A 72,089-nucleotide genomic window follows, 5' to 3' on the forward strand; every position below is an offset into this window, starting at 1 on the left:
TTGTAAATTCCAGGGGAACTTTACAGAGGCTCACCTCACGCCGCCATTTTGATGACGTAATCTGAGGTGGTCACTTCTATATTTGAGAGCTTCAGAGCCTTTCAGCAACCGTGAAAATTTTGTATGTCAAGATCATCAGGGGTGTCTTTGTCTATTCAAGCTGCCATAAGCAACAGAAATTTATTTCTCACAGATCTGGATGCTGGAAAGTCCAATATCAAGATACCAGCAAGGTATTTTTTATTCTGAGTCCCCTTTTCTTGGCTTGTAGGTGGATGCCAACTCTCTATGTGCTCACATGACCTCTTTTGTGTGTGTGTGTGTGTGTTAGTGAACTCTCTGATATCTCTACTCGTAAGGGCACTAATCCCACCATAAAGGCCCCACCCTCATGATTTCATCTAATCTTAATTACTCCCCAAGGGTCTCATCTCCAAATACCGTCACATTGGGGGTTAGAGCTTCAACATATGAATTTGGAGTGGCGGTGGACACAAACATTCAGTCAATAACACGGCATATTCCAGTTATGCCTCCATCACATGGCTTCAAACCCACACCTAATGATCTTGAAACTCTGCGAACCATATTTCTAATTTGCCTGCTGGCTGTCTCTTAGGCTCTGTCCAATAAGGGCACTAGAGGGAAACCGAAAGCTGGAGGAGGAAGAAGGGACTTGATTTCTCTTGTTTGGCTCCCATTCTAGTCAGCCTTACCTTCGCAATGCCAATGTTTGCCAATAGTAGCAATCGTATCCAGTTTGCCATTTTCCAGCACTTACAGAACCAGCCTCACTATGCCTTCTTACAACACCCACGCCAGTAGGCTGGTGTCTCCTTCACAGAGGTCTGCTACCCCATGGCACCCCTCCTCTGAACCCAGAGACAGACACCAACATCAGCCAAACAGTCCCTGCTCCCCAGATACAGATGTCTGAGATTCAGCTCCTCCAGGATTCTAAATTTTAATAATTCTACCTTCTTCTCTTTGGATGGTAGCTTCTTTCTGCAGTTACTACTTCTTTGTTACCTTTGGGATTCTTTGCCTTTTCAGTTTTTCGATATACAGTTAACAATTGTTTATTTATATTAAATTTTTTCCCATTAAAATAATTGCCTGAGCCATGACTAATAGTGAGGAGTTGGACCCATTCATTTAACAGAAAGATGCAATTCCCAAATTATATATAGGCCACTTTTGAATTCTCTCGTCCTATTTCTCTCATTATAAAGTGAATCAGATGGTGTGACAATATGGATTGTCCTAGAAGGTATTATGCTAAGTAAAATAAGTCAGACAGAATGACAAATACCATACCATTTCACTTATATGTGGAATCTAAAAAAAGTAAATAAACAGAAACAAACTCATAAATAGAGAACAAACTGATGGTTTCCAGGTAGAAGGGGGGTTGGGTGAAAAAGGTGCAGGGATTAAGAAGTACAAATTGGCAGTTATAAAATAGTCATGGGGATGTAAGATACAGCATAGGGAATATAGTCACTAATATTGTAATAACCATGTATGGTGTTGGGGGAGTACTAGACTTATAGGGGGGATCATTTCATAACTTATATGAATGTCTAACCACTGTGCTTTACACCTGAACATAATATTGAATGTCAACTGTAATTTAAAAATAGTAAAATAATAAAGTAAATCAAATGGTTTCATGTATAAGACTGACCTCACTAAGCCAATATTATTTTTCTTTTGGTAATGTCTGGGGTTTAGGGTTGTTTATTAAATTATCAACCTTCCTTGTTTATAAGTTTTCTTTATTTATAGATAGACAACTCTATGAAGAAAGAGAATATGATTGTCCAACTATGTAACTCAGGATTTAGCCCAATGCCTAGTACAAGGAAGGCATTCAATAAATGTCTACTACGTGATGAATGAATAAATAGAAAGATGGATAAATGCAGGATAGATAGGTGGATGAGGAAGGCATGATGGATGGATGGATCGATGGATGATATTACCTGATCTCGAAAACATCTAGTAGCAAGAAGAAGAAAGCTTTTTTGAAGGAACGGTTGTTTCATTTTTGAGGATGTCAATTAGGATCAGGTTTGACTATGTAGGAAAAACCCCAAATAACAATGACTCTTAAAAGGAGTTCACTCTCTTCTCACATAAACAAATTCCTAGGATGGGCACTCCAGGGCTGGCCTGGCACCTCCACAATCATCATAGGCTCAGTTCTTTCCATCTTGGTTGCTCGACCAGCTTCATAATGTAGCTTCAACCTCCAGAAATTACACAAAACACTTCTGCTTACATCTCATTTGGCCAGAAAGAAGCCACATATTCTAGGTGGCCACGTGCCAACCTGAAAAGTGGAGTCCTATTACTAAGGAAAAAGGGAGAAATGCATAGTTGGTGCAAAATCTGTCATACCAAGAAACAGGTGACACAAAGCTGGGGATACCTTTCCGAAGGAGGGAGACTTGGAGGAGAAGTTAAGACCTGGAAGAGAAGTTTGAAGGTGAAGAACTGATCTCTTTTCTCCAGAGGACCCGTCCTTTCCCTACGGCTCCTTCCTTCTCTGTCCTTAGCCCCTGCCTCCCGCTGCTTATGACAGTGCCTTAACATTGGAAAATGACTCAGAGGTTTTCATTGTCTGAAAACTTAATAGTCATTAATGTGATATAAGTTTCAACAAAGTTCATTCACTCTTTGCTGGTTACTAGAAAGAGGGAAGTGGGAGGAAATGTGAGTAAGAATATTGACTTGAGTCACTTACCATGTGACCTTAAATGAGATACTTAATCACTCTGAATCTTCGTTTCTGTATATGTAATAAATATATATATTACAGAGTTCTTATGACCGTTACGCTATATAATAAAGGTGATGTATACAGCACTGTGCCTGCTCCATTGTAAGTGCTCAGTGATGAATAGCTGTGATTTTAGTAAGTATTTCTGGAACCCACAGAAACACGCTACTCCTCAGTTTTGTTGCTTAAATCACACACGTGGACTATTAATAGTTTTGAGATTTGCAACTAAAGTAGACTAGGTACTTGCAACTTGAAAACACATCAGATGAGAATTAGATGCAGGGACCAGAAATGTTACAAGAGCAGACGTCACTTGTCTGACACCCTGACCTGGGGTGGGTGTCCTGCTATGAGCTCTCATATAGCCCTCTAATGACCTCATCACCTTTCCTATAACTATGATTTTATGTCTTAAGCTTAAAATGCGTGCCTACTGCTGTGACACTAAGAATGAGTCTCAGTGAGTATGTGCTGAATAAATGGAATGGAGAGGTGGTTGGAAGGAACAGAGGGAAGAGCTGGGAATTTCTAATCCCTTGTGAATCTGGACAAGCCCTCAGGATCCATGTGCCCACTACTCCCCAAGTGTTTCTGGAATTCCCGGAGAGGTAAGTGGAGTCAGGGAGTGCAGTGTGTTGGAAAAGCATTGGGCATTGGCTCTAGCCCTCCCTTAACTAAGTTTCCTCCTAAAGAATTTTTTTAGGGAAAAAAATTAATAGAGCTTCTACGAATCTGATTCTCAGACAACCCAAGAAGTGGGCTTCGGCGCTGGGCTCTAGCTGTGTTAGAATGCAGTGCAATAAAAGGCAACAAGCATTTCTGACACCACCAATAGCATGTGCCATACTAGATGGTGTTCTACATGCAATTTTTTTACATAAATGTTTATTTTTATTAAAGTGATACATGCACATGGTTTAAAAACCAAATAATGCTGAAAGGCTCATAAACAAGGAAGCGATCCTTGCACCACCACCCCTCACAAACCCATCCTGTTTTTCATAGGCAATTCCTTTAACTCTCTTGTCTCTTTATTCAGGGATTTACTTGTGGATTTCCACATAATTATGGGAATTCCACTTCCATTCTCTCTCGAATCATCCATTTTAGATATTACCTAGTGACTTCCTATTATGATAAATGAAGATTCTAGCTCTCTTCACACCCCTCTTCCTACTATAGTTATAATGCAATTTAGGTGAAATCCATATTTGTGCTTTTTATTATTATGGTCACATAAACATTACTCACTGATGAGTTAATAACAATTGTTTCATTTTATATTTGAATTCATTGCTAAGTCTTCCCACCCCCACCAACCACTATAAAAGAACACTTGAATTTTCCACATAATCAACTCTGTCAGAATAATCAGTCATTTTCTTTTTTTTCCAGCCCCTTCCGACACCCCACTGACACACCTCCTTTCTGAAGTCTCCAACTTCCTGCTCCAACTGGACTGGGGTGCTTGCTGGCTTTCCAGTCTCTGCTTCTTGGTTCTGTTCTTGAGCTAAGAACTTCCTATTTCATCCCCTCAGGAGTCTCCTCAGCCTCTCTCCTGCTGAGTTTCCATTGGGTATCTATTTCCTGCACTCCGTGTCTCCTATCTTGGTTTGTCTTTGTAGAGCATCTCCTCCTTTAGCTTCCAGACAAAGTTGTAAGGATGTAAATTTTTTAAGACTTTGCATATCTGAAAACATCTTCATTCTACCTTCACAGATGTGAGCTTCCTTTTCGAATTCTAGACTGAAAATCATTGCCACTCAAACCGATGACAACCTTGTCCCAGGGCCTTCTAGGTCCCCATGTTACTGTTGAGAAATCTGATGCCATTCTGATTTTTGAACATTTGTATGTGAGCCGAGTTTTCTGAAATTTTTAGAATCTTGCCTTTATCCCTGATATTCTGAAATTTCATAGCGATATGCCTTGATGTAGATATTTTTCATTTATTTTGCTGAGCACGGGTCTGAACTGTTCAATTTGGGAAATTTTCTTGTGTTTTTCTGTTAATACTTCCCTCCCCTGTCCTTTCTCTGTTTTGCCTAGAACTACCATTAGCCAGATATTTGGCCTCCTGAACTGATCCTCTCATTCTCTTACCTTTTATCTCATAATCCATCCCATGTCTTTTTTGAATTCTCCTTTCCATGAGATCTCTCTGATGTTAGCTTCCAACTTTTCGGTGAAAAAATAAAAATCAGCTATCACTGTTTTAATTTCAAAAGGACTTTCTTGTTCTGATTTTTTAAAATAAGCGTATAACATGCTGTCCTTATTTTTAAAACGTACCATCTTCTCTTATCTCCCTGAGAGTATTATGATCTGTCTCTCTCTTCTTAGTTCCTTTTTTGTCTTTGTTTTGATCTGTTTCTTGTTGGAGGTTGTCCATTCTTATTAAGCATTGCGTCCTAAGAAGTTGATGGAAGCTGTTTGTGAGAGGGCATTATCATAGGGTAGTTTTTATTGGTACCTCTAAGTACCCTTGGGTAATTAAGTTTCTTTGAAGAACCCTCCAAACTCTTGCCTCTTGGTTAAAGCCTAGCTGCTGGCATTGGAGTGTGTGTATTTCATCTGGGCCCTCATCTTCACAATTCTTATGCTTATAATCTGTAAATTTGCTCCAGAGGAAATGCTTCCTAGCTCCTGGAGAACTCTCCATGGTCTCTGGCTTTGTGCGCCAGGACAGAAGCTACCTCTTACATCAATCCCTCAATGTCGTCTCTCTCCAGACCCACCTTCCATGGTGTCCAGCACCTGGCACTTCCGGTTCCTGAGACCTTCAGGGCTCTGCATGGGAAAATGGTGTCTTTCATGTTCATGTATCTCCTTCAGCCGGCATTTCAAAGTGTTCTTCTAAGGCATTTCCCATTTCTCCATTCTATTTCTGCTTTTGTATATAGCGGACGGGATTGCTGGCTTCTCCTGGTTTCGTTGAGAATGAAGTTTATATAGGATTTCTTGCTCTCCTTGTCATTTGAGGGTAAATTTTAAGAGAAGAGGGATAGCAATGTCTTTCTCCCACCATCTTAAAACCACGAGAATACATGAGGTAGGCATTAAGTCTGTACATTAGCTTTTAATCTTCACAGCTATTAACATTACCGTTAGTGGAACTGACCAAAGTCAAGTTGGGAAGTGGCTAAGAACCCAGGTCTGGCCAGGAGGAAATTCATGCTCTTTTGCTTAGTCTCTTTTGCCTCCAAACACTCTGAGATCAAGAGAGGATGGTAACCTATGGTCCAGCCTGGGTTAATGCCTGAAGTTACACTATGGGTGGGGGCGAGGGGTCCTTTAGCGAATAAAGGGTCTCCTGCATTTGTGAGAGCTTCTAGGTGATGATTGTCTCTCAGAGTCCATGGAGCCTCTAGACTGTTAACCAAGGTTAACAACAAGAAACATGATATACCAAAAGTAGGGTCAGTCTTGGAGAAAGGGCTAAAGGACTCAGGGGGAATCCCAGACTTAGATCACAGAGAAGGCATACATCCTCAGAGAACTTGGGAGAGGAATTGGTTTCCAGGGAACCAGAAAAAAAGGCCAGTGAGGCCAATGGTGTCACACTGTGAGGGCAAGAGAGATGCTTTTGTGGGCACTGGGCTTAAGCCAATCCTGAGACACTGGTGACTTCTAAACCCCAGCTTTTCATTGCTATCAGGATTAGGGCTCCTAATGTTCCCCAGACCTGGCTCTCACCTCAGCCAGGCTGGGATTGAGCTTTCAGGTGACTAACCGGGTTGGGAGTAGAGTAACTTAGAACTGACAACGATGGTCCATCTGTACGTGCATAGCTCATTTTTCAGACCCAGTAGTAGGTGCTTACATTAACCCTCTGTTTAGTTTCATCTTGTCAGAGTTTGCCAAAGGACGGCACATGGGTTTCATTTCATAGAGCAGCCCTGACCAGTGGACCACCATAGAAAGAACGATTGTGTGGCTCAGGGTACCAGCTGCTTAGGGATGCCTGCCATGGGTGTAGAATAGGAGAGTTAAAGTACATATGTATCACTGATTCAGGTCATCTCCTCTTCCCAGATTTGTGTCCTCCATACATGTGATCAGGATGCTGTCAGCGGCCTCATTCAAGTCACTGATAAAAGTCGATCGAAATAGATCCACGGGCAGTGCCATTCGGCGCAGTTCTGAGATTGACCTGGAGCTCGGCACTGATATACAATCACTGGATAGAGTCTGTCACACTTAGGATCATTTTTGGAATTGATTTCCGGCAACACTTTCCCGTCCTGTGTCCAAGAGAGAGTTTTCCTATAAAACCACCACCTGGATAGGATAGAAGATGGCCCACTTCTTTCACATCCATTCGCGAGATACAGAAACTGGGATGATGAGAAGTGAGTGAATCACAGAAAAGAAGGGATAAGCCCTCGGATGTATGATCTCTGGGGTCCCATATTGAGAGAGCAGCACTTCAGGACTCCAGCCCATGGTCTGGCTTCCTGTCCTCAGTAAGCACCGAGCCCCGTGGGGAAAAGGAGCAGTGAAGATTATACAGAACATAACAAAACAAACAAACAGGCACACTGCATTTCAAGCAGCTCATACTTTTATCATAAAATACAAACTTTCTAAAATTAAGTGTCTTACTTCTATTTTACTGACAACAACAACAAAAACAAAAACCTCTCATGTTAGCTAAATACAGGTGCATAGGTGGTTGAGCAAGTGAGTATGAATCTGGGGGGCGGGGGAAGGGGAGTGCTTTGGGCTGTGGGTGAGTGTTGGCCAACAGATGAGTCTGGTCTTGCTGTCTTCTGTCTGTGACCTGATTGGAACCTTGGCTTTCCAAACTTCATGCCAACCTGTTGAAGAGTCTAGAATTCCAGAGCTAAGGCAGGAGGAGGGAGAAGGGAAGGAGACCTAAAAATTTATGCCATTCCCACTGGAGGAAAAATAGGGGCTATTCATCAGGGGCCCACCAGACGTTGAGCCGAACCTGGAAGAGAAATAAGATGGATGTCATGATGAAATTCCTGATATTAGAAGAGATATTAGGAAAAGTTAACGTTTTAATTTTGCGGCTGTCAGAAACTGTGAAGGTTATGACAGGATTGGAGGCTGAAAGCCCTAGCATAATCAAAAAAAAGCTTTGGCTCCGGGAAAATCAAATATTAAAATGACACAAAGGGAGGACAACAAAGAGCTTTTTTCTGTCACTAACTTAGGTCAGGAAGTCCCCGGCAGCCTGTAGGGATTATTTCTATGGGGCCTACACTGTCACCAGGTGCAGGAACACAGAGCAGGGAGCTCACCTGTGGGCCTGCGGCCACTCTACCTGCTTTAGAGGACCAGCTGTGTTCTTCAGGATATTCCACAATACCAGAGAACTCAGTGCCATGGTCCAGCACGAGTCTGGACAATCCCAGGACTCCTCCCCTTATCAGCACCAAGCTAGCTCAGGCTCTTTGTTTCAATGCCAGTGCAAGAAGTAAGCACTGAGACATCACTGAATGCCTGAGACGTAGCTAGACCCTCAGGGATGGAAGAGCCAAGAAGATCTGAAGCTCACCCTCCAAGAGCAGAAATACACACGCTGCTTTTTCTCCCTGGCACACTCCTACTCATACTTTAAAAGAGAGTTCAAAAGCCATCTCCTCTGTGAAGCCTTCCCTGACCTTTCCAGATGGAATCATTTACTCATACTTCTGGGATCCTATTGCAATTTCGCCACCCATCTGCTAGGATACTTGGAATGAACGAGAGCAGAGCTCAGCACAAATTGCAGCAGAGCAAATAGCAAGATTTAGTCTAATCCAGGGATTCTCAGTCACTTTTCAGCAGGGCAGACGCATCTTACAGATGCTCACGCTCATGGCACCCTCCCCTGAATTGATAAAATGGAAAAGGGGGGCGGGGGAGGGAAGAAGCAAGGGGAACAAACCACTGCATTAATTTGTAATGCGTCAGCTGGGGATCAGTATCTGTTGCTCACTGAGTGTCTGGGGACAAACTAGGCTTCATGTTATGTTCGATTCCCTTCGCACCAAAATAGATTCTATGACAGCAGGGACATTATCTGGACTGTCCATCATTTTACACACAGAGTCCAGCCCAGGACCTGGCATGAGGTAGAGGCCTGATAAGCAATTAATGCCAGCAGTAACTCTACAGCTTTTCCTCTCTTTCAAAAATAGTAGTGGGATATAAATGGTTGAGAGTGATGTTCCTATAGAGATTCCCTGGATTCCACTCTGATTTATAAAATAAAGGCCATAACCCATACTTCATATCTAGTAATTCCCAGTAACAAATGACTCAGAGCATGCCTTTTATGTGATTACCATACCACAGGCCTCTGGGCCCTTCAGGTTGAGAACTTCTGATCGGATCAACTATCAAGGGCATGGTCTAGACGGCATGAACACTAGAGGGCCAGGAAGAGGGGTAATCCATGTGGACTAGAGTTATCAAGGAATGCTTCCTGGAGGAAGAAGGTGGAGTTTGAACAGCCTCTTGAACATGGTGACCTGTTTTGGTTTGCCCGGGACAGTTTCTACACCGGGATTTCCAGTGCAATTATTATTTGTGCTCCTTTTCATTCTCAAACTTATTATTACTTGAAAGATCAATTTTGTGGTTTTCCTACCCTGATGAATGTATGCACATTGATTCGGCAGAGAGAAGAGAGGGCTACCCTACTTCTTCCCTGAGGCCACGGAAGCCAGCTGCTCGTTCCTCTCCCACTTCATATATTGTCTCTCGGTTCTCTCCTCTGCTTCTGACCCTGAGGAAGCACTGACCCTCCTTGTCTCCTGGACTAAACTCCTTCCCTGCTCAGAGAAGCTTCTCCTAGACCTTGCTCCATCCAGCACCACTGGTAACCCCCAAACCCAATGCCACTGTTGTGCACAGTGCTCCCTGCATTCCATCTTACAGGGACTGGGTTTTCTTGCCATCACCCTGTGAGCTCTCCTTCTCTCCTCTAGGAAATAATTTCTTCACTTGGCTTCCTGAATTCTATACTCTCCTATTTTACCTCCCACCTCATAATGCTCCTTCTTAGACCCTTGGCTGGTTCCTCCTCATCTCCCCAACCTCTCCACACGCTGGAGGCCCAGGGGCTCCAACCTTGGGCCTCCTCTTTTCTCTGTGTACCACACTCCCTGGGTGACCTCGTTCCATCCCAGGCCTTGAAAGGTCATCTATATGCTAATGACTCCCAGATTTATACTACCAGCCCCAACCTCCGCCCTGAGCCCCAGACATACACATCCACCTGCGTCTCAACAGCTGCACTCACACGTCTAACAGGCATCTCAAGTTTTATGTATCCCAAACCAAACTTTTGATCAACAGATCTTTGCTCTAATCTTCGTGACCTTGGTATTTTGACACCGTCACTTATCCAGCCATTCAAGGCTCAAAAACCTAGGAATAAGGTGTTTTCCTTTCTTCCTCATTCCACATCTAGTGATGACAATGTCCTGTCGATTCTGCCAAGACAATAAACACTCCAGATCTGTCACTCGTCCTCTTTCCCATGGTCCCTGCTGGTGGTTCACACCGCCAGCATCTCTTGCTCAGATGGCTATAAAGGCTCCTATCCTCCTTCCCTGTATCAGCTCTGCCTCCACAGTCCACTCTTCACACCTCAGCCAACGTCATCTTCCCCAAATAGAAAGTTGAAACATGTCCTCAGCAGCTTGAAAGTCTTAATGGCTTCTCACTGCTCGTAAAAAAAAACAAAACAAACAAACAAAAACCCTCCATATCATGCCTACCAGGCCCTATCTACTCTGGCCCTGGCTACTTCTCTGATTTCAATTCCGCCCACTCTCTCTCCCCCACTCATTGTGCTCCAGTTACATTTCTCATCTCGGGCCACTGCACCTACTATTCTTTCTGCCCAGAGTGCTGATCGCCCACGTATATGCCTGGTTCATTCTCTCACATCATTTAGATCTCAGCTCAAGAGACTTCCCTTTATTCCCTCTCCCCTTTCTCCCAGCACCTGGTGTGTATGCTGCTTGTTTATTTTCTTATTGTCTGTTTCTCCCCTTGGAATGAGAGAAGAGAAACTTTGTCTTGTTCACTCCAGTAACCAGTGCCTAGAACAGTGCCAGGCACATAGAAGGTACTCAATGAATATTTTTTAAATCACCATGTCATCCTTTCTTGGCGACACAAGCCTGTACCCCTTGCCTCACTTTTCTGACTTCACTTTCCTGGTCTTCTCAACCTCTCAGGTGACTTCTCCACCCTGCTGACTGCTACCACTCCCGTCACTCTCCTCCTTCGCCCATGTCCTCTCTGGCTATCCCTAGGCTCCCTCCCACTTTCAAGAGGGCTCCTTCCGGCTTGCTCCTTTTCCTCTCCCTGCCATTGCAAACAGCCAGAGACCAGGTCTCAAACCCCACCCTTCCTGCTCCCCAGGAGGGCTTCTCAGCTCCTGGCTGATGAGACCTCAGGACCATGCTCCCTCCCACGTACAGCCAGCTCCAGCTTCAGCAGTGAGTCCCTATTCCCTTGAGCCCAGAGTCACAGCGTCCAATGTGGGGAGTTTGCCTGCCTGCAAGTTGTCTGTCTTGATCTGCCTGCAGTCTCAGTTACTCTCACTTCCAGGGAGGTAAGGACCTCTCGCAGGGACCCCGACAGTCACCTCCAGACTACACCTTCTTGCTTCCTGTTTCTCTCCCCTCCAATCTTATCAATTCATCCTAATATGCACAAATCTGCATTGGATCCCCAGGCGAGCAGTCAGAAGCCTTTAATAATCCAGGTCCAAGCTCCTTTTTTTTCCAATCCTATTTTCTACCTGTTTGGGGGACAAATCTAATAATTCAACCAGGTGTCATTATTCCCCAGGCCTCAAGCTTGTCATGCATCTTCGCTTCTGGGGCCTCACTGCTACTGCCTAGAATGCCCTTCTGCAATCACTGCTCGCGGGAACCTCGCCACCCTGCAGTCCCCTCACTGTCCATTCAGCAGGCATCCTCCCTCTGTCCTCGGGTCATTTCCATGGTCTACTTTGTCACGGCTCTGATGCTCTAACGTCATGATGCTTACATCTCTCCCCCTCTCAGTTCTTTGAAGGAAGAAACCATGTCCTAATCATCTATGGCCCCCGACAGGCTAAATTCCTGTGAAGTATGTAAATCAGTGCAGCGCTTTCCAGGGTGTGTTGTGTGTTGGGTGGAACACACCATGATACGCCCTATAAGAAAAAGGAAGATAAAAGGTGGAGGGAGGGAGGGAAGTGGGAAAGAAGGGAGGGAGGGAGAATAAAAGGGAAGAAGGCAGGATAAGAGAAAAAAGGAAAGCAAGAGAAAAATATGGGGTTGTGTGTTTTATGTTCACACAACACTATCAACCACCTTGGACATTTTCTCTGCATCCTTGGAAATTAAATGACGAGAATTCCAACAGTTACGAAATGTGTTCATCTTTGTTTCTCAGATCTCTCCCTAGCATTTATCCCTTTAAATGAGACACTGTGGGGGGGCGGGGGATGAGAGTTTGGGGACACACACCCCACTTCGGCGAGGCTCTGTGATGGGGAGCTGGGGAGGAGCAGAATCAATGTCAGGTCGGCATTTCTGGCCCTAAGTCTATAAACCAAGTTTCTCAAACTGGGGCACAGGTGTCCTAGTGTGTGCCCAGAGACTCTGAGTCACAGGAATGGCACACCTGCCTCTCGGAGCTTCATTACTAGTTGAAGATGCTGGGTGGGAATGAGCAGCTCTTTGTTGTTACATTAAAACAACAAACACAAATTTAGGACTGACCAGCATGTAAAATTTGTGTGGAACTTTCAGCTAAAATGTCGAGTGTGTGCTGGCTGTTTGCTGCTAATTCCCTCTCCTCTGTTTGGGGTACTTTGGTGGAAAAGCGTAAGCAGCCCTGATAAGCAGTGGAAGGTCCTCCTGCAGGGCCTACCAAAAAGTCAGTGGGATGTTCGGGAGATTAGGCTGGCCAGGAGCTCAGGGTGCAGTGTGGGGGGGTGGATAGCTATAAGAAGATTACCTGGCCATGTCCTGTTGTAAGCCAAGCAAGTGGGTAAAGACAAATACATCATGCTTTGCCACCTGCCACCTGCTACAATGGAGTGCCATCCACTACTGACAGCACAGTGGCATTTCTGCAACCAGACTGTAGGGCCCCAGCCCCGAAATGGGCCAAAACAAGGGGCCTACCAGGGCCCAGACCCTGTTCACCTCACTAGGTGAGATCATGATGCACACAGCCTCCAGAAACAGGCACAGCGCCCTCCCTTCCCACAGCAGTGACGCCCCGCACACTCACCCCTCACCCCCAGCAGCTCTTTGGACACAAGCTGGGTTTCCAGTGCGAGCTGAAGACTCACCTGTATGGCTGGGGGAACAGGAACTGTGGCCCATCTCCTGCCATGGGGGAAGGCTCTCGGGGGTTGGTGGACAGCTTTGGAGGTGTCCTCTGAGGGTATGAATAGTTGGGCTGGACGAAGGGGATATAGTTCAGCAAGGGAGTGTAGGAAGAGCGGAAAATCTGTTGTCCCATCTGCTGGGGATTGTATGGTGTCACCTGCAGGTCAGACAGAAGAGAGGGGCGAGGTCCAGCAAAGCCCACCGCTTCCAAACACCATGGTTCCCCGACCCTAACTCCAACCCCAGACCCATCCCTCAGCCCTGGGCCCTTCAGTCACTGTGGGGTACCTAGAAAGCAACGTGTTGGAATGGAAAAAGCACAGGGCTCAACTTTATGTGATAGTAACAAGTGACTGAATTCAGCTGAGCCTCTGTTTCCTCATCTGTAAAATGGGCAAACACTCTCTCTGTTATATGGGAACTGAGTCAACTGATAGAAAGAGAGTGGCACATCATGAAGAGCTAATAAATATTATTTCCATTTTCTTCCCTGCCTCCCTACCTTTCCTTCTGTCAATGACTATCCTCCAAGTTCCTTGTTAATTTTTAAGTCTTTTTCTATCTCAAAAAAAGCTGTTGAGATTTAAACATCCCTGGCTTGTATCTCAGGATCTCAACAGGTTCCATGTCCAAGACAGCCCTGCCCAGGAAATTCCTGTGATGGATGGTGGAAATGTTCTTTGTCTTCATAGTCAGATATGGTAGCCACCAGCGACATGTGGCTAATGAGTACTTGAAATGTGACCAGTGTGAATGAGGAACTGAATTAAAAATTTTACTTAATTTTAATTGATTTAAATTTAAATAGCCACCCATCACTAGTGGTTATAGAATTGGGCAGTGTGAGTCTAGGAGAAAGGGCGAAAAAAGCATGGGATTCAGCTCAAACTCTAGAGAAAAAGAGGAACCCAGTGTGGTTTCAGAGACCACCTGGATCAGACTCCCACCAAGAACCAGAGCTCCCATTATCATGCCCCTGACAAGGCAGGAACCTCATCTGTCTTATTTAATGATGTAGTTTCAGCCCTAAGACAGTGCCTGGCACACAGTAGCTGCTCAATAAACATATGTTAAATGAATAAACGTAAGAAATAAAGAGAGAAGGGGCCGGCTTGGTGGCTCAAGCGGTGGCTCCGTGCTCCTAATGCTGAAGGCTGCCGGTTTGATTCCCACATGGGCCACTGCCAGATGGCTCAGTTGGTGGGAGCGCGGGCTCTCAACCACAATGTTGCTGGTTTGACTCTTCGACTCCCTCAAGGGATGGTGGGCTGTGCCCCCTGCAACTAACAACGGCAACTGGACCTGGAGCTGAGCTGTGCCTTCCACAACTAAGATTGAAAGGACAACAACTTGGAAAAAATCCCAGAAGTACATACTGTTCCCCAATAAAGTCCTGTTCCCCTTCCCCAATAAAATCTTAAAGAGAGAGAGAGAGAGAGAGAGAGAGAGAGAGAGAGAGAGAGAGAAAGGAGGAGAAAAGAAGAGATCATTAAGTGTCTGCTTGAATACTTAAAATGACGGGGAGCTCATTACATTATGAGCATTGTATTCCACTGACAGCTCCAAATGTCTGAGAACCCTCCCTCATGTGGAGCTGACATCCATCCTCTTGTGTGCTGGGGTGAGTTTCAGTCAACACTGGAAAAGTTTCTGGATTTCCACTTTAACAGCAAGAGTCTGGGGTCTAAGCTCAGGGATTCGGCACGCTGACAGCCTTCTCTCACCCTGCACACCCTTATCTAATACAAAATTCACAGAGGCTAGTACTTATTGCTTGGGGTGTGCCAGGCCCTTCATATGGATTCTCTCATTTATACTCTGAACTACCCTGTGAGGTAAGACCATTAATATTCCCATTATAGAAATGCAGAGACTGAGGTTCAGAGAAGTGAGGCAGCTTGCTTAGTGTTTCAAACATCTGAGTTGTGGTCAGGACCCCAGCAGGATGAGCCCAGAGCCTGTGCACCTATGCTGTACTTTTGCGTTTGCTCCCCCTGGAAGCCTGAGCCCTTCCCCCTCGGCCCTCCCCATATTTCCCCCATTGGACATACGTGTATAGGATCTGGTGATGCCGGACATAGGCATCCAAACCCCAAGATGACAGGCTAAAAGGTCAGAAAGCCAAGAGCTTACAGAGCGAGCCCAAGAAGGCACCTCCTAGGACAGACGCCTGTGGGTCAGCGTGGCAGAAAATATCCCTGGTTTTCATAGTGAGGAGGTAGAGGGAGGGTGGATCTGGGAGTAGACTGACATGAAAGAAAAGATTCGGGTCCTAGAGCTTATACAAGCTTTATTTAAAAATGTACCCCGAACTGCATGTAATGGATAAAAACCATAAAATAGAGCTGTGTATACTGTTCTGGTACTATCTTCAAGATAGACTCCCTGCTGACAAAAGCAGTGATAGAACAGTGTTCCCAGGGTGCTACATTTGTACAAAAACGTTTGTATAAATACACATTGCTAGAAGGCTACCCAAGAAACCAGTAACAATGATGGCCTCTAAGATTCATGTTGTACCATGTGCTTACATTACTTTTTCAAATATATGCACATGCATAAGTTTGTGTAAAAACATTCTTTCTGGAGCTGGGTGGACGGCATCACTGTTTATGGGGTGGAGGTGAAGTGAGGGGAGGTGAAGTGAGGGGAGGTGAAGTGAGCGGAGGTGAAGTGAGGGGAGGTGAAGTGAGGGGAGGTGAAGTGAGAGGAGGTGAAGTGAGGGGAGGTGAAGTGAGCGGAGGTGAATTGAGGGGAGGTGAAGTGAGGGGAGGTGAAGTGAGCAGAGGTGAAGAGAGCGGAGGTGAAGTGAGGGGAGGTGATGCTAGGGGAGAAGAATCTCCCCTGAGATTCTATGAGCCAGACTGTCACTCATCTCTCTTTCATCTTGGGATGCAAAAGCTCCCACTGCTGAAAAAGCAGCAGTCCTGGCCCACGTAATAAAGTAACCTATGGTCCCTTCTTTACCCTCTGCAATATTCTAACATACTTCAGATCAGAGGTGCAGTTTGCAGAGAAAGGGCGGGGCTCCCCGGGGAGAGAGAAGAGGCTGAGCAGTCTGAGTTTGGGGCCTGTCCAGCTGTGTGTGAGGGTGCAAGTCCAGCCTAAGGAGGTAAGCAGGTCCTCAGCTCCTTTCCTTACACCTCCACCCCACCCCAACATACTCAATAGCTCCGAGCATGCCTCTGAGTTTTGTGAGCACGTGCAGGGCACAGGCAGCGTGGTGGCATGTATATAACTGCATCTTTGTGTCTGTCTGTGTGTGTTTGTATTTTTGTCTCTGCTGCCTTATTTCGATACTGTACTTTTGTGTATCTGTGTAGAAGGGGCTGTAACACATGGTGATTGGGCTCATGGACCCTGAAGCCAGGCTAACCCAAGATCAAATCCCAATTCTGCTGTTCTGACATTGTCAAGCAGATATTCACCCCGACCTTCCCAAGGGAGTGGGAATGCCAGATTGAGCAAACAAAAATACAGGCCATCCAGTTAAATTTGAATCTCACATAATTTAATCCCAAATGGAACAATTAACAGTAAATATAAGTATTTCCATGCAATATTTGAGACATACTGATACCAAAACTTTATTCACCGTTTATCTAAAATTTGAATTTCACTGGGTGTCTTGTATTTCAACTGCCAAACCGACAGGGGAGGAACATGATTCCCAGCCCCACTGATGCTGGGCAAAGCCATGTGATTTGCTTTGGCCAATGGAAGGCAGGCACACTTTACCATGTACCAGCTCTGAGCTGAGGTCCTAGAAGCGCTGGGTGTTTCTGCTCACCCCTCGCGCACTCCTGCCATCCGCTGTGGCAGGAGCAAAAGCTACTGTATCTTCAGCACATGGAAGAGGCTTGCACCCAATCTGAGCCCAGCTCAGCCAATCCATAGACTATGAGTGAAAAATAAATATTTATTGTGGAAAGTCTATGAGACATAGAGGCCGTGTGTTGCCACAGCAAAAGCTAACTTTTGTATTAACGTTATGACTTTGAGCAAGTTATTTAATCTCTCTGCACCTCAGTTTCCTCATCTCTAACCCACCTCATAGGGTGGTTGCGAAGGTTAAATTAGTTAATGAGGTAAAGACCTTAGAGAAGGGCCTGGCAAACGGTGAGGGCTCTGTAAGGGCCAGCTGTTATTATCACCTAGGGACACTGGTTTATTTCTACACATGTGTTGATATTTGTGTAGACTCTGGGCGAAGGGTGGGCTGGAAAGTTTGTCTGGTGACCAAGACATGGGAGCAGACGTCCTTCTGACCTGAAGGCCTTCGTGGAGCTGGGACAGAAGTGAGGGGGTCCCCTACTCACCTGTTGGGAGTAACACCCCAGCTGGGGGTTCAGGGCCTGCTGATAGGGCATCCTGGCTGCCCGCTGTGGGTATAGGCCCTAGGGAGAGAATAGAGAACTCAGTGCCATGGGGCAAAGGCCCTCAGCCAGAGAGCAGCCACAGGACTCAGCCTCCAGCTCCCGTGCCTAGATCTGCAGACACAGCCATGTCCATCCCACGGCACTGCAAACCAGACCCACCAGTTGCCAGGTCCAGCTGGCATCAGGCCAAGCCAGCACAACTCACCCCCCACAGGAAGCCCCTGTTTAGCAGGGTTTACAGCCTTTTTGGTGAGTATTTAAGATAAGAGCTCCAGGAACCTGCCTGCTTCTTGAATCTCAGATCTGCCCGTTATTGGCTGTGTGACCTTGGGCAAGTCACTTCACCTCTCTGAACCTCTTTTCCTTTGTCTGTGAAAGTATGTGTGTCCTAGACTGCAAAGCCTGTGAAGATAGCCAGATTCTCTTGGTTGCTGTCTACACCCCTTCTCTAAATTCCTTCCCCAAACCCCATTCATGCCCTAAGACATGAGGTGACCATGTACATCTATACGTACATGTGTTAGTTTGTACCCATGTTTATTTAATCACATCTGCACGTGGACTTCCATTTGTGTCTGCAGCTGTGTGTTTCTGTGTACAAATATGCAACCATGAACCCAGGTGCATTAGTTTGGGTCTCTGCTGCTGTGTTTCTGTACGTCCACACATTCACTTGTGTCTGTACCCTACGATAAGGATTGATGTGAACATAAATGAGTTAATGCATCTAAAGGGCTTAGAACAGTGTCCGGCACATAGCAAGGATTCTGCAATTGTTAGGCGTTATTAGTATCTCTCACTGTGCCCCCACTCCTTCTCTGGTAGCTCAGCCAAATGAGAAGTAAAAGTTTTATTCACAACTCTGTCCAGGGTGGCCTTGGGTACACACACACACACAGACACACACACGCATGCACGCACGCACATAACAGGATGGCCGCGGTGGGTGGGGTCAGCCCATGACCCTTCAAGTCTCAGATTGTCTCTACCTGCCAATCCAGAGTTACCTCCTAAGATGTAGTTCAAAGCTCAAAACACCTCTAGACCAGAAGACTAAAGCAGCCCTACCTTTCTAGAAGAGTCTGCACCCTGAGACACTGCCTCGAGTCTGGTCTCAGCTTGTGCCAATTATCAAAGTGCTGATGGCTGACACTGTGCCCTTGATGACTTGCTCAGAGCCACGAGCTCCTTGTAAAAGACTCGGGATCCCTGACACAGGGTCTGGGGAAAAGTCTCCCAGCTTTCCTAGTGCCTCATCTTCCAGGTCCCCAGAGCACACATCCTCTGAGAGCCCTTCCTTGCTCTCTGCTCCCATGTAGCTGACACTTGACTGTGGTGGGGCGCTGCCCACTTATACCAACCCGTTCCCCTGAAACCAGTGCACCTGCTCCCCTTTTCTCCAAGCTCCATAACCCAGGACAGCCCCACTCACCACCATGACCACAGCCTGGTCCCTGCACGTGACTCCAGCTAGGGCCCAAACCTGGCCAGAGAAGTCAGACAAATGGGGGCTGCCTGCCTGTTCCCAGCCCTCAGTGAGCTCCAAGACCAGGGTCTAAATGTCACTCCTTTGTTTCACTCCCTCCCTCCTCCCTCCCCTCCACACCCATTAGCACTCAGCTCTGCTTTGCACAGCCAACTCCCGGGGCCCACCATCCTCCCCCGGCCTTCTCCGGATCTGTGCAAGATAAACGGCTGCCCATCCCTGCTCTGTCCTGGGGCAAATTGTCAAGAGATGGTGCCATATTCATTAGTATGAGCAACACTATATGACTGTAAGGACATTTCTAGTTGTTCCAAATTGCAATTCTGTAAAATCACAAGAAAGGGTAAATAAACATTCATTCTTCTTGGCTGGCAACCACAGCCTTCTCCCATACACCCTCCCTCCTGAAATGGGAGCAGAGTTCCTTTACGCCAAGTAGCCCAGGAGCTTCTGGGGCTCCTTGGTGCTGGGGACCTAGTGTTCCATGGTCTGTGTCCCTCCACAGTGGAGCTCTGAGTAAATTGGATTTCAAACCTCATCTTTATTCCTCATGCCAAGCAGGAAAAGAGATTAGGATAAACTGCTCCCCATTTCTCTTCTCTGTCTCCTCAAGGTCTGCGGAGCTCCCTGACCCTGTTTCCTAGGAAGGTCAGGGCTAAATAATAACAAAAATCAATGTCTGTATCGTGCTTTAGATTTTACGAAGCCTTTTCCCACTCATAGACTCAATTAACCTTACAACCCAATCGAATGGCTGCTGTTGTTGCTGTATTTATAATGAGCCCATTTCACAAGTGAGGAAACCAGGGCTCAGAGCATTTGGCTAACTTGCCCAAGGCCACACAGCTTGGAAGCAACAGAAGTCTGCTGATTCCAAAACCTGCATTCTTTTTATTATGCTAGGCCCCTGAATCATGAGAAGCTGGGAGAAGGAAAATTATGCCATTCTCCTTTACTACCTGGGAGGGCCAACATCTACCGTCGACCTCAGCTGGGCCCAGTCAGTGTCTAAATTGCCTCCCAGGACCCAGGGGTCCTACCAGCCAGGGCCCTCAACCGCTTCTGCCCAGAGGCCAGGGAACCTGGGAGTCACGCCTCGGATGCAGATACTGGCATCTCTTGAGAAAAAGGACCTTCATGCTTAAGAGAAGCAAGTGATTTCACTCATATGTGGGATATGAGACAGAAAGCACCAAACGAACAAGCAAAACAAACTCATAGACAGACAACAGCATGGTGGTTATCAGAGGGGAAGAGGAGTGGGGGGAGGAGAATGAAGAGGGTAAAGGGGGTCAAATACGTGGCGATGGAAGGAAACATGACTCTGGGTGGTGAGCATCCAATGCAATATACAGATGACGTATTATAGAATTGCACACCCGAAACTTATATGTCATTAACCAATGTTACCCCCATAAGTATTTTTAAAATGTCCAAATCTCACCAACTCCAAAAAGTCAAGTCAGAAGAATTAACATAGCAGAGAGATATTATTATCCCCTCTTTATTAAGCAAACCACTGTGAAGTAGCTTTACATGGTGAGCCCTGGGAGTGTGTTTTACAGGGAATTGGTTTACACTAAATACAATTATGCAATTGTTTCTCTTTCAGAGGTGGGAGTGCACGTAGCGTTGGTCTGGGGTTCCTTCCTGGCTGGCACTGGACTCCAAGCTTCTCAATTCCCTTTGAATCCCCTCAGCTAGCCAAGGCTCGGCCTATAGTCAGTGCACAGCAATGGTTTTTTTAATGACTTAAATGAATGAGTAAATAAATAAATAAATGTGAGTGCATCTGTGAGTAGGTGACTAGATGACTAAATAGTGAATGAGCAAGTGCAGACGTGGAAGGGTGAATCCGTGAGCATGCGGACGGGGCGCTTCTCTCCAGACGGGTGTCGGGACAAGATATCATAGATATGGACAGGACAGACTTTGATTTCCCCTTCGATCATGCTTCGTGACCCCCTGTCACCTCTGTGGCAGGGTGTGAGAACAGGGCGGGCACTTGTTCTCTTTCGCAAACAACAAAAAAAAAAGGCTTAGAAAGAAACCTTTGGAGAGCAAAAGAGATTTTGCTAAACTCCTTTAGCTCCTGTTTAAGATTCAGGGGCTAAGTCTGGTGGGCCAGCTCAGAAAGGCGTTAGATGGAGTAGAGAGAAAAGAATATGTGAATGAACTAATCAGAAACAGTTTTGCGGACACAAAGAAAAAACCGAGAGTTGTTAGATGTTAAATAAATAAATAAATAAATAAAAAGAAAGCTTGATGCTCGGTTGTAAAGGAGGAAATGTATGGACTGAGGGGCGGTGGGAGGGGAAAGGGCACTGGGACAGGACAAGAAGGCTTTCAGGTGAAGGTCCTTCTCTACTCGCCCTCTCCCGGCTTTACCAGGCCAGGCTGGGGCAGCAGAGTCATAAAGACCTGGCCCCACAAGTTGGTGTGTGTTCTCGCCCTTCCTTCCATTCCTGTACATGCCCCCTTGAGAGGAGCCAGGGAGGGGAATAGAAGACAGAAATCTTAGACACTGAGTATCTGCCCTGGAGAAGCTGAGCACTACCTAGAGGAACCATTAAACGATTGGATTAGACAATGGTTTAAACCAGAGTGGACATTTATTTGATTTTTTTCCACTTTCTACCCAGTGGGCAGCAGCTCTTCGGGAAGATTAAGTTGAATAGACAAACTACAGAAACTACATTTTCCCTGCATAAGTAAGTTCTGTGAGTAAAATTTCTAACCCTGCTATAAGTGTTTCATCATCCCTTTGTGTCTGGCCACTAATTCCCTTTCAGCTATGGGCCCAAGACCAAGAATGAGTACCAAGCCACCTTAGGCAGTACAAGCTAAGACAGCTCAGATGAAGTTTAAATGAAGTTTAATTTGTCATCTACACCAGGACACTTGAGAGTGAAAGAGGTGCTATTAATAATTATTCTGAGACAAAAGGCCTAAACTGGGACTGTCACAGGTAATCTAGGATGCATGTCATGTAATTATAAAGGAAGTCACAGGAGGAGGTGGGTGGGAAAGAAGGACTACGCCATCCTCCTATCCTGGGTGCCCCAGCCCTAACAACGCAGCTCTGGAAGGCACGGCTCAGAGTGCCCAAACAAAGGACATTAGAAATATATCGGCATATGCATGTGTGTGCCTCTGTGCACATGTGTGAATGTGTGTACCAAATAGTCGGTCGGATATGGCCACAACGAAGCAATTAAGTAATGATTCTCAAGCGTCTTTGTGAATTAGGCTCCCTGACAGCCACAGCTCCTGCATGGCCAGAACCGGGTAGAGGGCCTCTGGGGAGCCAGGCCCAGGCCCCGGTCACTCACCTGGTACTGTGGGAAGGTGGAGTGATTTGTGAACACTGGCGGAGGTGGATAGTTCAGGTTGAGCCAGAGTGGCTGGTTCAGGGTTGCTGAAGTTAAGGCGGTGGCAAAGCGGGGGGTAAAGACACTCCCTGCGTACTTGAGGTTGTTTTTGTCGGCCACCGTCACTGGTGGGTTATCTGTAAGACACAGGAGAGGTAGAGGAGTGAAGTGACAGAGGAAGGGAGAGGCCAGGATGCCTTCAGCACCATGACTGCCCCCAGGGTTGATATTCTCAGAGCTCAGGGCTTTTAAGCTCCGAGAGTGTTCTTCAAGTTCTGGTGAATTCCCAACTACAGGAACATGTCATTAGCTCACACCGTGCCGGTTTGGAAGGTGAGAAACTCCCAGCAGGGCCTGCCTTGGAGCTTCTCTCTCCATCATTCACTAGTAAAGGAGGCAGTGTAGCAAGAGAATACAATAAACTAGATTGCTAGGGCTATATTTCACCTGCATTCGAAACCCAGTTCTTTCAATTGCTTTAGAAAAATCCAGTTTTATACAAATAACTGGTAGGCTATTAGACGTCATTCTTATCATATTATTAAGGCAGCCCCCTGAGGATGTATATTTGGCAACACCGAGGACCTTGCACATGCTGATGTATCTATATTGGAATCATTTCTTTAAAATAAATATTTGAAAACATTATACAATTCACTGTGTTATGACTCAATCTGAATGAATGAGATTTAGTTGAGTTGTTTTAGGATATGAATTCGGGATCCTCTCCTTCTACAATAAGTCTTGTGGCTTTATAGATTCAGAGATGGGGCCCTAATTGGGATCCTTTTTGGGAAAGGAGGTTTGACTCAAACAGTGGTAGGAGGCCACGGGAAAGAAAGCATGATCGTGAATAATTGCAATATACAAATAGTCCAAAGCATGGATTTTTCTGTGGCTTGGGCTGTGTTCAAATTGACCACAAAGAATGCCCGTGTGACCCCTGATAGCTAACATTTCTCCAGCAGTTGCATTCCCAATAAGGGACACAGGGAGAAAGTCATTTCTGCCATTTTATAGGTTTGACAACTGACAGCCAGAGAGAGACAGTGACTTGCTCATGGATGAGAAGGCCATTTGATGGCAGAGCCACTCCCAGGGCCCGTGAGGGTTTCTGACATCCCTTTTTCTACAGACTCTAGGTAGGGCCAGCTTACGTTTTAGCTCCGGCCCGTCCACCTCTTTGCTGCGAAGCCTCAGCTGCCCGCTTGGGTTCTTGGTGGCCCCAAGGAACTCACAGAGCAGGTTCTTCTCAGCTGGCCACGCAGGCTTCTTGGCTGGCTGGGCTATGGACATGGAGCCCACTGGGTCACTGCAACCCTCCTCACCGCAGATGTCCTTCCGGCTCTGGGGCCACTGACTGAGAAAGAGGCTCTCTCGATTCTTGGTTGGTTCCTTGGTGCCAAGGTTCCGTTCTACAGCAGGAGAGAAACTGAGTCAACAATTCTAGAAGGCCAAGTGTTGGATGCAGGGGGTACTTTCTTATGGACTAAGCGATGGATCTTCTACACACCTCAGGCTCAGACCACTCGGGTCTCTCTGCCAGCCAAATCCAATCCCAATCTCTTCCCTGAGGCCTTCACTGACCACTACCCATTCTGGTCTTCCCCTCTTATGCACACAACCATGTATCTATCCATTCTTTCCTTCCTTCCTTCTTTCTTTCCTTCCTTCCTTCCTTCCTTCCTTCCTTCCTTCCTTCCTTCCTTCCTTCCTTTTTCCTTCCTTCCTTCCTTTCCTCCTTCCCTTCCTTCCTTTTTTCTCTCCTCCCTGCCTCCTTTTTTCATCCCTTACCTTCCTTCCCACCCTCCATACCGCCAGGCTCCAGACAAGAGCTGATGTGGACATTGTTCTTGCCTTCAGGGAGCACCTGGCTTAGTGGGGGAGACCCCATTCCCACAAACACATGGTTTGAACCACATTCTGGTTCTCCAGCATGGACCAAGCCTTGGTGCTCACGGGCAGTTTAACTCACTCAGCTGTGCCAGGCCCTGACCTGAGGTACTGGGGACACTGCGATGAGTCAGAGCCAGACCTGGCCCTGCAGGAGCTCACAATAAGGAGGAAGAGAGAGACAGACCCAGAAATAGCTCCGGACAAAGCAGATGGGGACTGTGAGGGGACTGTGGGACACAATGGGCGAAGGTGGCTGCGACAGCTTCTATCTGAGAGGTTCAGAGGGCTTCCAGAAGGAAGTGGCCCTTCAGCAAGGCCTTACATCCAGAGGTATGAGGGAGGAGGGGATGGCAGGCAATGGGTGACTGTAGGCCAAGGCAGGGAGGCATCAGAGAGACAGAGTGAGTCATAGGATGTGGTCAGTGCCAGGCTCAGGTCTTTCTCCAAATAGACCGACTGTTCCCCCAGTGTGAGGACACTGTCTGGACAATCATAGGACCCTCCACATCAGTGGTTTTCACCCATATTTCCTTTTTAGTGATGGAACTCTTTCTCCAAACAAAATTAAGAAGGCACTACTTGGTTGAAGGATGGAAGAGGGCTGGGCACCCCCAGCACCCTTCACTCCATCCCCAGCTAGGGGGTCCTGTTCTCCATGGCGATTGGCTGGGAAATGGCACTGGACACACCTCAGGCACCACGGATCATTTGCAGCTGCCAGATCAGAGGGCCTTTGTCCACTTGCTGATCTCTACTTGTTGGGAGTGGATCTGATCATACCAGCTCTTGCCACATGGCCTTGGGGCTAAGTGTGGGCAGGACTGGACCTGCCCATCTAGCATCATCCCAGCAAAGGAAAGAGCTGCTTTAGCTTGAACCAATTTAGGAGAAAAGGACATTTTTAGCAAAATGTGTCCCTAGACTCTCTTCCAAGAGTTTCTCTTGTTGCTGAGTTTTGCCCCCAGCTAGTATGCTGAAATAACAGTACACACTAATAATAACCTTTTCCCCAGAGAATCACACACCTGCAGTCTTTCACACACACCTTCAGTCACCCTAAACATGGTTGCCATTTACTCATTTCCAAAGCTCCCTCTTCCAACATCTGTGTACACAGGACACACACATTCTTGCCTGTCATTCCTTTGACTTACTCACACGTACACAACTACACACACAGGACGGACACACACAGAAACATAGACACATAGACACACTCAGCTGAACCCACACCCACATTTTCTCTAACAAACACACTCACACCTGCAAAGCTTCCTTTGGTGCACCTTTGCCCACACATTTGTACACACAGACACACGCAAACGGTGGAGAGGGTGGAGGAGACAGCACTAACTCCCAGCAGCCCCACTGGAGAGAGATATCCAGGTGTGCTTCCTGGAGAAGGAGGTGGAGGAAAGTCCCCTCCTTCAGGCAGGCTAATCCTCTTACACATACGGCTCAGTGTCTCCAAAGAGCCCTCTGGCTCCTAGAGGCCTGCCTGAGACCCAGAGTCCAGCATGGTGTCCGCAGCTCTGATTCCTTGGTCTTCCCATAAAGCTCCGGCACACAGATTGTTCTCTAGGGTGACTCTGTTCCGATTTCCTTAGGGACGTGGATTTGGGCCCTCTCAATAGAGGCATCTCTCAGTTTTCCATCAATGCTCACAGACTGGGGGTACATTTCCTTTTGATTTTCTCCTAGTTACAACTGACTATAGGCAAATGCCACTGCCATCAGTCTGCTTTCTTGGAACCATCCATTCTGAGCGGTTAAAGAAGAAAAGGCACAAAAATGCAGAACTTGAGGGTGGGGTAGCAGAAACTTGGGAGTGGTTGGATCTCTTAGGAAGGATGTGGGCTCCTCAGTTAGGGGATGGAAATATACTTTCCTAAGGGCTTAGAGGCCCCATAGTCTGAACTGCACCTGGAGAATTTAGGCATTCATCCCCTGCCCCAGAGAGAGAACCAGGCCTCATGGTCACAACAGGCACCTCCATCAGAAGCCAAATGACTCCAGTTGTCAATCAAATCTCTGTGTCATCCAGCTTAAAGTTCCCATGTTGCATTTCTACCCAGGACTCAGCTTGGGTAAATACTTCTTTCGATGTACTCTGGATACCTGGTGGATTAAAAAATGAGCCAGGGAGGCCGGCCCAGTGGCTCAGGCGGTTGGAGCTCCGTGCTCCTAACTCCGAAGGCTGCTGGTTCAATTCCCACATGGGCCAGTGGGCTCTCAACCACAAGGTTGCCAGTTCGACTCCTCGAATCCTGCAAGGGATGGTGGGCAGCGCCCCCTGCAACTAAGGTTGAACACGGCACCTTGAGCTGAGCTGCTGCTGAGCTCCCAGATGTCTGTTGGTTGGAGCGCGTCCTCTCAACCACGAGGTTGCCAGTTCAACTCCCACAAGGGATGGTGGGCTGCGCCCCCTGTAACTAGCAACGGCAACTGGACCTGGCGCTGAGCTGCGCCCTCCACAACTAAAACTGAAAGGACAACAACTTGACTTGGAAAAAAAGTCCTGGAAGTACACACTGTTCCCCAGTCAAGTCCCATTCCCCTTCCCCAATAAAATCTTTAAAAAAAATAATAGTAAATAAATAAATTTAAAAATAATAAGCCAGGTACCAAATGTGCCTGTCCCTCTTCTCAAAGCATGCTGGGATCAGCTGTGCTCTGTAGATGGGCACCCAGCACAGGGGGCCTGTGGGCACTGAAAACAGCTGCACCTAGGGGCTGCACCCACCAGAGAGACCACCTTGTCCCATTCTGCACAAAGATGCTGTGTGCACCGCTGCAGCCCAAGTGGCTGCCTGGTAAGTTCCTACTCCCTGCAGGCCCTGCTGTCAGCCCTGCCCCCTGCCCCACTCACCTATCAAGGGGCGGCCCTCCACAGCAGGGTCCGTCTCGGAGTTGGAGCAGATCTTGGCAAACACTGGGAGCTGCCTCTTCTGAGCAGGGAGCTCAGAGAGCTTATTGGAGGGTGCGGGGGGAGGCGGAGGAGGCAGCAGCAGGAACGGGCCCTTTGCCCCGGGCTCCCGGGGTCGGGAGCCGCTGAACATGCTGTTCTGCAGGAAGTCCTTGATGACCTTTGTCTCCTCTAGCATCACCTTGTTGTCAGCAGCCTTGGACGTTTCCGTGGACTTCAGCGGGAACTGGGCCAGGAGCTTGCTGATCTCTGAGTTGGAGGCAACGAGGCTGTGGCCCCCGTCTTCTCTCCCCTTGGCACTCTTGACCTTGGTAGCACGCAGGATGCCTGTGACTGTCGACATGGCAGAATCACAGTCCTGCCGGCTGCCGATAGCAGACATGGCCACCTTCGGCTCCAGAAGCTTGTCACCGGCAATGACAGAGGCTCCTGAGCACTCACTGCTACCTGCCACCAGAGGAGGCATGAGAAGGCAGGGAGCTGGTTGTCTAGGCCCCTTGGGAGAGCTGCTGGGTGCCTCTGGCTCCCCTGAACTCTCTGTGACCAGGACGAGGTGTTCTTTGGTCAGGCTCAAGAACTCCTGCTCCACCAACAGGGAGATCTCATCTTTGCCACTGCTGAGTGCCAGGGCTCTGGAAACAGATCAGAAAGACAAGTGGCTTTAGTTCCAGCTCATGAAGGGTGGCTCTGCAGCAGGCCCCAAGGAAAGAGATGGGGAAGACACGTTTCTAGGTGAGAGAAGCCGATTGCACTCTCAAGAAAGAAAATGGACCAGCAGTATCCAAGAATTTGAGGGAGATAAATGCTGTGATTGCCTCATCCCGTGAATACATCAAAATTACAACTGAGTCATAGAACAATCAACCTGGAGCACCATCTGAAGTCCAGCTGAACAGAAGTTTTATCACTAAGGATATAAAGAAGTCACATCGAGACTGGTAGGAGGGGCAGAGATGCAAAACAGGTTGGCCCCAAACTTCTGTGTGGCAGTGGAGAATCAGGAGGGATAGCTCAGCCTCAAAGGTGGCCCCCAGAGGAGCGAGGGACCCCAACCCCACACCAGTCTCCCCAGCCCAGAGCAGCAACCCCCACAACATCTGACTGTCACCACCAGGAGGGATTCCAAACACCCGAGTGGGATGGGAGGCTGCAGGAAACCCAGATGTGGGTCTTAAAGGACCCACGCATGGACTCACTTGCTCACAGGCACTCGCCCTGGGCTCCAGTGGAGGGACGGTGATTGGGGGGGAGGGGGCACCGGAGACGTAAGGGGAAAGACTGAGGTTTGTGGCTTCAGAGGCTGGAGGGACAGCTGCCATGTTTCCTGGGTGGGTTTCTCCTGCTGCGCTTCTTTCCTGTGTTGCACCCCATCCCATACCCATGGCCAAATCTGAATCTGGATTGGTCTGCTGAGCTCCACTCGCTCCACCCTAGTGACTCACTGAGAGACGGCCTCACCCACCTCCCTACCACTCAAGGCTTATCAGCAGCTGAACCTTATAGAAGCTGGCAGCTGGCAGCAGTCCTGGCTTTTTGCAGAACTACCCCAGAACTGGTACTGGTGGCAGTCGTCCTCCGTTCACAGTGTGGCTCTCCCCTGTACCTCCAGGTCCAGCACAGGCAGTGACCAACGGTGGATAGCTTTGCAGCTCCTACCAGGTAGTCCCTGGCTGGTCACAGGCAGGGGCTGACCTTGGCCGGCACTGGAGCCCCTCTCAGGGAGCCCCAGAAACAACATACTTGGAGGTTGGCTTCAGAGCACAGCAGAGCACCACCCAATTAGCCCCACAAGTGGCACACCCAAAGGGTGGTCTCAATAGGCACCAGAGCTGGCTGGGTGAATCCTGCTCTGCCAGGTAAGACCCCCATACAGCAGCCCATAAGCTGTGGATGTGATCTAACCCTACAGCCAGTCATCCTGAGGGTCAATCCCACTGATGTGCCATTAGCAATCCAGGCTCAACTATAACAGGAGGGCACACACAACCCACACAAGGGACACTCCTGAAGTACCCGGGACAGGTGACCAGGGAGACTGTGTCACTGGGCCCCACAGTGCACCTCCTACATAAGGCCATCTGGCGAGGTTGGGACACGTACCACATCTACGTGATACATAGAAACGAACACAGAGAGGCAGCCAAAATGAGGAAACAAAGAAATACGCCCCAAATGAAAGAAAAGGAGAAAACTCCAGAAAAAGAACTCAACAAAACAGAGGCAAGCAATCTACCAGAGACAGAGTTCAAAACACTGGTTATAAGGATACTCAAGGAACTCAGTGAGAACGTATCACAGAGGTCAATGGGCCTGTCAAGAAGCTGGCATTCCCAGAAGGGACAGTACAATACCAAGAATGGAGGGGACCACTTTGCCCCAGAAAGACTGCCCAGAGCACCTGGCCCTCCCTGGGACAGACTCTACAAACTTCTCTTTCTGTGCATCTGCCACAAGTCCACTACAGGCCAGACAGGAAGCCAGTATCCACATACATGCTTGAATGTAATCCTCTCTGCAGCCCAGGACAACAGACAGTATCATCCCTACTTTACAGATAGGTAAAGTGAGCCTGAAAGAGGCTAAGGACCTTGTCACTGAGAAAGTGAAGAGACTGGTGTGGGGATGTGGGTGGGTCCAGCGGCCATCACCTCACCAGGCTTTCTATCCAGGGATATTATCCAATGAGGTCTCCCAGCTTGCTTAGGCTGGGCTTTGTTCTCCAACCTAAATGCAGTCAGGGGTATCGCTGGGCTCATCCCATCACTCCAGCCTATGGAGGATCGTTGCAATGAATCCCAATACTGTCATCCATGGCATTAGCTGTCCCTTACAGCTCGTATCAGCTGCACATCTGATGAACATATCTTCTGGGTCTCCCACCAACTTGTGTATAGAAATGTTGAAGGGGAGAGAATCCAGGGCTGAGCCTTAGCGACTCTACTGGAGACCCTCCCTGCAGCCTAACGGTAATCCTGGATCAACACTTTGAGGGAATAAACCAATCAATTCAGTCACTATCATCCCATCTCCACTTCTCCAAAACAGCCTTTGGCCAACACCTCAGTACAATCAAGATTCAACACAGTAATCCCTGATGAAGGGTCTTCTGAACTGCCCCCTCCACCTCCAAGAAAACAAAATTCATTTGTTCTTATGTGTTCTAGAAAATTGTATATCCACAGAGCTAGGACATTCTCAGAACTCAGATCAAACCATTTCCCCATTTAAACCCTCATGTGGATTCCCATTACACGTAGAATAAAATACAAACTCCTTTTTGACCCCCAGGGCACTATACAAAATGGCCCGATCGTCCCCTCCTTCCTTGACTTCCTCTTCTTCCAGCCACTGTGGCCTTCTAAATATTTCTTGACATGTCAAGTTCATTCCAGCCCCAGGGCCTTTGCACATCCAATGGAATGCCAGATCGTTCCTTGACTGGCTCCTTCTCATCATTCATGCCTCAGTTCAAGTTCCATACTCTCAAGTAGCCTTTCCTACCTTTTTTCTAAAAGTGTCCCTCCCACCCAGCCTTCCTAGGCACTCTCTGCTCCATCAATCTGTTTATTTTCCTCCTAGTATTTAGCACCACCATACAGTATCTTTCTTTCATGTCTTTATTCCCCACAACAACATATCATCCCTGAGGGCAGGGGCTGTATCTCATTCAGCACAGAGGCCTTGGGGACTAGAACAGTGCTTGGCACATAACTCCAGCTCAGTAAGTATTCATTGAATGAATGAACGAACTAGTTCATGAACTTGTCTTTACCCTTGTCCATTTCCAGAGCTCTTGATTTCAAGAGCTCCGTTGCCAAAGTCTGCCCAACTTCTCGCACTAGTTACAACCTGTCTGGCTCTGATTCCATTTTCTGTCCTCTCGTCTCATGTCCCACCTCTGGCCTGGCATCCCCAGGAACTGTTCTCTAACCACCCTGCTAGGCCCAGTCCTGACCTCTGCAAGGCAGTCAGTTCCCTGGCAGACCCCGCACAGAACCCGCCTGACTGTTGGTAACCACGCTGGGGCGCACAGAAAGATGTTTCATTCTCCCTACAACTTTGCTGGGTTCAACATCAAGCCCACTCGCCTGCATTTCCTGGAATCAATCATTTTTTCTCTCTTCCTAAGAAGTTTTGCCAATGTTGGCACGTCTCTCGTGCTACTCGCTTTCTCCTTTGAGTTGGTAAAAACTATAAAGTCTGCCACAGGCTACCACAGTGAATCACTCAGGGAGGTTAACCCAGCTCCCGGGCGCTGACAAAGGAGCAAGAGTCAGAATTGGTGCCGTGGCTCTAGCTGCTGCCGCCACCTCTGCTTTGCCCAGCTCCAGAAATGATAGGTGTCTGATGGCGGCTCTGTGCATGGATGCTGGGCATTATATCTGCATTTGCAGTGTACAGAGTTATATAAAAATAAAGGCTATTGACTGGCTGGCACCCCTTCCCAGAATAATGACTAAGCAAGCATGCTGTTAGCTCCCCGACAGCAGTTCTGTGTACATGATAACACAGAGCAAAGATGAAAACTGCTATTCATTTGAGCCAAACAACAGAAAAATGCAAGCAGAAAATTGTTAGTGCTGGAAGAGAACATCAAAACAAATATTTTCTTCTCGCTATGGTATTTCAGACCATCCACAAACAGGGTACCCAGGCCTGGTGCCCAGGCCACATGGCTGATTGAAGAGTAAAGCGAGGGAAGGGTTCAGAGTCCCACACAGACCTGGGCTTGAATGGCGGTCTGTTCGCAGACTGACCTCATGACTGTGGGTGAGATTCTGACTTCTCTACGTGCCTGCATGGGTGGAACAGCAGAGCTCAATGGCTAAGAGTTCAGTCTCTGGAAGGAGGCAGAAACTGGATTCAAATCCCCAGTGCTTCCTGGAGGCCAGACCTTAAGTAAGCTCCCTCAGGTCCTAGCTCACAAAATAGGAAGAAGGATTAGCATTTATTGGAGTGCTAACCAGCTAGCCAGGCACTGTGCTATGCACTTTCCATGCAAAACTCGGATTTTCACCCCCACAACAGCCACAGTGGGGATTATACCATAGGAACGGCCCCAGATTATCACATCTTTGTCTTCCTGGATCCAGGCCCTTTGGTAATTCCCATCCATCTTGACTCAAGTAATAAAGTGCTTGGGCAGTAGGGCTTACCCCCGTGTTTGTCTTGGGACTCATTTACCTCCAGGTGAATAAGCCCAGGAGAGTCCACTGGAGGGTGACACATCCCCCAGAGGGAAAGGAGCAGTGGGCCAGACCCAGCTGACTGCAGGCATTGGGTGAGTATCAGCCACACCCATCCAAGCCCAGCCCCCACAAGAGAAAACAGCAAGCTGAAGTCAGCCCAGACTACTGAACTACAGGAACGGAAGCTAAGTAAATAACTGTTGTTTTGAGTCACTAAGCTTTGGGGTGTTTTGTTGTATATCAAACGCTAACTGACACAGATAGATACAATTATTCCAGTTTTTAAAATGAAGAAGCCAAGGGGCAGAGAAGTTAAAGAATTTTCCCAAAGTCACAAAATTAAGTAGAGACAAAGTGATGAACTTGCTCAGATGCCACTCTCTTAACCACTAGGCTACACTGCTCTGAAAACCCAAGTGAAATGCTGTATGTAAGAATACCAGGGGTACATACCTAAATTAGAAGTGCGAGAAAGGGCTTTTGAGGAGGTGTCATTTCAGCTGGGGCCTAATGGACAATAAGCATTTAACCAGGTAAAGAATGCAAAGAAGAGCTTTCCAGACACAGGGAACAGCATGTGCAAACACTGCAGGATAGGCAAGAGTTTGGTACATGGATGGGATTATGCTCAGGGGGGTGGGGTACATTAATTGAGGGTTGGGACGGTGCACAGCAGGTGAGGTTAGAGATGGTAGAAGTCAGAAACTGCCAGTTCTTAGAGTGATGCTAAAGGATTTCATTCTGAAGGAACAGGGAAGCCATTGGAGAAATTTCAGCAGGGAAAAGTCAGGCTCTGATTTCTCCCAGGGAGCAAGCAGTCCAGAGAAGTGACAGGAGGGGACTGAGGCCTGAGCAAGGACCTGAGCTCTGCCTGCCAGGTGCCAGGCATTATACTTGGCACTTGTCTCCACAACCATGAGGAAGAAGTAACATCTTGATTCCCAATTTAGAAAGAGGAAACTGCGCCTTGGGAAGTATGAATGACAAATTCAAGTTCACCCAAGAGAGTAAGTACTGAAGCAGGACTGGGTCTCAAGTCCACATGGCTCCAAGCCCTTCCTCTTAGCCACTACCCTACACGTCCCACAACAGGAGAAGTGGGAGAAAGAGCAGGGCCTTTACAGTCAGGAGACTTGCATTCAAATCCCAGCTCTGTCCTTTTTGACGGGGTGACCTTAATTCACTTTCCTTCTCTGAGTCTCAGTTCCAGGAGGGCCAAAAGCCAGCAACCAGCCAGGAATTAGGAGAATGAAGCAGCAGAAGACAGAACTTGGTGGGCAGGTGGGTGTCCAACTCAGGGATTTGAAGGAGCCATGGCTGTGAGTGAGTAAGCGTGGTAAGGAAGCATCAAAGGGCCCCAAACAAGGAGAGGCCTTCATCATGGATGCAGAGGCTGTAACACTTAGCCTGGCACCAGCCACCAGGGGGCCCCGACCTTCACTTGACCCAGGCTGGTGGACATTTCTGGATCTTCTTGTCTGCATGGGACCTATCATCTATTCCCCTGGTGCACATGTCACAGCACCCAGGGTGGCCCCGGACCAGTATGGAGGGAAGGGACACCGCCATCTCTGTCAAAGATACCTTGTGTCTTCCTCCATCTTCCCTCTCTTCCAGATCCAATATTCACTGGACTGCCCTGGGTCCTCCTTCCCATATACACACCACACTATGCACACACACACACCATACCCATGCACACACACACCAACCTATGTGCACACACACAGCACCGCTATGTACACACATACCAAACTCATGAACATACACTGCACCCATGCACACACACAGCACAGCCATGTGTACACATACACCAAAACATGTGCACACACTCACAGCACAGCCAAGCACACACACACTACACATATACACCACAGATAGGCACACACATGCATACACAGCAGAGCCATGTACACACCCCCCAAACCATACATATATACCCATGTGCACGCACGTGTGTATACACATACGCATGCACACATATACCCCCCCCCCCACTATAGTCTTATGGAAAACCAGCAGGAAGAAAAGGAACCAGGGAAGGAGGGTGGACTCCGTCTCCCAACCTGAGGGGTCTGGGCGGAGCTTTTTCGTTTTGCAGATGGAATGGGCAGTTGAGAGAAGCTGCAGATTCAACTGGCATCCTAGGGCCTGTGCACCTGTGTCCTAAAGGTACCTGGAAACCCTCTGAGCTGGGACCTCGCTGGTAAGGGGCTGAGCAGAGGGTGTTTAGAAAGATCTGGCCTTCCCAACCTGCCCCTCTCCTCCACTCTCTGGGCTGTGGCGAGGAGTAAGTGAGATGATGAATGTGAAAGCACTTGGTAAGGTGTAGCAGCGCTATGCAAACGTTAGCAGCTCCGACTGAGAAAACTGCGTGGTGTGAGGAACCCAGCCTGTGACAGGCTTGGAGCCCCACTGACCCTTCAGAGCCCAAGACCAGGCAGGCTAGAGGGGGAAAGTTGGGAAACGTGCCAAAACCTTCTGGGGATGGTGACACTACTGGGTGGGGTTAAAGGAGGTAATATTGTAAAATCCCTCAGCTCCCCCAACGCCAAGCCTGGGCTTCGCGTCCCTCACATTTTTTAGCAAAGGCCTTCATAGAAAGTAGAGTCATTTTTTACACTGTCACTGGCATACTCTTAGCACTCAGGAAAGGTCAGTCTCCTTCCTTCATGCTTTTCTTTGGAACAACTCCTTCTCAAAGCCATGTTCCTGTTAAGCCCAAGGTTCCATCATCTTTGACCCTCAAAGTATCAGAGAACTCCCTATGCATATGCCCACCAGTTACCTGCAGGGCTTGTTTCAAACACAGATTCCTGGGCACTTTGGGGGAAATGGCAGTTCAGCTGGTCCAGAATAGGGCCCAGGTACCTGCATTTGAGCAGGTCTCTCTCCTCCACTCTCTGCTTCCTACTCGCCAGGTTTTGATGCAAATGATATGCTTGGAGGCACCCAGCCAAGTACTAATTTCCCTCCAGACATTCCAGCTTGTCCCTGCCTGTCTCTCAGGGGAAGGGGGACAGCCTTAGAAGGCAGGTTGGCAGGTAGAAGTAAGACACCAACCACTCCCCTGACCCTCCGTTCCCCTGGAAGGGAAAGGAGGTTGAGGATACAGGATTCAGGTGTGAGTTGGGCCAAGGACTGGAAGGATTGAGGGCATAAGGGATACAGTGAAATAGGGAAGGAGATGGAAATATGGAGAAATAACTACGGCAATAAAGGAGGTTCGGCTGGGAGCTACGGAGTGATTCTTATTGTTCAAATTATCTTTAAAACTTTTCATTTGAATCTGTTTAATAAGAGAAGGCTTACCCTAAGGAAGAGGTATTTTTTTTAATGTGACTTGGGAGCCGAATTGGAAAGAACGTTGCAACCAAGATATTAAAAAGGGGATTAAACCAAACCACTGGTGGCCTATCTCTGCAGGCTTTCACAACCTGCGACACAACTCCTGAAACCATAAAATTAAATTAAAAAGGGGGACACGGGACATGGGACGTTAATCATGATTCGTCTTCCCTTCACTGCTCATGGTTCCCAGTGCTAAGCAGACTCGAAAGGGCTATTGTAAATGCCTCCTGTTGTCTGGGGGCTCTGGTCTTGCAACTCCGCAGCGTTCCCATTCCTGCTATGCCCTCTTTGAGCTCCACGACTCTGAGCAAGTTGCCTAACTTCTCTGAGCCTTGGCTTCCTCATCTGTAAAAGGGGAGTAATACCAACCATCTACTGGAAAGGGTTGCTAAGACGATGAGATAAACAGAAAATTAAACAGAGCCTGGCATATATCAGGTGCTCAAGAAAATGTTAGTTTCCTTCTCTGCAGCTTAAGGCAGGAGGGGGGAAGAAACCCCTGCAATGTGTCGGCTTATTGCTATTCTGTCCCTATGTCACTCAGTGCTTCCTCTGATGATCGTGACTCCTTGCTTGGCTCCTGGCCACCTCTGGGCCTCACTCACCCTCCCTGCAGTGGCATTTTTATGGTTCATCCATCACTCACTTCGTCATTCATTCATATACACTGCATAGCCACCAATTGCCAGGAACTCAGCTGGGTGCTGGGGAAATGAAGATGAGTAAGACACAGCCCTTGCCCTTAAGGAGCCACGGTCAAGTGGGGGACGAGAGTTGTTGCCACAAGGCAGGGTATTTGTGCCAGGTGACTACCTCATCAGAAATCCCATGCCAGAACTGAGCCAATAAATCCAGTTGGGATGTTATGTCTTCCCCTCTGGCTAACGGTCAACTCAAGAACTGGTTCTAAACTGACTCTTCCATTCCATCACCCTCCACGTGGCCCTCAGAGCTAGAGAAGCATTTGTCTGCCCTGACGAGCTTGCCTGCTTTCTCTTATTAGATAATAGGAGTTACGGAAACAAACTGTTATGTTCCCTTTTTGCCCCAGCTGCCAAGAATCTCAAAGCAAAATGCTGTCCTCAGCTAAGTAGTTTCCCTTAGGTTAGGTTTTCTGGTACACAAATCTCCTCTCCTCGTACCATTCTTGATTACTTAACCCCTGTCATTTTATCCTTGATAATAACAATAATGACGGTGACGATGGTGACGGTGGTGATAACGGTGATGATGATAAACTTGGAGGTCTCTTGCCAGGTGCTGCGTGAGCTTTATAGATTTTACCTCATTAACCTCCACTAGACTTCCTTCAGGTGGTCACTATGACTTTTTCCACGTTTCAGATGAGGAAAATGGGGCACAGAAAGTTTGAGTAACTTGGTTAGAACTAGGAAGTGTGTTGGGATTCTAATTCACTTGTCTCCTTATTTTATTGTTATCTGATATTGATATAGTTATTGCCTTTAAACCTTCAGAAAAGAGAGGGGATATACTTGCTTATTGCAATTGAAGAGAGGAACACGGAAGAGGGAGGAAGAAAAAAAATGCCAAATGGGGTGAGCAGCAAATAATTCAGAGGGTATCGCAGTTATTCGAGGTCCTTAAGGACAGGTAGGATTCGGTAGACAGAGTTCTGGAAGAAAGGCATTCCCGGTAGCGGAGTAACCTGCACCAAGGCAAAGAGAGGTGTCCCTGCTGGGACTTCATCTTGCTTTAGAGAGAGTGTGGGGAAGGGCAGCAAGATGTGCAGTAGGGATATAGGCAGGGCCAACCACCGAGACCCTTGAAACAAATCACGTGGTTCAGAAGACAAGGAGGGAGACCTGAGCAGCGCTGTTGATGTGCTTCAGGAAGAAGAAGTTGGTGAAGGGAGAAGGCCAGCCAGGAGGAAAAGGAACCAGGGGAGATGTGGTGAAGATAGCAGGAGAGAGACAAGCAGGGAGGCCAGGAATCAAAGACCATCATGCAGGTGACTGGAGGCTGTGAGGAGACTGGAGGAGGGAAGGGTCGCGGACCTTGGACTTCTGTCTGCTGGCACCATTTCATTCACTAATTCACTTGACCACCAGGATGGGAATGCCTCGATGTCAGTGTGATTGGGGTCATAGCAGAGGCCGAGACCCAGCCTTGTGAAGCTCAAGGGAAGAAGACACTTCAATGCTGGATCCGGGAGAAAAAGGATTCCAACCTGGGGCCCAGGGGTCTCAGAAGTCATTCACAAAGTCGAGGGATGTAAGGACATGTTGCAGGCAAAAGGGTGCACTGCAGCTTTCCTCAGAGAGGCGTTTGATGCCTCAAAGGTGAGAAAACACACACCTAGAGCATTAGATTCTGTTCTAGGGCATCAGTCTGAGTTTCCAAATGTGAGTCTTGTTTATCACTCCTATCACCAGGTTTCAAATTTTGTTTTGTTTTTAATAAAAGTGGGGATATAGCCCAAGCAAAGTACTGCAGATATATTCCAGAAAAGTAGAACTCATCCAGTTGCTTAAATACCAGCAGCACAAAGAATTGATTTGTTGCCTGGCACCGAGAAGGGAACTGTTTGTTGAATGAATCCATAAATGACGAATGAACAAATTCGGTCAGGGCAATGGAGTCAACAGCAAATCTAAAGCTCCCGCCTGAGGCTGTGCAATTGTAGGGACCAGGGGAATGAATGAATAAGTAAGCAACCCTACAATATGAGTCAGTAAGTAGCTGGCCATAATTCTCTAAGACCAAATTTAAGACGAATTAAAATATAACTGAACACGATTCTGGAGTGTAATTGACACTAGACTGAACTGTTGATTTCTCCCCCCAAAGCCTATTTTTTCCTGTTTCTTCTCCATCACTGTAAATGGCACCACCGTCCAACCAGTGGCTCAAGCCAAAAACCTTAAGTCAGCTTTGATGTTTCTGTTTGAGTGCCCTGAACCATCAGCAGGTCTGTTGGCTCCTCTCAAAATACACACTGAATCCCCTACTTTCTCCAACCCCTCTGCAATCACTCTGGTCAAGGCACCACCACGGTTGTTTCTCCCCTGGACTATTGCAGCATCTTCCAAGAGGTCTCCCAACTACTTTCACACACCTGCAAAGCATCTCCACACAGCAGCTGAAGCGATCTTCAAAAATTACTGAATCTGACCATACTACACTTCCTTCCCCCAAACCACCAAGGGTGTCTGTAACACGGAGAGTCAAATCTGAACTCCCTACAAAGATCTTCCAAGCTTTCCAAGACCTTACCTGCCTGCCTCTGCCATCACCTTTCTCATGTCCTATGAATCAATGTACCCCACTCACGCTGTCCCTCCAAGCCACTTCCACCGCAGCGTCATGGCAGTTGCTCTCCATTTTGCCTGGACGTCCTTCCCCAGATCTTCACCTGACTGGCTCCTTGGTATCCAGGTGTCAGCTCAAATGACCACCTCTGTTCAGAGAGTCCTCCCCTGACCACCTCATCTGAAGATGCTCTCCCTAGTACTTTACTTGGTTTTATTTCCCTCAGAGCACTCATCATTATGTAAAATGATCTGGTTTATTTTTATGTCTTTATTATTGGTTTCCTCCAACGAGAATGTTCTTTTCACATTCTGAAGCTACCATAGTCTTTTATTTACTTATTTTCTGTTTCTTTCCGTTACTTGAATGTAAGCTGTAGCAAGGCAGGGCCCTGGGTCACAGTTCTATCCCACTAGCTCTTAGCACAGTGCCACGCACATAATAGATGCTTAATAAATCTTTGCTGACTGAATAATTGAATGAATAAATGAATGAATGAATAAACTCAAAATGTGTCCACAGAGCGAAGTCAGCTTGGGAAGAAAAGCGAAAGTGGCATTAGTCACCATGACTGCAAATATAGCACATTAACAAGGAAGATCTAATCTATACAGATTGGACCATCCCTGGAATATGGTACTTGGTTCTGATTGCTGCACCGCTACAAGGACCAGCGGTGTGGGCAGGAAACTGACCCAGTTGGCATGTGAGGGAAAACTTAGAAAACCAGAGGTGTTCAGCTTGTAGAAACAAGAAATCCTGAGAATATTGTTGCCACCTTTTAAAATCTAAAGGGCTATAGAGAGAAAGAGGGGATAGACTTGGTTTGGAGCCCTAAGGGCATAAATCCAGATCACGGGGTATGAGTCTGATAGAGACAGATTTCCATACAGGAAGAAAGTGGTCTTTTGATAGTCAGGGTCCCTAACAAGGGAAGGGACTAACTACTTTATGAAGTGGTAAGCTCCCCATCTCAGAAAGTGTACAAGTGGATAACCACTTGGCGAAGATGTTGAGGAGGGACTCAAGCAGCAGCAGATGGCCTCCTACATCCCTTTCAGACTTGAGATGTCTGGGTTTCTAAGATATATAGGGACACAGACCAGAAAACAATGTCTGGCTAACAAGAGTTCTAGAACGTACTGATTGAGTCGCCTCATAGCAGAAAACGTCACCAAAACCAGGTCTACCAATTAAGCAGAGGAAAGATTAGCTGAGAGGGGTCTTGTGGGCCTGAAGCCATCCCAGAAACACGCTGGACAGCTCCCTGGATTTGAAATCTGTTATTGATGTGTGATCATTCAGAGTATGGGCCTGCCAAATATTTGGACTATCCAAAAAGATGCCTCAGTTTCTAGGGGAAGATTGCCACCACTATTGGGTAAAAGCTAAGATGGTCCTGGGTTTGCTCTCTGAAACTCCACCACTGCTCCTTCTCCTTCTTCTTCTTCCTAATTACTATTATTATTAGTTTCAGGTATACAAACCAATGTAATAGTTAGACATTTACATCCCTCACTGTGAAGGATGTGAAGTGATAACCCCACTGCCCCAATATATTACCCCTCTGACGTCGTATATACAATTCCATTGACTATTCCCTATGCTGTACTTCACATCCTGTGACATATATATATATATATATATATATGATATATGTATATATATACACGTATGTACATATACATATATATGTATATGTGTGTGTGTGTGTGTATATATATATATATATATATATATATATATAGTAACCACAATATTGTCAACACTTCTTAACTGTAGGGCCTTGGGCAAAGAAATTAACCCCTCCAAACCCGTTACCTCCTGTGTGGAAAGGATTTCATTTAAAAACAGGGGAGGGAGGAGCTGAAACAATAATGGCACAAATTTGATAATTAGTGAAAGTCAGCAACAGACACATAGACAGGGACGATACTATTCTATTTGATGTGTCAGAAAATGTACATAATAAAAAGTAAAAAGAGGGGGACTTCAAAATAGCACCTGCCCTGTTTATAATAATTGTAGGGCTGAAAGAAATCATCATCATCATTCCGAGGACTTTTTACAAATCTTAGTTATTATCAGGAGTGTTGAAATAGCCCATTGAATCATCCCAACAACCCTGGAAAAGCATAGTAATCATCTGCATTTGGCAGATGAGGAAACTGAAGCTCACGCAAATTAGACAAATCCCACAGCTGTCACAGGGCTGAAATGCGATCTGAAACCAGCTATCTGACTCCATCATCACAGCTGCCTTTATTTCAAGAACAGCGCGTTGTGCTCTGCTTGGTTGATATCTACATGATTACGATATCACGTATGCATCTAAGTCAGAGGTTTCCCAGCTCTTTTCTCAGTAGGGGAGCTCCTTTTTTTTTGTTTGTTTTCAAACGTAGCCTTTACTCAGAACTCCAGTAAGTAACACCCATAAAAGATCTGGCTGAAGTGAGGGTTGGGGCCCAGCCACCAGGCCACTTGAATGCAGGGTGACCCCTGAAGTACCCTAGGGTCTATGAGCATAGTGTGAAAACCTCACATTGAAGTCAACAACAACAGCAACCACAAAAAAAAAAAAAAAAAAAAAAAAAAAACCCAAGCCCTGAGAATTACATTTAAGGACAGCCTCGTTTGTATAATGCAGCCTTCCGTCTCCCGTCTCCCATCACATCTGATACTCATTATCAGCTCTGAGGTGGACAAGGCAGGGCATATCATCTTCAATTTGCAGATGAGAAAATCAAGGCCAAATGGAGTTAAGCAACCGGCCAAAGGTGCTCCAGTTCACTTTTCGGCCAAGTGCAGACTGGAAATCGAGTCTGTCTCCATTAACTTGGTGTGACCTGGCGGAGAGGGTACCATCTACTGGAATTGACACTGACCCTGGTTCACAAAGTGGACAATCAGCTCCTTGGTCATTGAGAGCCCGAGCACAGCCTCACGGGCCCCCTGCCAAGACCTTGTCCCAGAGCAGATGGGATAGGGGAGGGGAGAGGGGCTCAGTGCCACTGGACGGCCAGACAGCAAGATTTTGGCACTAGTCAGGCCATTCCCATCCCAGCCATGTCATGCTGAGCACAGGGAAGAGGAAGCAATGAACAGCCAGTGACTCCCACCTTCCTCTGCGGCCCTAAAAGGGACAGCAGGCAGTGCAGACCTGGGTAGCAGTTCTGCGTTGCCTTTCTTCCTACCTGTTGTCTAGAGCAGATCTCTGAAGCCAGATGCAGCTGATAAGTGCCTGAATGGTTCCCCCACTCCAGAGCAGCTCTAAACTGAGCTGGAGCATGTGTTGGAGCAGGCAACACTTAATTATCACTTAGTCTTTAATTAGCCCTTAATTATTAACACTTAATCCATCTGTAAAATGGGGACACTAATACCTGTCTCATAGGGACTCTGGGAGGATTAATTAATGTGTGCAGCCCACTTTGAAGGTGCAAAGCATTGAAGTACTCAACAGTGGCACTGATATCCACGGCAAATTTACTTGCTTTTGCTAATGAGATCCCTCCTTCCTCTGCTTGTGAATATCCTCCACCAACAATATCTGAATAATTGCCCTGGTGCAGAAACATTTAGCTCTGTGTTTCCCAGACACAGGATTTCCCATCCCGGAAACGGGCTATTTCCACCCATCTCCTCACTCTTCAATTTTCTATTATGTCCTCTAAATATGTCAATGCCTTTCCAGTAAATATTTTGATGTGTGCTCTTGCAGCAGCTTCTGTGGAGTCTGAATGGGACAGCTGCTCCCTATATTAGGGGATTCCAGATGTGGTTTAAAACCACCAGACTTATGTGCCAATGCCTAGCCTTTGGAGATGGGAGGGAGCAAGAATCTCCTAGTTACCTTTGGGGAAACCATTGGGCATCTAACTCTGGGCCTGCCTGGCTAGGGTGGTTTTTCAAAGTCCTCAGATCCACATCTGATTGCCTTTAGGATGAGAACTGTCTACTTAGTGGGCTGGTGAAGAGACAGCAGAAAGACAGCCCTTGACTGGCTCTTCACCCAGGTAACTTCATAGGAGTTCTATGGTTATAACTCTCCTATAAAGATTGGACAAAGGACATGGGGGGTAGAGGAAAAGTACTTAGCGTTTAGGGTTTAACCATACCGAACAATGGGCCACAGCCTTCCCCCAGAAGGTCAGACCTCATCTCCTCCCTTTTCCCTTGGTGCCAGCCATGGAGAGGGGACACTCACTCTTCTTGGAGGCTGAGCCCATTGTCTCTTGGAGTCCCAGCCATGGGGGCAGAGAGCTGTTCCTTCGAGGTCCTGGGCTGCAAGGCCTCTGGCAGGCTCTGAACTCTCTTCCAGATTTCATGACAAGTCTTGTCTAAGCTGTCTTGGGGTGTATCCTGGTGGACCCAGATGTATCTGGGGAATGGCCCCAGGGCAGACGGACGCTTGGCCACCAGGGCCGAGGACGAGGGGAGCCCATTCCCACTGGCCATCCTCCTCCTTTCTTTGTGGAAGCCCCTTTGTCTGCCCAGGGCTCGAAGTCGGGGGGACCATCCACCACCACCCTTCATTCACCAGGAAGGGAGATGAGGATGGGGCAGAAGCAGGTCAGTTCTGTCCGGCTGTTGCTCCAACGAGGTGATTATGTTCAGAGGCCTCTGATTTGTGTGCCAGTGGTGGATGGAGGTCAGCTTTCTTTTGGGGAGGCGGAGCTTATTTTGATTTGTTTTTATTTGCTCTTTCCTAACTTTTGCGCCCCTCCCCCTCTCCCTGAGAAGAAAATATTTAAAAGTCAACAAAAACCAGTAGCTTAGTAACCTTGGAATCCCCCTGAACTCAGGAACCAGGTGCCTGGGCGGGCAGAATGACATCTGGGAACAGCTGGAGGGGGAGGGCTGGCTCTCCCCACGGTCCCTGGCAGTCCCCGGTAGCTACAAGCCCCTGACAGCCTGCGGAGCCCATCCGGAGAATGGGCTCATTCTCACCGCGGAGCCTCGCGGATGACTGGTGAGAGCCTGGCACGGTGCTAGGCACGGTTGGGGCAGGCGCCGGCCATGGGGCTCTCACTCAGGCCTTCCCAGGGACCCCAGGGCACACCGAGGGCCAACGGCCCCGGCCTGGCCCAGCTCCGCCTTGCTCGCCCCACTCCCGCCTCCTGACCCCTCTCCAGCGCCTGGCAGGAAAGTGCCCCGGTGTCCAGGATCCCCTCGCCTTAAAAGGGTGCTGTCTTTGGTGGGGCAGTGACGGGCCGGCTTGGGCAGACTTGCTTGCTGGTGGCTCCCACACCCTTCCGGTCCCGCGCTGGAGTTCCTCCGTGCGTTTCAAACGCAACGGCTCGGCTCGGTGCGCTCGGTGCGCGGGGTGCCCCGGGTGGGTTCGGTTGGGCCGGGGTGGGGGCCCAGAGGGTCTCAGCGCACTTTCACCTCTTTGAGGTCGGTGGCAGTGCACGCCCGCTTGTTGCCACTCGGAAGGAACCTCAGGGCCTGCCCTGCAACTATCACCTGATTTTGCCCCTAACTGCCGTTTTATTGGGCCCTTACATTGTGCCAAGCGCTGGGCTTTCTGTGTTTTCATATTCAATCTTAACAAGCTCATAGGCAGTTAGTACCATTGTTGGAAACCGAGTCTCAAAGCCATAAATGGGCGTGTCCAAGGTCCATTAGGGAGGGAGGAGCTGGGATTCAAACTCAGGCTCCCCAGGCCTGATCCCGTGCTCTCTGCCACTGAGAAAGACTGGTCCTTTCTGCGCCGAGTTTAGGGGTCCCGGGGGTGCGTGGGCAGTGGGTGGGTGGGAGTGGGGGCTGGCGAGAAGGTGCAGAGAAGGGCTCAGTTAGCTGTTTGCTGCCCAGTGAGCTCCTCCCCTCACGCTAGATTCTTCTTAAACTCAGAGCTGACATAGTACCTCTGCCTGCAGAGGACCTCTAGCCCAAGGCGCCAGCGGTTGTACCTCCAGTATTTCCCCAGAAAAAGAAGAGGGAGAGGGCGGGAAAGAATGATGGGTGTGGCTAGAGAAGATGGCAGCCCATAGATGAGAGTTGAATCCTGACATTGCCACTTCCTGTGTGACGCTAACAACTTTCTTCGCTTCTGCCATTCCCATCCATTCATTTCCCAGATATTGATGGAACACTTCCTCTGTGCCAGATGAGTTTCTGGGCACTGAAGAAGCCTGAAGGTGAACAAAATTAGCGGGCGTCCCTGCTGGAGCCTATGTATTCTAGTGGAGGGAGAGAGGTCAAAAGCACGCAAAACAAGTAAATAAGTAGTGATTACAGATGAAATAAGGACTCTGACGGCAATTTACCAACAAGGTGAAGCAATGGGGAGGGGAATAGTGGCAGCATACGATGATGGTCCAGGCAGGTCTCTTTGAGGAGATGAGGTAACATTCGAGATGAAACAGAAGGATGAGAAGGAATTCTTTTCTGTAAAATGGTGCAAATAAGTGATAATAAAGACCACATTTCTGGCACATAGTAGGCACTCAATAAATATGTGTTGGATAAGTTAATGGTATACCGTATGGAAAGGGCCTGGCATATAGTAGGTGCCCAATACACAACCTTGCTCTTTACAGAGGGCCTAAGTTCCTAGAAATGTTGCCTAAATTTTGAAATCCAACCTCCATTCCCTTTTGATTTTCATTATAAAATTGAAGATGTGTTTCTTTGGGGAAAATTCCGAGGACCTAGACTGAATAAAATTATAGTTAAGAATGTAGAAAAACATTTAAAATAGTGTATTTAAAGGAAAAGTGATCATTTCTGATGAAATATTAATAGTTCTGAAAATGTCATTCAGTGTTTGTCCTGCTTGGCATTTGGTTGGCTAACACCCATGCTTACAGCGGAATGCCCAGGACCCTGCACTGCCCAGGCCACAGCATTCTGGAAAGTTAGCCAGCTCACTATAAAATACAGCCGGGATGGGGAACCAAGACAGGGGCATGTTTCTTGGAGCACACAGTGGAAGTTTTTAGAAGATTCTACAGAAAACTTAAGTGATGCACTTAGAAACAGTATAAAGCTATGTCCAATATTGGCCACTAGCCACTTATTTTTCATTTAATTCTACTATAAACAAAATTTCAGTTCCTTAGTTACATTAACCACATTTCAAGAGCCACATTTAGCTTGTGGCTACCATATTGGACATACTGGGGGACATTTTCATGATCACAAACCAAATAGACTACAGAGCCAGACTAGCCGGGCTCAATTCTGAGTTCATGTTTTTTGTTAATGCAGGCGTAGTTACTCTGTGTGTTAATTTGCTAGGGCTGCCATAAAAAGGTACTATAGATGGGTGGTTTAAACAACAGAAATGTATTTCCTCACAGTTCTGGAGGCTGAAAGTCGGAGATCAAGGTGTCAGCAGGGTTGGCTCCTTTTGAGGCCTCTCTCGGCTTCTAGAGGCAATCTTCTCCCTATGTCTTCACATGGTCTTCTCTCTGTGCATGTGTATTCCAATCTCCTTATAAGGACACCAGTAGTATCGGGGTCCTCACTGTACCTTAAAACCACACTTTAAAGGCCCTATCTACAAATAGTCACATTCTGAGTCACTGAGGGTTAGGACTGCAACATATTAATTGGGGAGTGGGGCAGCACTCAACCGGTAACACTTGGTCTCCTCATCTGTAAAATGGGATAATAATAATTAAAATTAAAAAAAAAAACACACACCCTGTTGTGTAGACTTGCTGTAGATGTTCTATTTCTAAGCACTTACTTAACATTTGGAAAGTCCCTCGAACAATACCTGGCACATAAGACACATAAAAGTGCTATCTATTAGTTTCCTTGTCAATTACATTGAAATGTGTGCCACTGCAATTTTTAAATAACAGAGTTTGTGCTATGTGTAGGGAGGGAGAACTTTAGACGGACTGAGAATTTGTTCTGTGATGGAGGAATGGCCTCAACTCATCAACTAAACCTTTCCATGAGCACCTACCATGGGCCAAGATTGTGCAAGGTGCAGGGTCAGGAGATGAATAAGACCTCTAGCCTGGACGTTGTCACAGGCTAGTGAGGAAAGCAAAACATTCCGTAGGTGCCTGGTACACAGCAGATGTGGGGAAAACTGAGCTTAGTCCAGTCTCTGTTCAACATGTAATTATGGTTCTCCAGCACATATACACCTATGTGCCCAGTACTGTTCAAGGTGCTGAAGGCACAATAGTGAAGAAGATAGACCTGGTCCCTGCCTTTTGCATAGCTGAAGTGAAACATTGAATGCCTATGGCCACAATTTCAGCTATGAATTAATTTTAGTTTGGAAAAAGTCTTAAATTACTCCTTCATTGTTTAACCTCTTAGACCTCAATTTGTTCATCTGTGAAATAGGGATAATAAAACACTGACCTCATAGAGTTGTTTTGTGACAACTGAGGCAATATATGTACTGTGTCGAGAATAGTCTAGCACAGGCTCTGTACCCCATGAATGCTAGCTACTATTATTAAGGATTCTGGGATTCTGGCTTTTTTATTCAGAACCAGGAAAGCCTCAGGAGGGCGCAATTATCCCTACCTTTGTCTGGCACCAAAGCCTCTACTCACCTGGCTTCCACCGCTGACACAAACATGGCTTGATTGGAGAATTCAGAAAGGTGAGCATGGGATAGGGCTCTTTCAAGATCTTCACAAGCTCTGAGTCAGCTTATTCTTGTAGGCCCTATCTTTCTTCTAACATATTTAAAATATACCCATCTCCCACCATAAATACAGCTTTTTGGCTGTAAAAGAAAATTGAAAGGATTTTGCCATTTTGCTTTTGAAAATTTTTGGCCATGAGTAATTTATTTAATTTATGGTGCACTCTGATTTCTCACCAATCTTGATGCCTACCCGGGAAAACTTGCTCAGTGAGAAAACTCCAACCTACAAATTGTCATCAAATGTAATAAAAATTTTATGACTGTTAACTTCAACAGTTAATGGAGTTGACATAATGTTACATTTTGCATTTAATTAAATATTTACTGGTTTCAGTGTTGCAGTTTTTTTCTTTGGATTGTGGAGCTAATACTATTTTCATGCCATAGACTTTTTGTAGGCTCCTGAAAACCACAGAGACCTCTGTTACTGTGTTGCCTAATGGGTCAAACTGCTCAGAGGCCGACCCACGAAGGGAAATCCTAGGCAATTGTTCTTCAGGGACTAATTATCAGAACCAGAGAAGAGGAGGGTGCAGCCGTGTGTCATGGGAATGGGCCTCCCCTGGATTGTCCTAGCAACTGAATGAACCTCTCTGCAGAGCAGCCAGCCAATTCCAGGACTTTGAAAAGGACACTGGTGCTTAGAAGCAAAGCTGTGACTCTGTGGCTCCTCTTTCCTGGCAACACCATCAGCCATCCGTACCATTTCCCAAGGATTTCATCTCTTATTACTGCCTCCAGTCGTTGTCCATGTGTGAGGAGATTGTTAAGAGTTTGGGTGATAGCCTCTGACACCCTTGGACTTGAGTTCCTGCTCTGCCACTTAGAAAGGGTGGCTTTGCACGTGCTTAACTTCTCTGGCATTTCACCATCTACAAGGTGTTACAGACAATAGACAGGTTCGAAGAGGGAGAGGTTCAAACAGGACATCCGTGTAAAGTTCTCCGCACAGTCCCTGGATCACAGTTTGACCCCATAAGAGATACCGATTATTGTTATTTTTAGTTATTAATATAAAATGGCAGCCTATGAGACCTCTATTTAAAGTTAGGGATCCAAGAGCTAAGATGACAGAGTCGATAAACACTGTGCCTGCTTCCTTCCATGAACACATTAAAATTACAACTCAATTATACAACAATCAACCTGGAGAACAATATGAAGTCTGGCTGAACAGAAGTTTTTATAACTAAGGGCCTAAAGAGGACACTTCGAGACTGGCAGGAGGGGCAGAGAGGTAAAATGGACTGGCCCCAAACCTCCATGTGGCGGTTAAGAATCAGAAGGGATATGTCAGCCACAGAGGGTTCTCCCAGAAGAGTGAGGGACCCCGGCCCCACAATGGCCTCCCCCACCCAGAGTACTGGTATTGGGAAGAGGAGCTCCCACAATACCTGGCTGCGGAAAACAGTAAGAACTCCAACCACCTGGGTGGGATGGAAGGCTACAGGGAAAAACCCAGACATCCTCTTAAAGGGCCCACGCAGACTCACTCACAGGCACTCACCCTGGGCTCCAGGGGAGGGACGGAGACTCAGAGGGCATCAGAGACATACTGGGGGCAGACTGAGGTGTGTGGCTGCGGGTGAGGGCTGGAGGACAGTCACCATTTTCACTGTGTTGGATTCTCCTCCCATGCCAGCCAGCAGGAATGATTTTTCCTGTGTTGATCCCTCCCCCACGCCCATGGCCCAATCCGAATCTGATTGGCCTGGTAAGCTTTGCTTGCTCCACCCTGCTGACTCCCTGGGATGCCACTGAACAAACTCCCAAAATGCTAGGGGCACTTTCTATGTGTGCAGCCAGCCCCGCCCACATTGTACTCTTTCCTGAAAAACTATCAGAATTCCCAGGTCCCAGGCAGGAGGTAACTGGTCTCAGTGTGCTCTGAGACTCTTGCTGAGTAACTCCAGGCTCAGCACTGGCACCAAACCAGAATCTACAAGACCACAGCATTTCCCATTCTAGTGACTCCCTGAGACCCTGCCTCATCCAACTCACATACCTCACAAGGCTTTATCGGTGGCTGAACCAGAAGGGAGCTGGCAAGTGGCAGCAGGCCTCAGGGTGTCCTGGCTTTTTGGGGAGCTACCCCAGGCCTGCTACTGGTGGCAGCCATCATCGATTTGCAGTGTGGCCTCTCCCACCTTAGCACAGGCAGTGAACAACTGCAGATCACTTTGTAGCTCCTACCAGGTAATCTCCAGCCAATCATAGGCAGTGGATGACCAGGCCTGAACCACAGCCCCTCCGTAGAGGCCCCAGAACATATTTGGAGGTTGGCTTCAGACCACAGCAGACCAATTAGCCCCACTAGTGGCACACAGAGGGCAGTCAAAATAAGCAAACCAGAGCCTGCTGGGGGCAGATCCCATACAGTGGGGTAAGCTTCCACACAGCAGCCTGTAAGCTGTGGATGTGGTCAAAACCCACGGCCTGTCAGCCTGAGGGCCAATGCCATCCACTGACATGCCAATAGCAATCTACAAGGCTGCCTACAAGAGACTCGCTTCAGAATGAAAGACACACACACGGAAAATAAAAGAATGAAAAAAGTTATTTCATGAAAATGGAACAGAGAAAACATAAAAGATCTGGGGTAGCAATACTTATACCAGACAAAATAGGTTTTAAAACAAAGGCTATAACAAGAGACAAAGAAGGACCCAGTAAGCCCACTTCTGGGTATTTATCCAAAGAAACCCAAATGCTACTTTGAAGTGATCTGTGCAGCCATATGTTCATTGCAGCATTGTTTACAGTGGCCGAGATGTGGAGGCAGCCTGGGTGTCCATCAATGGAAGAATGGATAAAGAGGAGGTGATATATATATACACATATGATGGAATATTGCTCAGCCATGGAAGGGAATGGGTTCTTGCCATCTGCAATGGCATGGATGGACACGGAAGTTACTGTGCTGAGTGGAGCGTCAGACAGAGAAAGACAGATACAATGGGATTTTCCTTATATATGGAATCTAAAGAACAAAATAAACAAAACAGAAACAAACTCATAGATACAGAAATCATTTTGATGGTTGCCAGATGGGAGAGGGGTTGGAAGTGTGGGTGAAAGAAGGGGAAGGGATTAAGTACAAATTGGCTGTTACACAGAGTCATGGGGATGTAGGGCATAGCATGAGGAATATAGTCAATAATATTGTAATAACTATGTATGGTGTCAGATGGGTACTAGATTTGTTGGGGTGATAGATGAGAGGGGTGTTGGGGGGCAGGGTGATAAAGGTGAAGGGATTAAGAAGTACAAACTGGTTGTTACAAAATAGTCATGGGGATGTAAAGTACAGCATGGGGAATATAGTCAATAATATGGTAATAACTATGTATAGTGCCAGGTGGGTACTAGACTGGACAGGGGAGCCACTTTTTAAATCTTACAAATGTCTAACCACTATGCTGTATACTGAAAATTAATATAAAATAATATTGTATGTTAACTGTAATTGAAAATTTAAAAAGGGAGAAAAAGGTGAAGGGGAATAAGACGTCCAAATTTCCAGGTATGAAACAAATAAGTCATGGGGTAAAGTACAGCATAGGGAATATAGTCAAAATATTGTGATAGCGTGGTACGGTATGAGACGGTTGCTGGACTTATCATGGTGATCACTCCTTTAGGTATATAAATGTTGAATAATTATTGTGTACTCCTGAAACTAATAGGATATTGTATGTTAGCTATATTTTTTATAAAAATCTTAAATAATAATAAAGTTAGGGAAAAGGAAGTCTATAGTTGGTGGAGGAAAAGAATATGACTTGGCAGGAAGGAAGTAACAGAGTCAGAATCCAGCTGGTCTTTCACTTCCTACTTTGGCCTTCCTGCCAGACCCCTGTCATGAGAGGCACCCCAAGAATTCCTGGAGAAACTCTATATGGGGTCCCCCTTACCTAGAAGCTTGGTGTTCTGCCCTTCCTTCCATAACTGCCATGCCAGGACATTGGTCACCAACATGCATTCTTTTAAGATTTATACTAGCTGACTGCTGAGATGATTTGAGGCAGCTTTCAGATTAAAAAGTGAAAATTATGGTATCAAAGAATAAAGCAAAAGCTGCCTAAAGAAAGCAGAAAGAGTTGCTACTTTCAAGCACCTGAATTGGTCAGAACGCATGGTAGTAATAAGGTAATAAAACTGGGCATCCCTATTTGTCAGCGAAAGCAAAAATGGAAACACATTGAAAGGCAGAGTTTTTATTTTCTGATGGCAGAAAATACATGTCTTCATCTGCAGAGACAAAATGTTTCCTGGAAATAACCCCAAGCATGAATTTATTATGAGTCCTTGTATAAAGGACACTGAGTGACATAGTGGGCAATATATTCAGCTCTGTTTTCATAAAGACAGAAATGTCATTAAGTTGGTCAGTTTCTCACATCAGGGTTCTCAGAAGACAGCACAATGTTAAATCATAACTCAGAGAAGGCATTTCTTCAAGGAACTCAGACAATGAAGTCTAGGAGAGACACCTTTGGGTCCATTCCACTAATGTTACTGAGTACCTGTCAAGCATCCATCCATCCATCCATCCATCCATCCATCCATCCATCCATCCAGCCAGCCAGCCAGCCAGCCAGCAAAGACCTACTGATGCCCATATGTTCCAGGAACTAGGAATGGCACTGGTGAAGACCACTTAAAAGAGCTGATACCTGGTCTGGTTTTTAAAGGACAAATGGGAAAATGCCAGACACAGAGGAGAAGGAGATTGTTTTAGGCAGAAGGAGCAGCATACACAAAGGCTCAGAGGGAAGGGAGAGAGAAGGAACAGCTCATTTTAGGAGTGCATGGGCCTCCAAATGGCTGGAGTACAGGGCCTGGGAAGTGTGGAAACAGGAGGCTGGAGAGACAAGCAGGGGACAATAATGGGGACTCCTGTAGAGAGAGTCTAGCAGGGAACTTGGATTTCACTCCATAGGCCATGGGGAAAGGCTAGGGAGGGCAACGGGACTGTAAAATCAGGTTAGTGCTTTAAAAGATGATGAGTAGCAAAGAAGAAGATACGTTGAAGGGGGCAGGGGCAGAATTGGGGCACTTGTTTTGCAGTTGTTACAAGGAACCATAGAGATGATGGAGGCCCTGGCTAGGACCTGGGAGAAGTTAAGGAGGCAGAATTCAGAGGACTTGGGGACTATAGATGTGAGGGATGAGTGAGAGCGGAGTCCGAGACCCCAAGGTTTCTGGCTCAGGAGTTGGATAGACAAGGAAACCATTTCCTGAGATGAGGGGCTGAGCAGAGAGGCGGGTTGTGATGAAGGGTTAGAAGTGGGTGAGTTCAGTCATGAGTAGGCTGGGGCAGATGGTCTTGTGGGACATCCAAGAGGAGAGTATGCCAGATACCACACAGGCTCTAGGGATTCAGGAAACTTCAGGAGAGTTTTCTGCCATTTAAGGAGCTCCTAGTGGGGGGGGGGGGGTGGGAGGGGGACTAGCAAACAAGTGAGAAAGCCCACAATTACAGAGAGACCGGAGAGTCAAGAGAACAGACTTATAGTGTCCGTCCCACCCTTCCTCCAGCACCCTGGGCCTCTGAATGCTGTAGATTATTTACCCCGAATCTACCTCCCTGCTCTTGACTACACTGCTTTCCTTCTGGAAAGTTCCACTTCTCACCTGCTCCTCTCTCCAGGTTGAGCTAGGAGCCCTTCTCATTTCCATCACACCCTGAATTTCTGCCAGAGTAATTAATCATGCTCTGCTGTGAAACTCTCTTCTCAATAAACTATCAGCCCCCTGAGGGCAGGGACTACTGGCATCGACTTATTCTTCTTTATATTTGTTTCTTCAGCACCTAGCACAGAGCCTGGTATGCAGGCTAACGTTTGTGGCATGAACAAATGAGTGAGCGCGTGAGGAGTGAGCGAATGACTACACGGGAAACTACAGAATAAACATGGGAGGAGGTGTATAAGGGTATTACTAGCAGTTGTAACACACCCTAGTGGCTTAATGGTGTTAAAGGCCATTTTTCCTGTAAGGGTCCAGTGCAGGAGTCCCTAGTTGGTAGGTGACTTTCCTCCACAAAATGCTTTGGGATCCGGGCTTCTTTCACCTTAGGGCTCTGCCATCTCCTAGGACCCCAAATGCTCTGTATGCAGGCAGCAGACGGAGGAGCAAGGATGGGAGGATTTACGGGATAAGCCTTGAAGTGGCACATACCACTTCTGCTTACATTCTATGTCTAGAACCTTGTTTTAAGAATGTACTCAACTGCAAAGGGGACTGGAAAATGTGGTCTTGGCTGGGTCGCCACTTCTCAGTGATAGTTCAGCACTATTCACATTTTTGGCCAAGTAATTCTTTGGAGTCCAGAGGAGCTTCATTGGGCATTGCAAAATGTTTATCCATCCGTATCCCTGGCTTCTACCCCCTGGATGGCAATAGCACCCTCCAGCGGTGACAACAAAATTGTCTGCAGACATTGCCAAATATCCCCTTGGGGGTCAACATCACCCCTGGTAGAGTCACTGCTCTATAGTATGTAAGGGCCAGCATATATTTTTGATGTCCAGCTTAGCTGTCCATGCTGTAAGGGGCATCTAAACCGGCAGGAAGTGCGGAGAGGATTTAGGAGAGGCTACCTGGGGGAGGTGACACTTCACTGAGTGATGATTAGGAATCCTTTACTGCACACATGACAAGAGGGAATGGTACTGCAGAGGAAACAGCCCTAATAAAGGCGTGGAGGCATGCTGCCTCAGCTGATTGGAGGGGCTTCAAGTACAGATGATAGCTAAGGGTAGCCCCCCTCCTGTGGACTATGGCCTCTGACAAACAGAGGAAATATTCAACCTCTCTCCCATGACTGAGCTCTGTCCTTTTCCTTGTTTCACAAATGGAGAATGTTCTGCAAGATCTGTCAGAATCCGGTGGCCTCAGCCTTTGGGAACCCTGGAGGAATGGTCCAGACCAGGAGCCTTCTCACTTTTCCCTCCTGGTTGTTGAGACCTACAACCTCCCTGTAGTTTGTTTGGACTTTTTCTTCCTCAACCCCTCTGTCACCTTTCTTTGGGAGGCAGATCATTGTCATCTCTAGTGACAGCCTTGCCCTTGGGAAATACTAGCTTCTGTCTGATCTTGCTCAGGATTTGAAATCTCCACCCTCCATTTGTACCCCAGGCTTTTCCTTTGAGCTCTGACCTTTGCTCTGTTTCCCTTCTCTACACTCTTGCTTACCCCTTAGCCTCCATTCCTGCCCTTATTGCTACAGCATCCCATTTGCTGGGTCTCCTCCCTCTCCCTCTCCCTCTCCCTCTCCCTCTCCCTCTCCCTCTCCCTCTCCCTCTCCCTCTCCCTCTCCCTCTCCCTCTCCCTCTCCCTCTCCCTCTCCCTCTCCCTCTCCCTCTCCCTCTCTCTCCTTCACAAAGCTTTTATTTTCTTCTTGAGTCAGAATAAACATTTCAGGGCATCAAGTCTACAGCCCCTACTTGAATCAGGCCAAGTTCTCCAGAGCCATCAGGCCTTGTTTTCTTTCTGAAACAAACTCTGATCTTATCTGGATATTAGGCTTATCTTGGTGAGTCACTATACCTCACTGGGCTTTTTGCAGTGTGCTGTGACCCTGTGGCTGCCTATTGCTCCTGGGGAGAAAGGAAGGGGCAGACAGGGAGCCAGCCCTGGGGGCTGGGCTGAGAGCCACATTCTCCTAGGCAAGGTTGTCATCTCTTGGACTCCTGCCCCTCCCATGCCCTGAAAAACTTTCCAGGGCTCCCATCTATGCCTTTGCCCACATCACTCCCAGCTGAGACTATTGCAGTAACCTTGCAAGTGAGCTTCCCTTTTCCTGCCCCTTCCTTTCCTGTCTATGCCCCACAGAGAAGTCAGAGTATGCGTCAGGCTGTGCCACTTAGCTCTATTTCCTGGAAATGAAAAATCCATGTCTCTTGTACCCACCTTTCCAGAGTCTCTCCTGCTAAAACAGTTACACTATACACAGCTTTAACAGATATCTTTTAAAATATAAATTTTGACTATCATGCATATGCTCTCTCTCTTCTACCTGAAAAGTCCTCCCCTCCTGTTATGGGTTATGTACTCCCCTGCCCCCTACATTCTTATATTGAACTCTTAACCCCCAGTACCCCAGAATGTGACTATATTTGAAAACAAGGTTTTAAAGAGGTAATTAAATTGAAATGAGATTAGGGTAGGCTCTAATCCAATATGACAGTTGTACTTTTCAAAAGAGAAAATTCGGACACCGACATGTACAGGGGCAACCATGTGAAGACACAGGGAGAAGACGGCCATCTACAAAGGCAAGTGGAGTCAGAAGGAACCAACCCTGTCAACACCTTGATCTCGGATTTCTGGCTTCCAGAACTATGAGGAAATGAATTTCTGTTGTTTAAGCCAGCCAGTGTGTGGTGCTTTGGAACAGCAGCCCTAGCAAACTAATACCCCTCCTATTTCCCTCTGCCTTTAAGAATAAAGTCCAAACTTCTCACCAGCCCTCTGAGACCCTTCTGCTCTGGCCCTGTGCCCATCCTCATCTCCTGGGTATCCCCTCTTGCTCATGTCACCTAGCCCCACCCACCTTCTGCTGGTCCCCTTCCCTTTTCATGGCCTTGCCCATGCTTTATATACCAAAAACCCTTTCCCCAACTCTTTGTGTGGCTCTCTTGCTTAATTTTCAATCCCACTTTCCAGGTCACCACCTCAGAGAGGCCTTCCCAAACCATCTATTTAAGGTACACACCTCCCCGCCCCATTCTTTCTCACAGCCCCATTAACTGTTCCTTCCTAGCATTCTTGGTTAGTAACTTGATATATTTATTTATCTCCTGCCTCATCCAGCCAGGGACTGATCACTTGGGGGTGTATTCATGACCTAGCACAGTGTCCAGCATGTCATGATCCTCAAGAAATAAATCAATCTTCACCTTGTCAAAGTCTCTACCTAGGCCTCAGGGTTCAGCCCAAATCTTACTCCCCTCCTTCAGTTAGCCCGCCGACCCCCGAGTCCAGGGAAATCTTACTGGCTTGATATGTCTCTGTAACATGCCCCTTCTGTCATGGTGATGTTCAGTGCCTGACTGTATGGGTTGTGTGGGGGTTTCCATTTCTGCCCCACATCCTCCCAAGCCAGACCATACCCTGCATCTCTGCATTGCCCACAGCAGAGGCTGGCACAGGGCCCAGAGCCCAGGAGGCCCCAGTAAAGGTATGTGGACCCAAATAGATCAGAGAAGGAGAAATGGTGGGGGAAGTGAGTAATTGGGTCCGTTATAGGGATACGAAGGGTACCCCTGCCTTCCACAGCTCCCAGGGAGAAAAATGACAAATGTTCCTTTTGCCAGGGAGTTTTTCCGAGGTAAACATCAGCTGCTGGTTATAGCCACAGAGCAAAGTTCTGACGCTGAGAAGGTGGTGGGGGAAGTCCACTGGCCTGGAGCCCCAGAATTATAGAGCAGCCCAGACTCTCTTATGCCCAGCTGTGGGCTGCAGGGGAGGGCTGGGCATCTCTGTCATCTCCTTTCTCTGGAGGAGGACCTGGACTGCAGGACACAAGGGAGGGCCCAAGCTTGGGAACCTGGGGACCCACCCCAGGGAAGATCCTACCAACAGCCCCTCCCCACCAAATCCACCACCCACTCACTACCCACTCACAGCCAGTCCCTCCACCTCTCCCTCCTCTTCAGGGCTGCTAGGTCCTCGGCCAGTGTGGCTGGCTGAGCCCTCACTTTGGGAGCTGGGCCTGGACAATGGGAAGCGACAAGCCCCCTCCCCGCTGCCCCAGGGACATAAAGCAGGCCTTTCACACTGGAGCTCTGGCTGCTGCGGTTGGTTCTTGGCACTCAGCGAGGCGGCGTCGGGAGGGGCCAGAAAGCAAGTGTGTTGTGGGTGGGAATGGGGCCGGCGATTCTGAGACAGCTTGCGGGCCCAGGGGCCACCGGACTGGGTCCCCAGTTGTGGGGTGAGCTCACGCAGGGCCACCGGAACAACTTGGGGTGGAGGAGGGAGAAAGGCATCAAGGAAGCCAGGAGATCTTGGCAATGGCCCTGCCGCGCCACACTCCTCACCCGGAATGGGCAACTCCATAGCCCTCTCCTCGCTCTTGCCGGGATATCCCCAGGCCCCTGCCCCCTGGGCTCACAAACTCCGGAGCCCCGGCTTGGCCAAACCCCTAAGTCCAGAGCGTAGCCGCTCTAGGGTGTCTGTGGCAAAGGTGATGGGGTGCTCATCGGCTAATGCCTTTGCGCTGGGCGCGCCAGTGCGGGTGGGGGGCTCCTCCCCGGGCCTTGTCCCTCCGAGTCCCTCTAGACTCTGTCCCCCGCCCCCAACAGCGTCTCTTTCCTCTCGCCGAGAGTTCGGCGTCGACAGCGAGGGAGCCGTCGTGACTGACGGAGGAGCCTAAAGGAGACGAGACAGAGACGGCGACCGAGTAGGGGTGGGGGATGGGGTGGGGACCGACGCTGAGCCCTTGGGGCCTGGCGGCAGCCGCGACGCGAAAAGAGGTAGAGACCGGCTCACGCCATTGGGAGAAACTCGCCTGGTTTGGGGCCAAGGTTGGGAGGGTGAGGGTAAGAAACAAGCTCTGGTTATTTAATTTTGAGGATAAATTGTACAAGTAACTCTTGCACGTCCTTCAACAACCTCACCCGCCCCCACCCCCTCACCCCAGAGCACACATGCACTTCTTCCATCCTGAGATCTTGTCTTGGTAGGGGTAGGACAGTTCGGAGCCAAAGGAACGGGTCCCCCACCCCACCCACCCTCCAATTCTCAACCCTGGGTCTACGCACACACGCCCATCTTTTGGGATGGGTACGAGGCTGCGGACGGGGCTCCATCGCCCCCAGTCCCAGATTTCAAGTTCAAAGCCACCACCCAGCCGTGACTTGGGGATCCGCGTCCTTCTTTGGTTACCTTTTCCCAGACTGGATTCCAGTTTCCAAACGTGGAAGAGACGTGTGTGTCTGTGTGTGCGGGCGCGCACCGCCTGTGTGTGAGTGCGTGTGCCTGTATCACTGTATGTGTATGGGGGGGGGTGTATTAATGGGTGATTTTATAAATGGAAACGAGAGAACTGAACTTAAAATAAACCGGTCAATTGTAAAACAAACAGGAATAAACAACCCTTTAGATGTAATTTGTGGTTTATGTGGAGGTGGAGGTGGCGCTGAAGAGGAACACCCACCTCCCAATATTTTTTTTCTTTGCTGCGCCTCCACCCCCAGCGTTTGGAGCGGCGGAGAAGCGGCTCTGGAGTGATTAATCCGGGGATAATTCACCCCCCACCCCCCGGCGCGAACCCCGCGAAGCGGGATTGGAGCGAGTCATTTCCGAGAGCGCAGCGCGCCTCTCCCCGGCCGGGCGGACACTTGGTTCATTCCAGCCGCAGAAGCTCAGGGCTCCCGCGTACTGGGATTTTTTCCGACCAGAAAAAAGCTCCAGAGCTCTCCTGACCTCCTTTCTCCTCGGCGGCGAGCGGAGCCTCTCCCTCGGCGCTGCCGGCCGCGCCATGCCGCGCTCGCGGGAACCGGAGCAGGGGCGCTGCGGCTGCCCCGCGGGGAGGGCTCGCAGCGAAGCCGGGATTCCGGCGCTCGTGCCGGGCGCGGGGAGCCGCTGGGGCCGCCCGCCGCCGCCAACGCCGCCGCCGCTGCTGCTGCTGCTGGGCTGGGGGCTGCTCAGTGCCTCGGCCGCCGCGGGTAAGTCCGGCCGCGCCTGGGGGCCGGCGGCCTCCGCGCGCCCCACCCGAGCCCCAACTCGGTCCCTGTCCCTTTCCTCTTCCTCCCCCTTAACCTTCCACCCCCTCCCCCAGTTGCCCACCCTCAAGCTCATCTCCCGCCTCCCCTTCGCCCCAACCGTGTCCTCACCTCCACCCTCACCCTCACCCTCAGTGCTGCCCACAACCCCAGCCGCAACTTGGCCGCATCCGACTGGCGTGGGGGTCTGGGAGACAGACATCCCTGCCCGGCGTTGCAGGGCACCTGGACCTTGGCTTCAGTTTCTCCAGCCTCCCAGCCCCCAAGGTGCCAGGCTTTTCCCCGATAAACTTTCCTGGAGCCCTTCCCCTTCCTCCCCATTCTGATGGGCACATCGGTCCTGGGGCCTGGAGAGGAACGGCGCCCCGCTCCCCATTTCCTAGTCTGCAGGGTCTGCCCTGCCCTGCCCCCGCCCATTTTCTCGCGACTGAAGCCCGCGTCCCCGCTGGAGCCGCCCGGAGACTGCGGCCGCCATCCCCTTCCCCAAGAGTCCCCCTCCCTCAGGGCTCTGGGCTTGGAAGGGGATCTGGTGGGCGCGGGCCCAGGGTGGGGGTCCCGAGCAAGCTTTGCCAGAGGACTCAGGTGGGGGCTGGGGGGTGCTGAGCGACGGGGAGGCGGGGGAGCGGGTTGTGCCCGGGGGCGGGGGAGGGAGTGTCGCCGCCAGGCTCCGCGCCGCCACATTCCCCTCGGTTCCCACTCCGCGCCAAAGTGCCCTTTCCCGCGCCCTGCTGCAGCCCAGCGCCTGGGCTGCGGCAGCAGCAGCGCGGGCTGCGGGACCTGCTCCCGGTGACCGAGCCCGGGAGGGCGGCAGAGCTGGCGGGTGCGGCGAGTCCCGGAACTTCGCGGACGTCTGGCTGCAGCTCGCGGAACTGGGGAGGCACGCGGCCCTTTGAGAGAACCCAGTCCCCAGTGGGGACCACTGGCTTGGACTGGTGCCTTCCGATTTTATCCCTTGTACTCCTCTGAGGTTCAGCTCTAGCCACAGCCTAGAAAGTTCCGTGTGACCGGGTGGGGACGGGTCCAACGGGCGATGCCCACAAATTTTATTTAGCCCGGAGTTTGACACCCGTAACACCTGCTGCCCAGGCCGGGACTCAGGGCACCTCCGGGCTGGAGCCGTGTTGGATTTTTTTGTTGTTTTGTTTTTAAAACCACCGATTGAACCTCTGAAGGCTTCGCCTTGGCTACACCAGAATCCCACTGCTCCCTTCTTGGAAAGTGCGCCCCTTCCCTGGCGAGCTCTCCGGCCCCCTCTGGGCTCCAGATCTTGTGGGTGGGTCCCCCCGCAAACCGTGTCGCCGACTCCTTAGCCGGGAGTGCTAGGGTTGCTGGTCAGGGAGGGCGCCCCGAGCCTGTCCAGTTCTCCCGTCCCTACTTGACTGATTGGACTTTCTCGGGTCCTCTAGGAGTCATAGCGGCGGACACCCAGAGAGGGGCGCCCACGGTGCGCTCGCCTAGGAGCTCCGGCCTCGCGTACACCCACCCCTACTGGGTGGCTATGCTGTTCACATCGACGCCGCTGGTCATCCAGACTTGCTACACGGGCGGTGGGGGGACCCGTGCTACTGGCTCTCAGGCCTCTCGACCGTTAGTCAGTCCAGGTGTGGCCCCTGCTCTGGCTTAGCAGGTCTGAGATGGCCCCTGATGTGATCGAACTATTTTTCTGGCTCGATTTGTCCCAGTCCCCATGGCTTATCCCCCGGGCTTGCTCACTGCTGGGCGCTGCTAGAATACTGCTTTGTGGACGTCCATCTGCCAGCAGCTTTTTGGTCAGTGGAGAAGTTAGGGTGGTGTTGGTGAATGATTTGGGGGAGCGGTGCTTGCTCTCTGGCTTCCAGTGCTTCCATTGCATTTCTTCTTAAACCTTTCCCACATTTAGATGTGCTGTCTGGCCTTGCAAGCAACAAAGATTTCGAAATGGACTTGGTGACAGATAATTGCAAGATTTGGCACATTCGAGGAGGAAGCACATTCATTTTGTATTCTCTTCACACTGTTGACTTTAAAAGACGCTCAGGACTGAACTATCTCCCTTGGCCCAGTGATGACTGGATAAAATGAATATAAGGATTTGAAAAAGAGTAACCTCCTCACCCACCTGTACTCGACCCCTTCCATCTGTGCCCTGCTCCCCCTGCACCAGCCTCCTTGGAGACCTCCCATCAGTACCTCCTCTGGCCACTGTCAGTCAGTCATTCTCTCTCAAGCTTCCTCTTGGCCTATAAACAGCTTGACTGTTTAACATGAAACAAGCTAACCCGACTTCTTGGCCCTATTGAACTTTTAGTTACCATCTGTGGGGACAGAACCCCAGAAAGCAGTTTCCAGGCTCTCGGCCTCACATAGAAAGGTGCTGGCTCAGGTAGTAAATGGCCATCAGCTGTGATTGGATGGCCATCAGCTGTGGCTAGTTGGCCGTCAGCTGTAACCAGTGAGCCATTGGCCACTAATATAACTGCCGTGGCTATGCTAGCAGAGAAGATGGGGGCTAGCAAGAATGGATTGTAGAGAGGCGGATGCCGCCGGCGAGAATATAGTGATATGACTCCCCTACTTATGGCTCCGTGGGTGTTCCTTTTTGGCCTTACCGTGTCCTGCGTTCTTATGTGGGGAGCAGGACCAGAGACCCCGCCGGATGCCCCGCAGGACAAATGGCACAGCGAGCAGGGTCTCCTGCACGACACCATCCCATCTCTTTTTCTCTTTTACAAGTCAGCTCTCTTCAAAGAGGTCTTCAGCTCACTTTCTCTGTTAACATTCACTCCTTACAGTCTGCCTTCTGTCCCCAGAACTGGAACTCTCTATGAAAGATCACTGATGACCACCCTAATTGCCAAATCTTTCTTTCTGTGGCTTTCTTTCCCTTCTCTTCCTTTTCCTTCCCTTCCCTTCCCTTCCCTTCCCTTCCCTTCCCTTCCCTTCCCTTCCCTTCCCTTCCCTTCCCTTCCCTTCCCTTCCTTTTCCTTCCCTTCCCTTCTTTTTCCTTCCTTTCCTTCCTTTCTTCCTCCCCCCCCCCCCTTTCTGCCTTTCTCTGTCTTTATCTTCCTTTATCTCTCTGTGATTTTGAATATTTGGGGTTTTAACATTTCTCTTCCTTGAACTTCTGGGACACTGCTTTGCTGGTTTTTCTCCTATCTCCTGGCTGTCCTTTCCCAGTCTCTATAGTAGCACTGATCTCCTCCCTCTTGTAAGTATGGTTTCCTGCAGTTTTCCATTCTTGTGCTTTTCCCTTTCCTTTCACCACTGCCTGAGTGAGCTCATCTAGGTCCATCTCTTCCATGACCACACTCTGAAGCTTCCAGACAGATCTCCTGCCAAGATGCTTCTCCGGATCTATGTCTATTAGACATATTAGGCTTTGTTGTCTATGCAAACTCTGGGTCTAGACAGCCCATATATCTGGCTGACTCTCGGACATCTTCACCTAGATGTTTCCTTTCCAAAGCAAACTCATTAGCTCCTCTTCTGGGCCTCCAGTATTCCCTATGTAGGCTGGTGGTCCCACAGCCTCCCACTTACCTAGCTCAGAAACCTTAATATCATCCTCAACTCCTTCTTTATCAGGTGGTCATCAAGTTCTGTCAGTTTCATACTCTGTTGTTCTGAAATGTAGCTGCTTTTTCTGGATTCAGAGGCTCTGAGCATTGAAAAGGCTGAAATGCCTCCATCCCTTGAATAAGTAATTCAAAATAAAAACATTCTTAAACTATAAGAAATTCTGACAAAGTTCTGATTTTTCCCCACCCTACCTACATTGTTGCTTTTTAAAAAAAATCAAATACTAAATTATGTAAAAAGAAAAAAATTCTCCCTGCTTTGCTTATTCTGTAAGTGCTTGTTTTCAGAGGCCTCTTGTAGGCTGGTGCACTGACCATACTCAGTGTTTGATTGTAGTACTAATTGAATTGTATTCAAAGCATGTGTTTATCTGCTCCCCCTGTATTGAACTATGAGCTTCCTGAAGGCATGGACTGTGCTTTATTTCTCTTGTATCTTCAGCACCAGCTCAGAGCCTGGTATAGAATTGGTGTCTGATAGATTGTTGTTGAATCAGCTGATGATTAAACATTTTTTGTCCTCTTGGAGAATTGATAGGGACTTGATAAAGCTAAATCAAGAGTCTCAGGGGTTAAAGAAGCCAGAGGTGAAAAGGACACCTGATCTCCAGTTGCCTTCTCCCCAGACCTAAATGTTCCAGATTGAGAGATAGCTCCTTATAGTCTAGAAGCAATGTAACAACAAGCCCTTAGCATACAAACCCGCTTCCCCACCAAGAAAAGGCATTTAATTCCTCAGGCACCAATGTATGGATTTGAATTTCCATTCACAATTGAGCTATGGGTTTATGGTTTAAAAAGAATAAGTTGACTATAGCAGCCAATGTTGACCATGTCTTGGGCTGGTGAGTAGGTGGCTTTGTTTCAGCTGAGGCTAGAAGCATGTGGCAAGGGGACTGGAGAACCAGATTGTGGGGTCTTGGACACTGCAAGGTTTGGGTTTGTCTAGAATGGTCCAGCAGGTAGGTTTGGCAGTGCCACCTTGACTCATGTGTCTGACCTGCCCCTGTTTCATCATCATGATTATGCCAGCAAATTGAGGAAATCTGATTGCTCAGCAGAGCCCGGTGTTCCTTGTTGGAGAACTATCTGGTAGTCAGACCTCTCTCCAAGGCTCAGGTTCCCCACCTGCAAAAGGGACAAGTCCTTCCTGTGTTGTGGAGAGGATTAGACATCAGAGAATCAGTAGGCCCAGCACATACCTACCTCATTGAAGGTGCCCTAAGTAAGTGGAAGCTGGGGTTGAACAAGGAACACTGAGGACAAAGTACTCAGCCAGGAAATCTGTGTGCCCTCACCATGTCCTCCCCTAGCCACTGTGCTCAGAAAGCTGTCTGGGTGCGTAGGGGAGTAACACTAATAGCTGATGTTCATTGATTCCTCACCATGTGTTGGCCCTGTCCCAAGCACTTGCATGTATTAACTCAAACCTCGCAGCAACCCGGTGAGGCGGGTGATAGATGATCCCCATTGTATTCATGGAGAAATAGGTTCAGAGAGGGTCCAGAACTTCCCTACGCAACAAGTCAGTGGCCCAGCCAGGGTTTGAACCTAGTCCTCCTGACTCCAAATCCCTTACTCAAAACTGTTCTCTGACTTCTCAGGGGACCCATCCAGCTGGCATGAAACCCCTGGAATCCTCCTGCCTGGGCTGCCAGCCTCTGCCCTGCTCTTCCCACTGGGCCACCCCTTATCAGTTCTGCTGTGTTGCTTTTAGCACTTGAAGCCTGGATCCCAACCTTCCGACTCCTCAAGCAGCCATGATCTATCCATCTCCACCTCAGCTCCTGGGGTGGGTGGGGAGGAGGTGACTGCAAAGTCATCCTTGGTTTGCTTCTGGTCCCAAACACCCACCTAGACTGAACTCTGCTGTGGACTCCCCAAGTCCCCCTGCTATAAAATCATCAGGACACATTGGAATGTCTTGTTTAATGAGGTGATGTCCGTCTTTATTCCCTAAAGGTCTGTAAAGTCAGGCAGGGCAGTGCAGCCCAGACCACAGCACAGCAGACACTCAATAAACGCCTGTTGAGAAGACCAGAGGCAGGTTCTCTGGAACCCCAGGTGCCCTTTCCCTCAGACTGCCCCATTGGACATTCTCAAGACAGGGGGTTTGGAGGAGTAGGAAGAGGTAAGGGGTCACCCCCAAGTGGGAGGTAGTCCCTTCTGCATACTATGAATAACAGCTCTCCTTTACTGAGTGTTGGCTAATGCTTTATGGACCGTGCTATTCAATTTGCACAACAGTCCAACCACTGTCATAGATTTGAAGGGACTGAGGGTCAGAAATGAAGCAATTTGGCTAAGGTTATAGAGAAAATAGGTGAAGGAGGCAGGATTGAACCTGAGGGTCACCTGACCCTAGGGCCCATCCTCTTAATTCGTGGAAAGTATTTGTCACAGTGCAGACCCATTGTTAGCATCGTGTATGTTAGATGCTACCTCTACTACTTCTGTTGCTACTACTGTCTACTTTCTGCATTAGCCTCCGGGAATTACAAGAGAAACAGTTCTAACCCTGTGCCACTCTAAGGTGCCACTATACGCATCAGCAAGAGTGTTTCCTCTTTGCTTCTCCCACTGAAAGGACATCCCTTAGATCCTGGCCAACTCCCCCAACCCATCAGCTCATGCATGTTACCTCTTCTCTTCCTAGAGCGGCAGAAGGGGAGGACCCTCGGTCTCCCTCTAGAGGTTGGAGAATGCCACTGGCAGTGCCCTCTGAGTTTCGGCGCTTGAGTGGGATATGACCTCCCAACCATCCCCTCTCTGCCAGCTGCAGAGATTTCCCACAATAACTGCGGGACATCTGGATGAATCTGCAAATGGAGAATTATTTCAGAGACGCTATCTCAGGCTTCACTGGCCTCGAATAGAACTTGGCTCTCCCTTGGACCCACAGAAAGCAAAGGATGGCCATGCATTGTGGGGGTTTCTCACATTGAAAATGATGGTGTGGTTCTTAGAGATTTTTCCTGGCTCTTGTAAGTTAAGAGAAACAAAGGAAAATCATGTTTATTTTGCTTCTGGGCACTTGAGCACTCAACCTCCCAGGACTACCTTTTCATAACCCCACTTTAAAGAGGAGATTCTGTATCTCCTACCCAAATACACATTTAGCCCATAGATCTTTGGGAGAGGGTGAGACCCTTTGTCTTTCTCATGTGGCTCCATGTAACACGAAGAATGGTTGTGTCCCTCTATAAATCACAAATGAGAACTTTGGCCAAGCAGGGGATGAGAGGGGAGGGAATGTAATAGAAGATGATGGAGCGGGATTGGAGAAATAGGATAATTTGAGATGGACTGAGATCAAGTCAGAAGGATTGCGTGGCATAGGATCAAGAGTGGATTGGGATGGGACAGGTAGGATGAGTTGAGATAGATTGAGATGAGTGGTGGAATGGAATGGAATAGGGTGGAGTATAGTATGGTTTGGGGTGGGATTGAGAGGGTTGGATTTAGAACATTCAGGGGTTTGAGTGGGATAGGATGGGGTGGATGGTGTAGGAATGGGTTAGAATGGATTGGGATGGGATGGGATAGAGTGCGGTGGAATGGAACAGTTGGGATATGGTGGACTAGAGGCAAGTGTGTAATGTGGAATGGGGTGAGATGGAGGTGAATCAGAATGTACTGGGGGGGCTTGAGTTGGGTGAATTGAGATGGGATACTGGGAGATGTGGTGGGGTTACATAGCCAACTGAGTGGGCCCTTTGAGAAAATGGGAAATGAAGAGGGCACCAGAAATGACTTACTTATTGTAGCGTCTTCATCTTACTCCCCAGAACTCAGTTTCTTTTTTACCCGAATGGCGAAATCTCCGATGGATAGAAAGTTCCCATTATCCCATGCTTCCACGCTGGCATGGATCCTAAAATGCTGGAGGCTCCACTGTCCTGCTCTACGGGGTCATTCTTCAGGGAGAAATTGGGAGTCCTGTGTGGCCACCAACACAAACACTATCAGAGAAAAACATGCCAGGCACATTCCAGGAGTCCCAGTGCAGCCCATGTCAAGCCCGTCAGAGAAGGACTCTGTGTCCACCTTAAAGTTAGTGGGGTGACTGTACCCACAGAAAGCCAAGGCTTGGGAGGTGTAGGGGTTCAGCTCTGTGGCCCTCCTCTTTTGGGGCATCTCACCGCTGGAAATTGCCTTTTACTTTCTATCTATTTGTTTCTGGATTGCCAGAAAATTTTACTGAATTGATCTGTAAGATCAATTGTTAGTCCTCTCCTTGATAATCATCATTATAAGGAACTGTTATGGTGCTAAAAATAATGTATGTATAGTTAAATTACTGAGAGCATCAAGATAACTCTTAGAAATTTATTTGAGAATCTCCCGTGTGGTCCAGAGCAGAAAATAAGGGCTCACATTGCGGCAGAAATAGCCTTCCTCCCTGCCAACGTCTAATTTATACTCAATTAAGTGTAATTATAATCCAGATACCTCAAAAAAAAATTATGTGTCCATCTAGGTTTTCAAATAGGAAATAGAATAAGGTCCCTATTAAGTAGCTACACGTATTTATTGAATGAAAGTAAGCGTGTGTGACGGTTGTAACTTTGAAGGAAGAAAGCGGAGACTTTGAAATTTAGACCATTTGAGATACAAGTGTATTATCAGAGAATGCGCAGGCATGTTGTACGGATGATTGATGGCCCATTCTGAGATGAGCAAGCGTGGTGGAGTCGACTCAGGCCTCGGGTGGTTTGCCTACGTGCTGCTGCCTGACTCTGCCCCACCCCAGCCTGAGTCTCACTTGCCACCTACGGACCCTCACTGCTTCTTTCATCACCGGTTCAGGAATGGGGGTCAAGGATGCAGAGAAGCTCAGAAATTGGGTGAGGCTTAGTGATGATGTGTGTGGGCTTCTGGCACGTTATTTGGCAATAAGAAGGTGCAAGGTCAATGGAAACAGCCACCTCAGATGGCATCCCCTCCTCCCAGGGACCTGTGTGGCCCTGCCCTCCTGGCCCTTGTCATTTGGGCAGCCTCAGACGGGCTGACCCACGGCGGCTCCATGGCTTGGAGGAAGATATTTTGATACATTTGATTTATATCTTGAAATGTGGCCTGACAGTCAGGAAACTAGTCTTCCTGCTTTGGTGGTGCCTCTGTAGGCCATGTGACATGAGAGAATTATTTCATCTTCCTGGGCCTCCATTTCTTTTCCTGTAAAGTGGGGATAAGAATACCCACCATGTCTGTGTAATGCTGGGCTTGAAACCTCTTTATTCAACAAAACAAAAATGATCCAGAGATACTAGAATAGGTCACTTGTCTAAGCCTCATGCAATGCAAGATCCTGCCCCAGTGAGCAGGCGGGCTTGGCTTTCCAGGAATGCGAAACTCGCTATCTCTGCATGAACCTGCCTGGCCTTCAGGGCACAGAAGTGGTGGGTGAAGGAGAGCGGACTTGCTGAACTTCCTGACCCTGAACCGTTCTTACTCTCCAGTGGCCTGTGTGGCTGCTCCTGACAACTGGAAAGGGAGGACACAAGTGATTCCCATCCACAGCCCATCAGACATCTGCCACCCACCCCAGGGTTCAGTTTGGGAGAGGTGACTGCTTAGGATTCACTTTCATTAACACCTCCATCCGGGACAAGACCTCCATGGAAGCCTTTTAACTTTAGCAAGATGAACATTCCCCACGTTCAAGGACCACTGAGCCTCACATCTCCTATGACATTTTGTTTCAGGAAACTTAGACAGAGGAAAATGTTACAAGGATAATTTCCCTGAGTCATGTGGATGACACATTTGGGTGTTTTTTCTTTTTCTTTTTTTTTTTTTTTTTCTTTCCTGAGCTTAGGTGCATAACATTGAATTAATCCTACCCTTAGACCACGGCACTTTATGATCATCCGTCTATGCCAGGCTCCTCTCTTGTTTTATTTTAAATTGTTTCTTCCCATCATCCCCAATTGTAAGGTGTCAGTACCCACTCTGATCTATTTGATACATGTCTTGAAATATGCATGGATTCTTATAAAACATGGGAGGTTGTTTTGTGTGCATGTGTACTTTTAATTCACATAATTGATTGTGATCTACATATTTTATCCAGTTTCTTACTGTTATTTACTCACCATTATATTTTAAATATCTAGCCCTGCGCCTTGTGTGTGTCTAATCCATGGTTTCTAATTGCTGCATTGCATTATGTGTGGTGCACCCATCACATTCTATATGTCCATTCCCCTGCGGATAGACCTCTGGCTTGTCGGCAACACTTCCTGGCCACATATGAAGTTCTGAAGAACGTCTTGTACATGCTCTCTTGGGACCCTGTGTGAGAGTAACTCTGGGCCATACAAATGGAGGAATTGGATCCCTGAGTTAATATGTTAATTTTCTGTGTTCTGCCATAATGTTTTCTGGAACAGCTGTGCCAGGGTACATTTCCCCCAGGAGTGCATAGGAGTTTCTGTCTCCCTATGTCATCACCAATACCTAGTATTATCTGCCTTTCTAATTTTTCCCATTCTGACAAGTTTGCAGTGCCATCTCATTGTTTTCATATACAGTTCTCTGATTACTAGTAACTGTGAATATCTTGTATGCTTGCAGTTGTTTGAACTTCTGTTTTTTGTAAATTGTCTGTTCATGGTCTTTGCCTATTTTTATTTTATTTTATTTTGTTTATTTTATTCATTTTTTAATTAAGAATATAGCTAACATACAATATTATATTAGTTTCAGGGGTACACCATAATTTTTCAACATTTATATGTCTAAAGAAGTGATCACCATGATAAGTCCAGCAACCATCTGACACCATACTATGCTGTCACCATATTATTGACTACATTCCCCATGCTGTACATTACATCCCCATGACTTATTTGTTTTATACCTGGAAATTGGGACCTCTTAGACAGGTCCTTCACCTTTCCTCCCCTTTTTATTTTTCAATTATAGTTAAAATTCAATATTATTTTATATTAATTTTAGGTGTACAGCATAGTGGTTAGACATTTATCTAGTTTAAGATGCAATCCCCGACTAATCTAGTACCTGGCCCTATACATAGCTATTACCATATTATTGACTATATTCCCTATGCTGTACTTTACATCCCCATGACTATTTTGTAACTACCAAATTGTACTTTCTAATGCCTTCACTTTTTCCATCCTGCCTCCAACCCCCTCCCATCTATCATCCCAACAAATCTAGTACCCATGTGACACCACAGTTATTACAATCTTATTGACTATATTTCTTATGCTATGCCCTATATCCCCATAACTACTTTGTAGCAACCAGTTTGTACTTCATAATCCCTTCCCCTTTTTCTCTCCCATACCCCCAAACCCCTCCGATCGGACAACCATCAAAATGATTTCTGTATCTATGAGTTTGTTTCTGTTCTTTTTTGTTGTTGTTGTTCTTTAGATTTCATACATAAGCGAAATCCCATTGTATCTGTCTGTCTCTGTCTGACGCTCCACTCAGCACAGTACCTTCCAGGGCCATCCATGCCATTGCAGATGGCAAAAACCCATTCCCTTCCATGGCTGAGCAATATTCCATATATATATATATATAACACCTCCTCTTTATCCATTCTTCCATCAACAGACACCCAGGCTGCCTCCACATCTTGGCCATTGTAAACAAAGCTGCAATGAACATATGGAGGCACGAGTCCCCTTGAAGTAGTGTTTTTGGTTTCTTTGGATAAATACCCAGAAGTGGGATCACTGGGTCCTTCTTTGTCTCTTGTTAAGCCTTTGTTTAAAAGTCTATTTTGTCTGGTATAAGTATTGCTACCCTAGTTTTTTTTCTTTTTTCTTTTTCATTTCCATTTTCATAAAATAAGCTGGAGCTACTCAGCAAAAGTTTCAGAGCACACGAGGCCAGTCACCGCCTCCCTGGGGGCCTTGGATTTTAAAAGTGCAATGTGGGCAGCGCTGGCTGTTTCCAGAAAGTGGCTCCGTCATTGGGGGAGTTGCGTGGGGTCAGCAGACCTCACTAGGCCAATCAGATTCAGATTTGGCCTGTGGGGGCGGGCTCAACACAGGAAAAGATGGTGCGGACCTGCGCCTGCCTGCGGACTGCATGGAGGAGGACCCCTCTCAGGGAAAATGGTCACTGTCACGCCTCAGTCTAACCGCCCCTATGCCTCTGATGTCCCCCAAGTCACTGCCCCTTCGCTGGAGCCCAGGGTGAGTGCCTGGGAGTGAGAGTCTGTGTGCGGGTAGTCTAAGAGGGCGCCTGGGTTTCCCACAGCCTTCAGTCCCACCCAGATGGTCGGAATCCCCACAGCTTTTCACAGCCAGATGTTGTGGGGCTCCTTTTCCCGGCACCAGTACTCCAGGCTGGGGAGACTGGTGTGGGGCTGGGGTCTGTCATTCGTCTGTCTGGGGGGAACCTCTACGGCTGAGATATCTCTCCTGGTTCTCAACCGCCATGCGGAGGTTTGGCGTTAGCCAGTTCAGCATCCCTGCCCTTCCTCCCGGTATCCACGTGGCTTCTTCTTTATATCCTGAGTTACAAAACTTCTGTTTAGCCGGACTTCAGATGGTTCTCTAGGTTGATTGTTCTGTAATTTAGTTGTAATTTTAATGTGTCCACAGAAGGACACAGGCACAGATTTTATCTATTCCGCCATCTTGGATCTTAGTCTTTGCCTATTTTTAAATTGTACTTCTGTCTTAATTTATAAAAATTTTGGGTTGATTTATAGATTTTTTTCTTGTTTATTCTAAATGGTGCCCTTTGTCACTTTTAAAGTTTACAGGTAACCTCTCCCAACCTTTCATCTGTCTGTTTCATTTATGGTATCTTTCTTTGGACAGAAGTGTTTCATTTTAATGTGGTTAGATTCATCAATGTCTTGTGGAAAGCAGAAGTTGGGACATATGGGGCACTGATGAGCTAGGGGATAGGGTTTACCCTCCTGCAGGGCTGGCTCCCTCTGTGCAGGGCTTTGAGGAGTTTCAGAACTTTCTTGCCCATACTGGACTTCCAAATCCTGTAGGAGGTCTTTCATTTGGCTGAAGGCCTTGTATTTCCCGAAGGTGCTAGTTAAACTACAAATCAATTACTTGATGGGTGCCACACTTGCAGAATGTGAGGGCTTACTCAGTCCTACAGCAGGCATTTACTGAGGGCTCTGCTTTGCCTGAGCTCTCAGATGCAC

At 48.0% G+C, this 72,089-nt stretch overlaps 2 protein-coding genes across 2 annotated transcripts in view; one reads left to right on the forward strand and one right to left on the reverse strand.

Moving 5' to 3' along the window:
* Positions 1–7,666: 7,666 nt before the first annotated feature.
* LOC308500631 (uncharacterized protein C1orf94) lies at positions 7,667–43,553 on the reverse strand (the record flags this gene model as incomplete). Its single annotated transcript, XM_081055822.1, has 7 exons — positions 7,667–7,742; positions 13,110–13,306; positions 17,469–17,546; positions 22,347–22,522; positions 23,543–23,800; positions 27,151–27,839; positions 43,225–43,553. The coding sequence occupies 7 exons, from the start codon at positions 43,551–43,553 to the stop codon at positions 7,667–7,669; spliced, it is 1,803 nt and encodes a 600-aa protein (XP_080911948.1).
* Positions 43,554–59,032: 15,479 nt separating this feature from the next.
* CSMD2 (CUB and Sushi multiple domains 2) overlaps positions 59,033–72,089 on the forward strand; it is a 579,318-nt gene continuing 566,261 nt past the window's right edge. Inside the window, 1 exon segment of the mRNA XM_081055778.1 lies at positions 59,033–59,318. Within this exon segment, the coding sequence (XP_080911904.1) occupies positions 59,132–59,318 (187 nt within the window). The 5' untranslated portion in view covers positions 59,033–59,131.

Source organism: Rhinolophus hipposideros (genome assembly GCF_964194185.1).
Source record: "Rhinolophus hipposideros genome assembly, chromosome: 8".
Lineage (NCBI taxonomy): Eukaryota > Metazoa > Chordata > Mammalia > Chiroptera > Rhinolophidae > Rhinolophus > Rhinolophus hipposideros.